The sequence below is a fragment of the Procambarus clarkii genome, unplaced genomic scaffold (assembly GCF_040958095.1).
Source record: "Procambarus clarkii isolate CNS0578487 unplaced genomic scaffold, FALCON_Pclarkii_2.0 HiC_scaffold_100, whole genome shotgun sequence".
NCBI lineage: Eukaryota > Metazoa > Arthropoda > Malacostraca > Decapoda > Cambaridae > Procambarus > Procambarus clarkii.
In genome coordinates this window covers 509,985-582,073 of record NW_027189133.1, presented here as the reverse complement: position 1 = coordinate 582,073, position 72,089 = coordinate 509,985, and positions in this window count along the sequence as shown.

Here is a 72,089-nt window from a genome sequence, read left to right as displayed (position 1 = left end):
CAACCCCACCACACTACCACACACCCAACCACACTACTAAATACTCCACTACCCTACCACACACCTCACCACACTACTACACATCCCACCACACTACCACACACCCCAACACACTACCAAAATCCCACCACACTACCCCCCACACTACCACACTCACCATCACACTACCACACACCCCACCACACTACCACACAACCCCATCACACACCCCTCCACACACCCCACCACACTATCACTCACCCCACCACACAACCCCACCACACTACCACACACCTTCACCACAGTACTACTCACCCCACCACAGTACCACACACCCCATCACACTAACACACACCCCACCACACTACCATACACCCCTCCAAACTACCACACATTCCACCTAACTACCACACACCCCTCCAGACTACCACACACCTTCACCACAGTACTACTCACCCCACCACACAACCAATCAACCCCACCACACTACCACACACCTTCACCACAGTACTACTCACCCCACCACACAACCAATCAACCCCACCACACTACCACACACCCAACCACACTACTTAATACCCCACTACCCTACCACACACCTCACCACACTACTACACGCCCCACCACACTACCACTCACCCAAGAACACTACACACATCCCACCTCACTACCACACAGCCCACCACACTACTAAAATCCCACCACACTACCCCCCCACACTACCACACTCACCAACACACTACCACACACCCCACCACACTATTACACACCCCCACCAAACTACCACACACCCCATCACTATACTACACAACCCCACCACACTACCACACACCCCACCATACTACCACACGACCCCACCTAACTACCACACACCCCCTGCTCACTACCACACACCCCACCATACCACCACACACCCCACCACACTACTACACAACCCCACCACACTACCACACACCCCATCACACGACTACACACCTCATCTCACTACCACAAACCCCACCACACGACCACACAGCCCCACCACACTAACACACACTCCACCACACTACCACACAACCCCACCACTCTACCACACACTCCACCACACAACCCCACCACACTACTACACACCTCTCGACACTACCACACACCCCACCCACTACCACACACCCCACCACACTACCACACACCCCACCACAATACCACACACCCCATACACTACCACACAACCCCACAAAACTACGAATCAACCCCACCACATTACCACACACCCCACCACATCACTACCACACATCCACACCACACTATAACACACCCCACCACACTACAACACACCACACTACCACACACCCCACCCCAATAATCGACACCCACACCACACTACCACACACACCCCTTCACACTACCACACACCCCACCACACTAACAAGCCTGAATGGTCCTCAGGCATACATGCAACTGAAAACTTATACCCCAGAAGTGACTCGAAATCATACTGCCATGAGCACATTGTAACTGGCGTACATGGCACCTAATCCACTCGACAATCACGACCAGACAAAAGCTGATGGTAGCCGATGCTATTTGCCCATCAGCCCGCCGGCACTCTGATGGTAGTCTTGGGCATAGTATTTAATCAAATCACCTCTTTCTTTGGGGCACACGTGAGGAACACAAATGCGAACAAGCCTGAATAGTCCCCAGGCATACAAGCAACTGAAAACTCACACCCCAGAAGTGACTCGAACCCATACTGCCAGGAGCACATTGCAACTGGTGTACAGGGCATCTCCCAGCAAACACAAATCATAATCATATAGAAAACGTTCGTCTATCTCTTCCCATAGGTGTTGGAATGACTTGCATTGAGAATGGTGCAGGACAGCCTTTGAGAAACTTTTAATCCAAAAATCCAAACACATAGGTTTTATAATAAATTGTTTTTCTGCAACTATTTTGTTCCTAATGTATTACAAATAGTTTTTACATGTTTAAATATAAAATATATGGTGTTTTTTGTAAAACTCATTAATAAATTGTGAATGATATTTAATGGCTGAATGAAACCTTCAAAATACATTTAGTTATTCTATGATCAGAAAAAAGTAGTTTTCCAAATTTTCTAAAAATCGCTCTTTTTAACACAATTTGACTCCTTATGCATTCCACTAAACACTAATATCATGTTTAAATATATAATTTATGTATTTTTCCCTAAAATAATTTATATAAATTATAAATGTTGCTGGAAAGTGGTGTGAAAGAATCTGAAAACGTTTTGTTGTCTTATATATTGAAGGAGAGCAAGGAGGAAGGAGGAGGAGGACGGCGAGGAGAGAGGAGGGCAAGGAGAATGGAGGAGGAGGGCTAGGAGGAAGGAGGAATTAGGAGGAGGAGGGTGGAGAGGAAGGAGGAGGAGGCGAGGAGGAAGGAGGAATTAGGAGGAGGTGGGTGGAGAGGAAGGAGGATGGTGAAGAGGAAGGAGGAGGGCGAGGAGTATGGAGAAGAATAGTGAGGAGGAAGGAGGAATAGGAGGGCAAGGAGGAAGGAGGAGGAGGAGGAGGGCAAGGAGGAAGGAGGAGGAGGAGGGCGAGGAGGAAGGAAGAGGAGGAAGGCGAGGAGGAAAGAGAAGGAGTAGGGCTAGGAGGAAGGAGGATGAAGTAGAGGAGGAAGGAGTAGGTCTAGGAGGAAGGAGGAAGAGGGGGGGAGGGGGAAGAGGAGGAGCAAGGAGGAGCACCTCGGGGAGGGGGGAACTAAGCGACGGAGGAGAATAGCAGGGGTAGAAGAAGTAGAGGTAAACGGGAGAGGGCGAAGAGGAGGAGTGAGAGAAGAAAGGGGAAGGGGAAGTGGAGGGGGTGAGGGTAGGGGAGAAGAAGTAAGAGAACGGAGCAGTAAGGAGGGGGAGGGGTAAGAGAAGGGGGGATGAGGAGGAAGGCAAAAAGGAGGGGTAACATACGGGGAAGAGGAGGGGGAGAGAGGAGGGGTAAGAGAAGGGGAAGAGGAGAGGGAGGGGTAAAAAGGGGGGGGTAAGAGAAGGGTGGATGAGGAGGAGAGGAGGATGGGGGAAGAGAAGGAGGATGAAAATGAGGAGGAATGGGAAGAGGGGAGGGGAGGGGAAAGAGAAGGGGATGAGAAGGAAGGGGAAGAAGAGGGGGGGAGAGAGGAGGGGTAAGAGAAGAGGAAGATGAGGGGGAGGGGTAAGAGAAGGGGGTAAAGAGGGGGAGGGGTAAGAGAAGGGTGGAAAAGGGGAGGATGAGGAGCATGGGGAAGAGAAGGAGGATGAAAATGAGGAGGAAGGGGAAGAGGAGGGGAAAGAGAAGGGGGATGAGGAGGAATGGAAAGAGGAGGGGGTAAGAGAAAGGGAAAGAGAATTGGGTAGGGGTAAGAGAATGGGGAGGAGGAGGGGGAGGGGTAAGGGAAGGGGGATGAGGAGTGGAGAGGGGATAAGAGAAGGGGGGATGTGAAGGAAGGGAAAGAGGAGGGGAAGAGGGGAGGGGTAAGAGAAAGGAAATGAGGAGGAGGAAGGGGAAGAGGAGGGGGTAAGATGGGGAGGGAGTGTAGCGTGATCTGTGTGACGGCTGGGGCATGTACACTATAGGCCCACAGAGTTGCCATGACGTGTTAGGGCGCTGGATTAAACAGGCATGTCTTGGTAGATGACTATGGTGTGTTCATCTTCATAAAATACAACAAGAAAAATAAAGAATAAGATAATAATGTTTAACATTAATTTATCTCTGATTTTACTAATGAATTAAAAAAATATTATTAAGAGAACATGCAGGTTGGTGAGGCAGCGACGGTTGTGATGTGGGTCCCACCAGGCGACGGCCAGCTAGTACCCAGCTGACCATCACCTGGGTGGGATAGTGTTTATACCCACGCGTGTAGTGACCATCACCCCCTCCCCCTGCTCTACCCCTGCCTACTCCTACCCCTACCCCTGCTCTTCCCCTTCCTTCTCTTACCCCTCCCCCTGCTCTTCCCCTTCCTTCTCTTACCCCTCCCCCTGCTCTACCCCTTCCTTCTCTTACCCCTCCCTCTGCCTTCTCTTACCCCTCCCCCTGCTCTTCCCCTTCTTTCTCTTACCCCTCCCCCTGCTCTTCCCCTTCCTTCTCTTACCCCTCCCCCTGCTCTACCCCTTCCTTCTCTTACCCCTCCCCTGCTCTTCCCCTTCCTTCCCTTACCCCTCCCCCTGCTCTTCCCCTGCCTTCTCTTACCAATACCCCTGCTCTACCCCTTCCTTCTCTTACCCCTCCACCTGCTCTTCCCCTGCCTTCTATTACCCCTCCCCCTGTTCTACCCCTTCCATCTCTTACCCCTCCCCCTGCTCTACCCCTTCCTTCTCTTACCCCTCCCCTTGCTCTTCCCCTTCCTTCTCTTACCCCTCCTCCTGCTCTACCCCTTCCTTCTCTTACCCCTCCCTCTGCCTTCTCTTACCACTCCCCCTGATCTACCCCTGCCTACTCTTACCCCTCCCCCTGCTCTTTCCCTTCCTTCTCTTACCCCTCCCCCTGCTCTTCCCCTTCTTTATCTTTCCCCTCCCCCTGCTCTACCCCTGCCTACTCTTACCCCTCCCCCTGCTCTTCCCCTTCCTTCTCTTACCCCTCCCCCTGCTCTTCCCCTTCCTTCTCTTACCCCTCCCCCTGCTCTTCCCCTTCCTTCTCTTACCCCTCCCCCTGCTCTACCCCTTCCTTCTCTTACCCCTCCCCCTGCTCTTCCCCTTCCTTCTCTTACCCCTCCCCCTGCTCTACCCCTTCCTTCTCTTACCCCTCCACTTGCTCTTCCCCTGCCTTCTCTTACCCCTCCCCCTGCTCTACCCCTTCCATCTCTTACCCCTCCCCCTGCTCTACCCCTTCCTTCTCTTACCCCTCCCCCTGCTCTTCCCCTTCCTTCTCTTACCCCTCCCCCTGCTCTTCCCCTTCCTTCTCTTACCCCTCCACCTGCTCTTCCCCTGCCTTCTCTTACCCCTCCCCCTGCTCTACCCCTTCCATCTCTTACCCCTCCCCCTGCTCTACCCCTTCCTTCTCTTACCCCTCCCCCTGCTCTTCCCCTTCCTTCTCTTACCCCTCCCCCTGCTCTTCCCCTTCCTTCTCTTACCCCTCCACCTGCTCTTCCCCTGCCTTCTCTTACCCCTCCCCCTGCTCTACCCCTTCCATCTCTTACCCCTCCCCCTGCTCTACTCCTTCCTTCTCTTACCCCTTCCCTTGCTCTTCCCCTTCCTTCTCTTACCCCTCCCCCTGTTCTACCCCTTCCATCTCTTACCCCTCCCCCTGCTCTACCCCTTCCTTCTCTTACCCCTCCCCTTGCTCTTCCCCTTCCTTCTCTTACCCCTCCTCCTGCTCTACCCCTTCCTTCTCTTACCCCTCCCTCTGCCTTCTCTTACCACTCCCCCTGATCTACCCCTGCCTACTCTTACCCCTCCCCCTGCTCTTTCCCTTCCTTCTCTTACCCCTCCCCCTGCTCTTCCCCTTCTTTCTCTTTCCCCTCCCCCTGCTCTACCCCTGCCTACTCTTACCCCTCCCCCTGCTCTTCCCCTTCCTTCTCTTACCCCTCCCCCTGCTCTTCCCCTTCCTTCTCTTACCCCTCCCCCTGCTCTTCCCCTTCCTTCTCTTACCCCTCCCCCTGCTCTTCCCCTTCCTTCTCTTACCCCTCCCCCTGCTCTACCCCTTCCTTCTCTTACCCCTCCCCCTGCTCTTCCCCTTCCTTCGCTTACCCCTCCCCCTGCTCTACCCCTTCCTTCTCTTACCCCTCCACTTGCTCTTCCCCTGCCTTCTCTTACCCCTCCCCCTGCTCTACCCCTTCCATCTCTTACCCCTCCCCCTGCTCTACCCCTTCCTTCTCTTACCCCTCCCCCTGCTCTTCCCCTTCCTTCTCTTACCCCTCCCCCTGCTCTTCCCCTTCCTTCACTTACCCCTCCACCTGCTCTTCCCCTGCCTTCTCTTACCCCTCCCCCTGCTCTACCCCTTCCATCTCTTACCCCTCCCCCTGCTCTACTCCTTCCTTCTCTTACCCCTTCCCTTGCTCTTCCCCTTCCTTCTCTTACCCCTTCCCTTGCTCTTCCCCTTCCTTCTCCTACCCCTCTCCCTGCTCTACCCCTGCCTTCTCTTACCCCTCCCCCAGTTCTTCTCCTTCCTTCTCTTACCCCTCCCCCTGCTCTACCCCTTCCTTCTCTTTCCCCTTCCCCTTCTCTACCCCTTCCTTCTCTTACCCCTCCCCCTGCTCTTCCCCTTCCTTCTCTTACCCCTCTCCCTGCTCCACCCCTTCCTTCTCTTACCCCTCCACCTGCTCTACCCCTTCCTTCTCTTACCCCTCCCCCTGCTCTACCCCTTCCTTCTCTTACCCCTCCCCCTGCTCTTCCCCTTCCTTCTCGTCCCCCTTCTCTTACTCCTCCTCCTCTTCCCCCCTCCCCCCTCTTACCTGTACTACTCCTACCCCTGATATTCTTCCCCCTCCTCTTCTCCTCCATTATCTAATTCCCCCCTTTAGCCCCCAGACGTCCTGCTGCTCCCCCCTCCTCCTTTCCTCTCCCCCTTCTTCCTCCTTCCTCTTAGACCTACTCCTTCCTCTTTATCATCCTCCTTCCTCCTTGATCTCCTCCTTCCTCCTCGACCTCATCCTTCTACTTGGAAGTTTTCCTCCTTCCTCCCTTGACCTCTTCCTCCTCGACCTCCTCCTCCCTCCTCCTCCTCGACCTCCTCCTCCGCAACCTTCCTACCTTACCAACTCCTCCTTCCTCTTCGATCTCCTACTACTCCTTTCTCCTGGGTCTTCTCCTTAACCTCCTCTTTAACATCCTCCTCCTTCCTTCTCGCCCTCCTCCTCCTTCCTTTTTGCCCTCCTCCTCCTTCCTTCTCGCCCTCCTCCTCCTTCCTCCTCGCCCTCCTCCTCCTCGGTCTCCTCTTTCCTCCTTCCTCCTCACTCTCCTCCTCCTTCCTCTTCGCCCTCCTCCGCCTTCCTCCACCTTCTTCCTCCTCGCCCTCTTCCTCCTCCCTCCTCGACCTCCTATTCCTTCGTTCTCGCCCTCCTCCTCCTCACTCTCCTCCTCCTTCCTCTTCGCCCTTCTCCTCCTTCCTCCACCTTCTTCCTCCTCGCCCTCCTCCTTCCTCGCCCTCTTCCTCCTTCCTCCTTGCCCTCCTCCACCTCCTTCCTCCTCGCTCTCCTCCTCCTTCCTTCCCGCCTTCCTCCTTACTCCTCACCCGCCTCCTCCTCCCTCTCCCTCCTCGCCCTCCTCCTCCTCCTTCCTCCTCACCCTCCTCCTACATCCTCCTTTCTCCTCACCCTCCTCCTCCATCCTCCTTGCCCTCCTCCTTCCTCCTCGCCCTTCTCCTTCCTCCTCGCCCTCCTCCTCCTCCTTCCTCCTTGCCCTACTCCTCCTTCCTCCTCGCCCTCCTCCCTCTTCGCCCTTTTCCTTCCTCCTCGCCCTCCTCCTTCCTCCTCGCTCTCCTCCTTCTTCCTCCTCGCCCTCCTTCTCTTTCCTTCTCGCCCTCATTCTTCCTCGCCCTACTCCTCCTCGCCCTCCTCCTCAACGTCCTCTTTAACTTCCTCCTCTACCTTATCCTCCTTCCTCCTCTGCCTCGACCTCCTCCTCCTTCTTCCTCCTCTGCCTCGACCTCCTCCTTCCTCCTCGACCTCATCCTCTTACCTGGAATTCTTCCTCCTCGACCTCTTCCTAAGAATATGAGTAAAAATGAAGAATTAACCTTTATTATGACCCTGTTTCTTTTTACTAAATGTAGAAATATACTTTTATATTTCTACATTTATATAAATAACAGCAATAAAAAACTACGGTTATAAAACAATTAAGGTTGCCACAAGGCTTCAATCTTTTTTAGCCAACGTTTCTTGTAAAACGTTTTAGAAACTTATTTACATCCACAAAAAATTAAACATCTAATGCGTGAAAACAAACGTTGCCAATACTTTCCAACACTTTCCAGATACGTTGTAGCAACCTAAAATTGTTTCCTAGGGTGGAATATATGTAGGTGGGCACCCGTAAAGGGGTGGGATATATGTAGGTGGACACCCGTAAAGGGGTGGGATATATGAGGGCGGGCACCCGTACAGGTGTGGGATATATGAGGGAGGGCACCCGTATAGGGGGGGGGGGCATATATGAGAGTGGGCACCCGTACAGGGGTGGGATATATGAGGGCGGGCACCCATACATTGGAGAGATATATGAGGGCGGGCCCCTGTACAGGGTGGGATATATGAATGGGGGCACGCGGAAAGAGGGTGGGATATATGAGGGCGGGCACCCATACAGGGGTGGGATATACGAGGGGGAGCACATGTACAGTGCTGGGATATATGCGGGCGGGCACCCGTAAAGGGGTGGGATATATGAGAGCGGGCACCCATACAAGGGTAGGATAAAAGAGGGCGGGCATAAGTACAGTGCTGGGATATATGCAGGCGGGCACCCGTAAATGGGTGGGATATATGAGGGTGGGCACCCGTACAGGAGGTGGAATATATGAGGCCGGGCACCCATACAAGGGTAGGATATAAGAGGGCGGGCACAAGTACGGGATATATGCAGGCTGGCACCTGTACAGGGGTGGGATATATGAGGGCGGGCACCCTTACAGGGGTGGGATATATGAGGGCGGGCACCCGTACAGGGGTGGGATATATGCGGGCGGGCGTCCGTACAGGGGTAGGATATATGAGGGCGGGCACCCAAATAGGGGTGGGTTATATGAGGGCGGGCACCCGAACAGGGGTGGGATATATGAGGGCGGGCGCCCGTACAGGGGTCTGATATATGCAGGCGGGCACACGTACAATTGTGGGATATATGAGGGCGGGCACCCGTACAGGAGTGGGATATATGAGGGCGGGCACCCGTACCGGGCAGGGATATATGAGGTCCGTCACCCTTACAGCAGTGAGATATATGCAGGCCGACATCCGTACAGGGGTGGGATATATGAGGGCGGGCACCAGTACAGGGATCTAATATATGCAGGCGAGCACCCGTACAGGGTTAGGATATATGAGGGCGTGCACCCATTAAGGGGTGGGATATATGAGGGCGGGCACCAGTACAGGTGTGGGATATATGCAGGCTGGCACCTGTACAGGGGTGGGATATATGAGGGCGGGCACCCTTACAGAGGTGGGATACACGTGGGTGGGCAGCTGTACAGGGGTGGGATATATGAGGGTGGGCACCCGTACAGGCGTGGAATATATGAGGGTGGGCACCCGTACAGGGGTGGGATATATGAGGGCGGGCACCTGTACAAGGGTGGGATATATGAGGGTGGGCAGCCGTACATGGGTGGGATATATGAGGGCAGGCACCCATACAAGGGTGATATATATATGAGGGCAGGAAGCCTTACAGTGGTGGGATATATGAGGGCGGGCATCCGTACAGGGTTGGGATATATGCAGGCGAGCACCCGTACAGGGGATGGATATATGAGGGGGGGCACCCGTATAGGGTTGGGATATATGCAGGCGAGCACCGGTACAGGGGTGGGATATATGAGGGCAGGCACCCGTAAAGGGGTGGGATAAATGAGGGCGGACACACGTGTTGGATATTTCCAACATCGAATACAGCATTGTTGTATTCTCATTACTTATTACTAACCATATTAATATTGTAGTAAGTAAAATTAACAACTCGTAGAATTCTCCTGTACTAATAATTCATCTGTGCATTAGGCTAGAATTCTCACGTCATCTGACGCCAGTATTGCGTCAGATTTCTTTACAGTAAAACACATTATATACAATTTGTGTGAGAATTAAATACGATTCTCCATAATTAAAGCATTCTGTATGGCAACTGATTGCAGACGAATGGTTCTCTAACTAAAAGCCGAATAGAGCTTTAGAATCAAAACGTTTACCTCGCGTTAGAGGTAGCGTCATCAATGAATGCTATGGGAAGACATTAATTCCCCTCCCTTGTATCTTTACTATTCTTAAATAGTTAAATAATAATATTCCGTTCCTCTAAATAATAAACCCGTCCAGTCTTTAGAGTTTCAAGCGCGAATGCGAGAAATATTAATGTTCATGCCAATAATTTGTGTAATGAACGTGGACTCGGCATGGGGGGAGGGACGCGACGCCATCCTCAGTCGGTGACGGTGTCGGGAAGCGGACACGTGCAAGGCCAGAAGGAGGCAAAGCCACGCTTACCGTACTCACAAAAGACGCCATTGTCCAGCAAATAGGACACGTGTGTCTATCCACAGATGAAAGCCGCCACTGTGAGGCGTGAACGACCTTGCAGATAATATCTTCAACTAGTGCTGGTGTTAAATAAGGGACCCCTAGACTTGGTTCCTGACGACACGTGATCAGCCAACTTGAAACGTACAAATCCAGGATAAGCTCACCTGAATTTGGGATACGTAATTACGGCAATCTTAATACTTACACAGTGCCCACAGTTAAGTACTTTTATTTGATGCATCATTTATAAGTGTATTAATGGCAGGGTGATTGCACGTCACGCGGCAAGACAACACCTAATAACAGGTGATTAGAATTCTATCTGTAGATATCAATAATCTTGAATATGTATTGAGTAGTTAAATCAATTGCTACTGGTAGTCATTTATCTTGCAGCTCGAGAGACGAATTCCTCATGCTGTCTTCTCCATGCTAACCGTGTCATTCGTCGGTGTACCAGACTTGGAGATTAAGAGGACTACCAGGGTTATCTAAAGGAATCTATTACCAGCTAAGGCTTATTTCTTTTTATTCATAACTTTGCAATTTGATACATTCAGAATGTACAACATAATGTGTGATTTACTGTAACTCATTATTATGCTCATATTCATGTTCTTCTTTGTATGAATAATATTATATTCAACATTAATTAAAGGATTAGATTATTATTAATAGAATTAGTGAACGAACCACACTGATTCCTGGACGTACTGACCTCCAGTAATAACCCCCCAATGTAGGTGTTTGAGTTTTGGTTTTAATAATACAGCCCATTAATTATTCTTATGATCATACTTTCTAGTCATATCCATAGTCACTGGTTTTCTCTAGAATTTTATCTAATGATCTGAAATTCTCAGTTTCCCTCTTTCCTTTAAAAGCGGGTGGTCCTTCGTAATTAATTTACTACTTTAATTATTAATTAATCAGAATCAAACCCAAATATCCCACATTGTGGTCCTTATCGAACCGGATAGGCATTAAATTTATAATTAAAATATTAACCATTAATAACTAATCCTTGTGTGATAGAAGCTAGACTAACTATTTAATTAATTGTGTCAACTAACAGTGTAACACATCAGTTAGCCTAGATCACACTAACATAGCTACCTTATACATAGCTTTAGTGGGTCATAGCCAATGTCCCACAACACTTAGACCTACACTTCATACTGAAGTAGAATCCTTAGGTCACCAAGAGCAACAGCTCATAACCTTATATTAATCACTAACACCAATTAAGTGTTAACCATTTAGGCTATACCAATGCTTCAATATATGGCTGTCAGCAGACTGTCCATTATAGCCTGAATCCATGTTAAAATTACTGATTCACTCAAGCCAGTTTAACATTTAGGGATCCAGTATACTAATATAAATTACTGATCTCATACTAGTTAATCATTACTAACCCTGATAATATTTTATTCCACAATTAGGAGTACATTCAGGAGTTAGATAATATTTACGGCAGTAGAATACCTGCCAAACACAATTAATTCCTTTGTGTTCATTTAATTTCTTATACACATAATTACACAAGTGTATATTATATAAAATACAAAAAACCCAAAAACACAGCACAATTATTTGCACATTACTGCACCATAATATAATCTTTGCCAACCTTCATTAGGTAGCAATTTAGGCTGTGATTGTGTTGAATTTGGCACAAGCACAGACTAAATATAGTTGTAGTTTCTCAAGTAGAAATTCTCACGACTAGGCTTGAGCTAGTTAGTGACATATATTATTCCTTTGTGCTGACCCTATCAAGGGTGGGATTAGCCATTTATTGTGTAATTATTTTATTGCATATTTCTATGTATGTCTTTGAGTGTTACTGTAAGTCCACTACCCATCCGAGGCTGATTTAGAAGAGCTAAGCTGAGGAACACCTGTAGTGAGACCAAGGTACCACTCAAATCTTAGTTGCTTATTATTAGGTAGGTAGCTAACCTCTAAATGAGGTAAATTACAACCAGCCTCAAGAAATATCAGGCTGTCAATACTTATACCTGCTCTGCATCAAGGAGCAGACACCATAGCTATACCAGTAGCTACATAAGCCCTATCAGGCTCAATTTACCACAAGAATGAATCCTTTAGAAAGGAACGCAAGATTCTTGACAGCTCTTCAAGGTCCTTTAGGAAAACTGCTTATGAATTGTCATTTCTGTGTCGAAACTGACCCAGGTGACGTCTATAGACTAGCAAGTTCCATAAGGATCGCCAGCCAAAAATATGATTATATCAAGACTGTAATCGAGACCCACAGGAATTTACTCCAGGCCGGTCATACTGTCTCAGACCCCTCAAGTCTAACAGAATCTGATCTCGATAACTATGAACATTCTGTTCAAACCAGTTTAGACCGATATAAGGAGGTGCTTGCGAAGCAAGATATTCCCGAGTGGGTGGATCAGATCATTAATAGACCTGTATCCAAGTTAATACTCAGCTCAGATGAAATACTTGAGCTAAATCAAGACGAGGAGAATCCTCTAATCAATGCTGATCACTATACAGGATCAACAACTGAAGTTCAACCTTCATTTTCTAACCTCTCATCTAATACAGCTTCATGTGATGATTTGTTTACAGAGTCTGATCAAATTTCAGACCACACTTCACAATGTTCCTTGGATTCTATAAGTTCGATACATAATGCTACTGAATTAACTAGCTTATCACCAGAACCCAGAGAAACAAGTGAAGCTGCAGATGAAACAAGTGAAGCTGCAATGATCAGTGAATCTGAACCAGAAAATGTTTAAGCTAATGCTGCAGCAGCAGTCGAAGCTGTAATCAAAGCTGAGGCTAAGCAAGAAGCCTTAAGTAACACAAGTAATGGTCACAATTGCTCCCAACAGCCTTCTAAAGTAAGTGCTAACAATGAGAAGACTATTATAAACCTTGTGCACCAATTATTAAATTTATCTTCACCAGAGCAATCAGTTAACTCTTTACAAGCCTTTAGTTTTCAGCTTGAGTCACTGATAAATTCTTTCAGTAAAGAGGTGGATCACCCAACTACTGAGTGGATGACTAAAATTATCATCCAGAGAAAATTGTCTGGTGACACACTTAATAAACTATATGTATGCCAGAATGGTAATACCCTGTCAATGCAGGATATATTTACAGGTTTGCGTAATATGAGCAATCATAGAGCAGACCAAGCAATTAATGCTAAATCTGAATGCACCAAAACTGTACCTACATCAGTTTCCTTGCCTGAAACTCCTAAAGTGACACTGTCACTAGGTAACCAAGGTGCTAATACTCAATGTAACAACAATCAGTCAAATACTGATTCATCAGTGAGGCCTAAGAGTCCCACAGGTGCTCCAAAGAGGCTTAATAGTCCAAAGAGCACTGCTAATAATCCATGTAACCAGAATCAGTCAAATACTGATTCATCAGTGAGGCCTAAGAGTCCCACAGGTGCTCCTAAGAAACCTAATAGTCCAAAGAGCACTGCTAATAACTCCACAGGTGCTCCTAAGAGACCTAATGGTCCAAAGAGCACTCCCAAGAGCCTGTTAATGGTTCCCCAGAGTACACCAAGTACTCACAAGAGAATAAATAACAAGCAAATGCAAGCAGCAAAACCATCACCACCTGCAAATACTGTTTTACCTAAACCGGTAACACCTAAACGAACTGTAGGATGGGGAATGTGCTTGTTTTGCAATCAAAAACATTCTCTGTACAAATGTACTAATTATCCTAATAGAGACACAAGAGTCAGACGACTCAAACAGTTACACAAATGTACTAGGTGTCTCAAACCACATAATGTTAACAGCTGTGACACCCCACTGAACACCTGCAATAGGTGTAGAAGGGGCAAGCATCATGCTACACTGTGCAAATTAGTTAGGACTAGTTATGTCAATCCTAGAATAGGACGTAGAGAATCTACACCAGTACAGTGCTGCAAGGTGCGAGATGTGTACAGCGTAACTTAACAAGCATCTCAAGTGGATGCTGCTTTGCCTACTGCCCAACTTCAAGTGAAGAACAGAGGAACCAAGATCACCATACGTGGACTATTTGATCAAGGTTCCCAGAGAACTTTCATTACTCAAAGGGCAGCAGAGGCACTTAATTTACAACCAATAGGACAGGTAAAATTAAACTTGTCAGGGTCCATGATAAATCGAGGAACCCATGAATACACAGTAGTTCAACCGCTTGTACGACTAGGTAGTCAAGCCAAGGCTATCCAAGCCACTGTTGTAGATCAAATACCTTTAGACTTAAATATTAAGGGTCTGGGGTACACAGCCCACTTCCTGCAGGAACGTGAAATTAATTTGGCTGACAACAAATTAATGTCTGACCGCCTTAACAATGTAGATGTACTAGTAGGAGCCGACTACTATTACCAGTTCATAACTGGACATGTTAAACGATTGGGAATGAATATGCTCCAATCTGCAGGAGGCTACTTACTTACTGGTAAAGTTCTGAATGTGAACAAGCCTAAACCTGCCAATAATAATAAATTAGTCAGCAGTAAATTAATTCTCCAGCAGCAAGCTAAAAGGAGAAACACAGCTGAATAATAAACTCAGATTGAATGTAGTGCAATTGATACTCGCCGAGATGTTTCATAGCTCTCAGTGATAACCAATAGTCCGTACTCAAACAAGTACAAGTCACAGCGACCAAGCTATTGAATTCACTGCAGACCTAGAATTATTCTCGACAAGTAGTAGTTGACCACACTCAGTCTTCCTAGTTAAATTGTAATGTTAGGCTAGAGAATCTAGTACTCCCTAGGAATTAATAATGTTAGGCTAGAGAATCTAGCACTCAGTGCCACTGGCATTTCTTGAATTTAGTGATAACATTCACTAGGACCACTGGTCCACTATACTTGCGCTTAAAGGTTTGCCAAGAAAACCTTAATACCATGTTTTCTGCACTAAGAGTTAGTGATAAATACTTGCATTAATTGTTTGAGTTGTTTTTTTTTCGTTTCTGCTTATTTAGTGTAGGAACGCAACATGAACAAACTTGCACACTTACTAATATGTAAGTGAATTTCCAGAGAACTAATATGTTTAATGCATTACCGTTAAACATTAGCATTGTTAATTAACATGCTTCATGAGCTTAACATAGCTCACCTTAGAATTAACGTAATAATATGAGTGCTCGTTCACCATGCGCACGAGCTTAATATTGCTCGCCATGATAACTGAATGACAAAGCTCCACCTCGTTAATTCTAGTTCACTGAACTCACCCTGTTAGCACTGCTAACGAGCTCAATGTAGCTCACCCTGTCAACACTGTTGACGAGTTCACTGAACTCACCCTGTTAACTGTTAACGAGCTCACTGCAGCTCACCCTGTTAGCACTGCTAACGAGATCACTGTATCTCACTTTGTCAACACTGTTGACGAGTTCACTGAACTCACCCTGTTAACTGTTAACGAGCTCAATGTAGCTCACCCTGTTAGCACTGCTAACGAGCTCAATGTAGCTCACCCTGTCAGCACTGCTGACGAGCTCAATGTAGCTCACCCTGTCAACACTGTTGACGAGTTCACTGTAACTCACCCTGTTAGCACTGCTAACGAGCTCACTGTAGCTCACCCTGTCAGCACTGCTGACGAGCTCACTGCAGCTCACCCTGTCAACACTGTTGACGAGTTCCATGTAACTAACCCTGTTAGCACTGCTAACGAGCTCACTGTAGCTCACCCTGTCAGCACTGCTGACGAGCTCAATGTAGCTCACCCTGTCAACACTGTTGACGAGTTCACTGCAACTCACCCTGTTAACACTGCTAACGAGCTCACTGTAGCTCACCCTGTCAACACTGTTGACGAGTTCACTGTAACTCACCCTGTTAGCACTAGCTAACGAGCTCACTGTAGCTCACCCTGTCAACACTGTTGACGAGTTCACTGCAACTCAACCTGTCAGCACTGCTGACGAGCTCACTGTAGCTCACCATGTTCAAGAGTTTAATATAACTCGACTTGTTAATGAGCTCAATACTGCTCACCATGTTAATTTGTGTACATTTTTGCTCACAATTAGCTTAGTCCCTTACTTAGGTAGGTTAGAAATTCAAACCATTTATTTAGGTAGGCTTAGGGACTTTAGTAGTGTCAACTGAGTACTAGCCTAATCTGTACTCACCATTAATTACAGTTGACTATACTTATAGAGACTGATTTAATAAATCCAAATTCATGTAAAGGTGATTTCGTATTAAATAGTTTACAGTGTCAAGCCTATGAGCTGCCATTTAATTAGCTCATAAGTCAGAATGACTAGGCTACTAATCTCACTGTCGACTCAGAATTTTCCTTGATTTTAATGAATAAACTTTTCAGTTCTCTTCCTTTCTATTTTAGCTAGTTAGCAAATTAGTTGTACCATCAGTCAGAATGACTACTGCACGGCAGTGTATATTAAATTCAATTTCCTCATTTGAATTTGAGGTGATCATGATGCTGCGTGATGTTATTGTCTAGTAACTCAATAGTTACAAGTCACAACGACCTTAGACAGTGACCTTACTGTAGTGTGATGGTCTCCTTGATCTTAAATGACTAATAATACTTTACTGTATAATCATACAATAGTGTTATCAGTTCTTAGGAACTTATTCTGAGTTTACCTACGATTCAGCAGCTACGTAATGCACCATTACATGTCACTGCGACCCTAGTTGTTGAGTTTATTGTGAGCTTTAGAGTGTTCCTGATTACCGATAACTTAATCATTTAATGTTTCAATTTCATGCATGTTTCCACTAAGGGAAACTGCAAGCCTATTACAACTCTGAAGAAGAATAATTTCTTTCACATCCCACTGAGATAACTTTGATGATGCTTCGATGTGATATCACGTAACGAAACCTTACACGTCACTATGACCCAAGATATCGTATCACTGTAGAGTCTGTTAGTTTAAATTGGGAGAGTTAAATTTATAAATATTGTGTAGGCTACAAACAACATGTTTCATTTGACATGTAAATAGCTAGACTCAAGTTCTTGTAAGTCCTTGATAAATCCGGGACGTTCGTTATGTGTGTACTAACATACTAACATACTAATGTATTAATCTTAATATCACTTCGGGATAGGTCAGTACAACACAGTACACTGTGACCCTGGGAACCCCCCCCCCCCCGGAGTTATGTTGGATATTTCCAACATCGAATACAGCATTGTTGTATTCTCATTACTTATTACTAACCATATTAATATTGTAGTAAGTAAAATTAACAACTCGTAGAATTCTCCTGTACTAATAATTCATCTGTGCATTAGGCTAGAATTCTCACGTCATCTGACGCCAGCATTGCGTCAGATTTCTTTACAGTAAAACACATTATATACAATTTGTGTGAGAATTAAATACGATTCTCCATGATTAAAGCATTCTGTATGGCAACTGATTGCAGACGAATGGTTCTCTAACTAAAAGCCGAATAGAGCTTTAGAATCAAAACGTTTACCTCGCGTTAGAGGTAGCGTCATCAATGAATGCTATGGGAAGACATTAATTCCTCTCCCTTGTATCTTTACTATTCTTAAATAGTTAAATAATAATATTCCGTTCCTCTAAATAATAAACCCGTCCAGTCTTTAGAGTTTCAAGCGCGAATGCGAGAAATATTAATGTTCATGCCAATAATTTGTGTAATGAACGTGGACTCGGCATGGGGGGAGGGACGCGACGCCATCCTCAGTCGGTGACGGTGTCGGGAAGCGGACACGTGCAAGGCCAGAAGGAGGCAAAGCCACGCTTACCGTACTCACAAAAGACGCCATTGTCCAGCAAATAGGACACGTGTGTCTATCCACAGATGAAAGCCGCCACTGTGAGGCGTGAACGACCTTGCAGATAATATCTTCAACTAGTGCTGGTGTTAAATAAGGGACCCCTAGACTTGGTTCCTGACGACACGTGATCAGCCAACTTGAAACGTACAAATCCAGGATAAGCTCACCTGAATTTGGGATACGTAATTACGGCAATCTTAATACTTACACAGTGCCCACAGTTAAGTACTTTTATTTGATGCATCATTTATAAGTGTATTAATGGCAGGGTGATTGCACGTCACGCGGCAAGACAACACCTAATAACAGGTGATTAGAATTCTATCTGTAGATATCAATAATCTTGAATATGTATTGAGTAGTTAAATCAATTGCTACTGGTAGTCATTTATCTTGCAGCTCGAGAGACGAATTCCTCATGCTGTCTTCTCCATGCTAACCGTGTCATTCGTCGGTGTACCAGACTTGGAGATTAAGAGGACTACCAGGGTTATCTAAAGGAATCTATTACCAGCTAAGGCTTATTTCTTTTTATTCATAACTTTGCAATTTGATACATTCAGAATGTACAACATAATGTGTGATTTACTGTAACTCATTATTATGCTCATATTCATGTTCTTCTTTGTATGAATAATATTATATTCAACATTAATTAAAGGATTAGATTATTATTAATAGAATTAGTGAACGAACCACACTGATTCCTGGACGTACTGACCTCCAGTAATAACCCCCCAATGTAGGTGTTTGAGTTTTGGTTTTAATAATACAGCCCATTAATTATTCTTATGATCATACTTTCTAGTCATATCCATAGTCACTGGTTTTCTCTAGAATTTTATCTAATGATCTGAAATTCTCAGTTTCCCTCTTTCCTTTAAAAGCGGGTGGTCCTTCGTAATTAATTTACTACTTTAATTATTAATTAATCAGAATCAAACCCAAATATCCCACAACACGTACAGGGGTGGGATATATGTTGGTGGGAACCCGTACAGGGGTGGGATATATGAGGGCGGGCACCCGTAGAAAGGTGGGATATATGAGGGCGGGCACCCGTATATGGGTGGGATATATGAGGGCGGGGGACCCGTACACAGGTGGGATATATCAGGTCGGTCACCCATACACGGGTGGGATATATGAGGGCGGGCACTTATACAGGGTGGGATATATGAGGGAGGGCACCAGTACAAGGGTGGGGGATATATGAGAGCAGGCACCCGTACAAGGGTGGGATATATGAAGGCGGGCACCCATACAGGGGAGATATATATGAGAGCGGGCCCCTGTACCGGGTGGGATATATGAATGGGGGCACCTGGACAGAGGGTGGGATATATGAGGGCGGGCACCCATACAGGGGTGGGATATATGAGGGGGAGCACATTTACAGAGGTGGGATATATGAGGGCGGACACCTGTAAAGGTGTGGGATATATGAGAGCGGGCACCCATACAAAGGGAGGATATAAGAGGGCGGGCACAAGTTCAGTGCTGGGATATATGCGGGCGGGCACCCGTAAAGATGTGGGATGTATGAGGGTGGGCACCCGTACAGGGGGTGGGATATATGAGGGCGAGCACCCATACATTGGTAGGATATAAGAGGGCGGGCACAAGTACGTAATATATGCAGGCGGGCACCAGTACAGGGGTGGGATATATGAGGGCGGGCACCCTTACAGGGTGGGATATATGAGGGCGGGCACCTGTACACGAGTGGGATATATGCGGGCGGGCACCTGTACAGGGGTGGGATATATGAGGGCGGGCTCCCGTCTGCGCCCAGATATACGCATAAAAATATCCGTAGAAAATCTATTTATAAATGTATTGGAGTGAACGTTTAACGACTGTAACGCCAAATGGTGTGATAGTTGATTGAAATATCTCGGAGTTTTTTTATTTTGACAAATATTTTTCATTTCTCTGTCTATGAGGAAATATTCCTCACAGACCATCTATATGTCCATCTATTTATCTAACTATCATCCCTTCAATCTATATATTCATCTAACATTATCCATCTATCTCTCCATCTTTCCATCCAACTATCTATCCATCGACCTGAGCATCAAAATGAGCATCTACCTGTCCATCTATCTATCCATCGCTGCATCCAACATTTGAGTCAATTATCTATCGAACCATCCATAAATCTATACATTCATCTATCTATCATCTATCTGATCATCTATCTGATCATCTATCTGTCCTTTTATCTGTCTACCGATCCATCTACCGATCCATCTACACATCCATTTATTCAATCATGTATTCATCAAACTATACATCAATCCAATTATCTGTGAATCAATCCATATATCTATCTGTCCGCTATCTCTATCTGTATCATATCCAAGTATGTATATATTAATGAAAGAATAATCATAAAATCACATAATGTCTGTGTTTCCTTACTAAAGTGGTGAAGCACAAAAACATTTCGAATATCTCTGTTTTATTTTCCAGGTGGATACTAATCTATCTATATCTATGTATATCTATCTATTCATCTATGTATGTATCATTCTATTACACACAGAAATCACAATAGCGTGATGCATCAAATGAACAAATCCACCAGGGCCGTGACAAGGATTCGAACCACCGTTCGAGAGCATCCCAGACGCTGCCTTAATCGACTACGACATTGAAGAGAATTGAAACCAGAAATTCTACTGAACTTACTTGGATCCTGCAGCCTCTCCGAGACACAAACCAGGGTTTTACACAACTCCCCCATGCACTCGAGCTATGTCAATATCCATCCATCCATCTATCTATTTATCCATTAATCCATCCATCAATCTGTCTATTTATCCATCAATCAATTCATCTACTCATATGAATATTTACCTATGCCTACAGCTATCTATCAATAGATCTGTCCCTAAATCTATCTATTTATCTATAGATGGATAGATATATCCCTTTCTTCATGCACACATTTATCTGATCTCTGTCTCTCTCTTTTTCTTTCTGTCTCTACATCTCTCTTTCTGTCTGTCTGCCTCTCTCTCTGTATTGATATCTTTCTTATAAAATCTCTATATCTTTCTCTTATACAAAAATTATTTTCTAATGTGTGGGTGATCACCTGTGAGGGGAACTTAAGGGTGTTAAATACTAAAAGGAAAATAGTTACCCCTTGCTCTGATAAGAAACTTTTGCCTTGAGAAACCTTTAAAGCTGTGGAAGAATCGTCTGTTTTATGTAGTATGTGGCAAATTTTTGACGGAAGGAAATGTCTGTTAATTTTCCCGAGAACAGTAAATAATGCTTCATATTACTATAAGGAAAAAAATACTTTGAGCGTTTGTTTATAAATTATTTTGCTTCGTAGATGGAATACAGTACCAAAAGTCTGTGTCAGGTTGAGAATGTGACCGAGGCATGCTGTTACCATTTTAATTCTGGCGACCCCGACAACCCAGTGTCCATCCTGTACACCGAACCATTCCCTCTGCCAAGTTCGGCTAGGCTTGTCCCAACCGTGTGGCCTCCAACGACCAACACTTACAATAACATTTAAATTTTAATTTATATTTCTTGTGAACAATGTCACAATAAATATTGAACATGTATAGATTCTTAGGTACCCTGGGGAATTTGGCAGCTTTTATGCTATATATTGTAACAAGAGAATACCCGATGTTGCCTGGGTCTATCTGTCTGTCTCTAAACCGTCATATTGATCTATTTATCCACCTATCTCTATTTATTACTCCATTAATATATATATATATATATATATATATATATATATATATATATATATATATATATATATATATATATATATATATATATATATATATATATATATATATATATATATATATATATATATTAGTATATTTTGGTAGCAGTCTTTCCTGTAGACATATATTATTAAATATGACCGAAAAAGTAAGATTAATAATTCTAACACGAATTTTCTCAATCTTTTGTACATTTCTTTTCACTGTTGGAGGTAAATCAAAAATCAATTCTCCAAAATTAATTTTTATTTCTAGTCTGACGCGACACGAGCGCGTTTCGTAAAACTTATTACATTTTCAAAGACTTTAGTTCACAAATACACAACTGAATAGAACTTACGCATCTCCGATTTTATATCTACATTTGAGTGAGGTGGAAGGGGTGATGTGGCATTAACACAAGACAGAACAAGATGTGGCATTAATAGGGTATTAATTTCATCAACACAAGACAGAACAAGAAGTGGTATTAATAGGGTATTAATTTCATCAACACAAGACAGAACACGAAACAATGGATATTGAATAGAAGTGTTTGTAGAAAGCCTATTGGTCCATATTTCTTGATGCTTCTATATTGGAGCGGAGTCTTGAGGTGGGTAGAATATAGTTGTGCAATAATTGGCTGTTGATTGCTGGTGTTGACTTCTTGATGTGTAGTGCCTCGCAAACGTCAAGCCGCCTGCTATCGCTGTATCTATCGATGATTTCTGTGTTGTTTACTAGGATTTCTCTGGCGATGGTTTGGTTGTGGGAAGAGATTATATGTTCCTTAATGGAGCCCTGTTGCTTATGCATCGTTAAACGCCTAGAAAGAGATGTTGTTGTCTTGCCTTTATACTGGGTTTTTTGGAGCTTACAGTCCCCAAGAGGGCATTTGAAGGCATAGACGACGTTAGTCTCTTTTAAAGCGTTCTGTTTTGTGTCTGGAGAGTTTCTCATGAGTAGGCTGGCCGTTTTTCTGGTTTTATAGTAAATCGTCAGTGGTATCCTCTGATTTTTGTCTGTAGGGATAACGTTTCTATTAACAATATCTTTCAGGACCCTTTCCTCCGTTTTATGAGCTGTGGAAAAGAAGTTCCTGTAAAATAGTCTAATAGGGGGTATAGGTGTTGTGTTAGTTGTCTCTTCAGAGGTTGCATGGCTTTTCACTTTCCTTCTTATGATGTCTTCGACGAAACCATTGGAGAAGCCGTTATTGACTAGGACCTGCCTTACCCTACAGAGTTCTTCGTCGACTTCCTTCCATTCTGAGCTGTGGCTGAGAGCACGGTCGACATATGCGTTAACAACACTCCTCTTGTACCTGTCTGGGCAGTCGCTGTTGGCATTTAGGCACATTCCTATGTTTGTTTACTTAGTGTAGACTGCAGTGTGGAAACCTCCGCCCTTTTCCATGACTGTTACATCTGAGGTTTAAGGGCGGAGGTTTCCACACTGCAGTCTACACTAAGGAAACAAACATAGGAATGTGCCTAAATGCCAACAGCGACTGCCCAGACAGGTACAAGAGGAGTGTTGTTAACGCATATGTCGACCGTGCTCTCAGCCACAGCTCAGAATGGAAGCAAGTCGACGAAGAACTCGCTAGGGTAAGGCAGGTCCTAGTCAATAACGGCTTCTCCAATGGTTTCGTCGAAGACATCATAAGAAGGAAAGTGAAAAGCCATGCAACCTATGAAGAGACAACTAACACAACACCTATACCCCCTATTAGACTATTTTACAGGAACTTCTTTTCCACAGCTCATAAAACGGAGGAAAGGGTCCTGAAAGATATTGTTAATAGAAACGTTATCCCTACAGACAAAAATCAGAGGATACAACTGACGATTTACTATAAAACCAGAAAAACGGCCAGCCTACTCATGAGAAACTCTCCAGACACAAAACAGAATGCTTTAAAAGAGACTAACGTCGTCTATGCCTTCAAATGCCCTCTTGGGGACTGTAAGCTCCAAAAAACCCAGTATATAGGCAAGACAACAACATCTCTTTCTAGGCGTTTAACGATGCATAAGCAACAGGGCTCCATTAAGGAACATATAATCTCTTCCCACAACCAAACCATCGCCAGAGAAATCCTAGTAAACAACACAGAAATCATCGATAGATACAGCGATAGCAGGCGGCTTGACGTTTGCTTATGATGTCATCATAAGATGACATCATAAGAAGGAAAGTGAAAAGCCATGCAATCTCTGAAGAGACAACTAACACAACACCTATACCCCCAATTAGACTATTTTACAGGAACTTCTTTTCCACAGCTCATAAAACGGAGGAAAGGGTCCTGAAAGATATTGTTAATAGAAACGTTATCCCTACAGACAAAAATCAGAGGATACAAAGAAGTTCCTGTAAAATAGTCTAATAGGGGGTATAGGTGTTGTGTTAGTTGTCTCTTCAGAGGTTGCATGGCTTTTCACTTTCCTTCTTATGATGTCATCTTAAGATGACATCATAAGAAGGAAAGTGAAAAGCCATGCAATCTCTGAAGAGACAACTAACACAACACCTATACCCCCAATTAGACTATTTTACAGGAACTTCTTTTCCACAGCTCATAAAACGGAGGAAAGGGTCCTGAAAGATATTGTTAATAGAAACGTTATCCCTACAGACAAAAATCAGAGGATACAACTGACGATTTACTATAAAACCAGAAAAACGGCCAGCCTATTCATGAGAAACTATATATATATATATATATATATATATATATATATATATATATATATATATATATATATATATATATATATATATATATATATATATATATATATACATATATATATATATATATATATATGTCGTACCTAGTAGCCAGAACGCACTTCTCAGCCTACAATTCAGGGCCCGATTTGCCTAATAAGCCAAGTTTTCCTGAATTAATATATTTTCTCAAATTTTTTTCTTATGAAATGATAAAGCTACCCATTTCATTATGTATGAGGTCAATTTTCTTTTATTGGAGTTAAAATTAACGTAGATATATGACCGAACCTAACCAACCCTACCTAACCTAACCTAACCTATCTCTATGGGTTAGGTTAGGTTCGGTAGCCGAAAAAGCTAGGTTAGGTTAGGTTAGGTAGGTTAGGTAGTCGAAAAACAATTAAATCATGAAAACTTGGCTTATTAGGCAAATCGGGCCTTGCATAGTAGGCTGAGAAGTGCGTTCTGGCTACTAGGTACGACATATATATATATATATATATATATATATATATATATATATATATATATATATATATATATATATATATATATATATATATATATATATATATATATATATATATATATATATATATATATATATATATATATATATATATATAACTGAAAACTCACACCCCAGAAGTGACTCGAACCCATACTCCCAGAAGCAACGCAACTGGTATGTACAAGATGCCTTAATCCACTTGACCATCACGACCGGACATAATGAGGTGATAGCCGAGGCTATTTGAACCACCCCACCGCCGGCACTCGGATAGTAATCTTGGGCATAGCATTTTACCAAATCACCTCATTCTTTGGGGCACACGTGAGGAACACAAATGCGAACAAGCCTGAATGGTCCCCAGGACAATATGCAACTGAAAACTCACACCCCAGAAGTGACTCGAACCCATACTCCCAGAAGCAACGCAACTGGTATGTACAAGACGCCTTAATCCACTTGACCATCACGACCGGACATAATGAGGTGATAGCCGAGGCTATTTGAACCACCCCACCGCCGGCACTCGGATAGTAATCTTGGGCATAGCATTTTACCAAATCACCTCATTCTTTGGGGCACACGTGAGGAACACAAATGCGAACAAGCCTGAATGGTCCCCAGGACAATATGCAACTGAAAACTCACACCCCAGAAGTGACTCGAACCCATACTCCCAGAAGCAACGCAACTGGTATGTACAAGACGCCTTAATCCACTTGACCATCACGACCGGACATAATGAGGTGATAGCCGAGGCTATTTGAACCACCCCACCGCCGGCACTCGGATAGTAATCTTGGGCATAGCATTTTACCAAATCACCTCATTCTTTGGGGCACACGTGAGGAACACAAATGCGAACAAGCCTGAATGGTCCCCAGGACAATATGCAACTGAAAACTCACACCCCAGAAGTGACTCGAACCCATACTCCCAGAAGCAACGCAACTGGTATGTACAAGACGCCTTAATCCACTTGACCATCACGACCGGACATAATGAGGTGATAGCCGAGGCTATTTGAACCACCCCACCGCCGGCACTCGGATAGTAATCTTGGGCATAGCATTTTACCAAATCACCTCATTCTTTGGGGCACACGTGAGGAACACAAATGCGAACAAGCCTGAATGGTCCCCAGGACAATATGCAACTGAAAACTCACACCCCAGAAGTGACTCGAACCCATACTCCCAGAAGCAACGCAACTGGTATGTACAAGACGCCTTAATCCACTTGACCATCACGACCGGACATAATGAGGTGATAGCCGAGGCTATTTGAACCACCCCACCGCCGGCACTCGAATAGTAATCTTGGGCATAGCATTTTACCAAATCACCTCATTCTTTGGGGCACATGTGAGGAACACAAATGCGAACAAGCCTGAATTGTCCCCAGGACAATAGGCAACTGAAAACTCACACCCCAGAAGTGACTCGAACCCATACTCCCAGAAGCAACGCAACTGGTATGTACAAGACGCCTTAATCCACTTGACCATCACGACCGGACATAATGAGGTGATAGCCGAGGCTATTTGAACCACCCCACCGCCGGCACTCGGATAGTAATCTTGGGCATAGCATTTTACCAAATCACCTCATTCTTTGGGGCACACGTGAGGAACACAAATGCGAACAAGCCTGAATGGTCCCCAGGACAATATGCAACTGAAAACTCACACCCCAGAAGTGACTCGAACCCATACTCCCAGAAGCAACGCAACTGGTATGTACAAGACGCCTTAATCCACTTGACCATCACGACCGGACATAATGAGGTGATAGCCGAGGCTATTTGAACCACCCCACCGCCGGCACTCGGATAGTAATCTTGGGCATAGCATTTTACCAAATCACCTCATTCTTTGGGGCACACGTGAGGAACACAAATGCGAACAAGCCTGAATGGTCCCCAGGACAATATGCAACTGAAAACTCACACCCCAGAAGTGACTCGAACCCATACTCCCAGAAGCAACGCAACTGGTATGTACAAGACGCCTTAATCCACTTGACCATCACGACCGGACATAATGAGGTGATAGCCGAGGCTATTTGAACCACCCCACCGCCGGCACTCGGATAGTAATCTTGGGCATAGCATTTTACCAAATCACCTCATTCTTTGGGGCACACGTGAGGAACACAAATGCGAACAAGCCTGAATGGTCCCCAGGACAATATGCAACTGAAAACTCACACCCCAGAAGTGACTCGAACCCATACTCCCAGAAGCAACGCAACTGGTATGTACAAGACGCCTTAATCCACTTGACCATCACGACCGGACATAATGAGGTGATAGCCGAGGCTATTTGAACCACCCCACCGCCGGCACTCGGATAGTAATCTTGGGCATAGCATTTTACCAAATCACCTCATTCTTTGGGGCACACGTGAGGAACACAAATGCGAACAAGCCTGAATGGTCCCCAGGACAATATGCAACTGAAAACTCACACCCCAGAAGTGACTGGAACCCATACTCCCAGAAGCAACGCAACTGGTATGTACAAGACGCCTTAATCCACTTGACCATCACGACCGGACATAATGAGGTGATAGCCGAGGCTATTTGAACCACCCCACCGCCGGCACTCGGATAGTAATCTTGGGCATAGCATTTTACCAAATCACCTCATTCTTTGGGGCACACGTGAGGAACACAAATGCGAACAAGCCTGAATGGTCCCCAGGACAATATGCAACTGAAAACTCACACCCCAGAAGTGACTCGAACCCATACTCCCAGAAGCAACGCAACTGGTATGTACAAGACGCCTTAATCCACTTGACCATCACGACCGGACATAATGAGGTGATAGCCGAGGCTATTTGAACCACCCCACCGCCGGCACTCGGATAGTAATCTTGGGCATAGCATTTTACCAAATCACCTCATTCTTTGGGGCACACGTGAGGAACACAAATGCGAACAAGCCTGAATGGTCCCCAGGACAATATGCAACTGAAAACTCACACCCCAGAAGTGACTCAAACCCATACTCCCAGAAGCAACGCAACTGGTATGTACAAGACGCCTTAATCCACTTGACCATCACGACCGGACATAATGAGGTGATAGCCGAGGCTATTTGAACCACCCCACCGCCGGCACTCGGATAATAATCTTGGGCATAGCATTTTACCAAATCACCTCATTCTTTGGGGCACACGTGAGGAACACAAATGCGAACAAGCCTGAATGGTCCCCAGGACAATATGCAACTGAAAACTCACACCCCAGAAGTGACTCGAACCCATACTCCCAGAAGCAACGCAACTGGTATGTACAAGACGCCTTAATCCACTTGACCATCACGACCGGACATAATGAGGTGATAGCCGAGGCTATTTGAACCACCCCACCGCCGGCACTCGGATAGTAATCTTGGGCATAGCATTTTACCAAATCACCTCATTCTTTGGGGCACACGTGAGGAACACAAATGCGAACAAGCCTGAATGGTCCCCAGGACAATATGCAACTGAAAACTCACACCCCAGAAGTGACTCGAACCCATACTCCCAGAAGCAACGCAACTGGTATGTACAAGACGCCTTAACCCACTTGACCATCACGACCGGACATAATGAGGTGATAGCCGAGGCTATTTGAACCACCCCACCGCCGGCACTCGGATAGTAATCTTGGGCATAGCATTTTACCAAATCACCTCATTCTTTGGGGCACACGTGAGGAACACAAATGCGAACAAGCCTGAATGGTCCCCAGGACAATATGCAACTGAAAACTCACACCCCAGAAGTGACTCGAACCCATACTCCCAGAAGCAACGCAACTGGTATGTACAAGACGCCTTAATCCACTCTGCTCGCCTTAATCACACCACTCTGGGGTGTGAGTTTTCAGTTGCATATTGTCCTGGGGACCATTCAGGCTTGTTCGCATTTGTGTTCCTCACGTGTGCCCCAAAGAATGAGGTGATTTGGTAAAATGCTATGCCCAAGATTACTATCCGAGTGCCAGCGGTGGGGTGGTTCAAATAGCCTCGGCTATCACCTCATTATGTCCGGTCGTGATGGTCAAGTGGATTAAGGCGTCTTGTACATACCAGTTGCGTTGCTTCTGGGAGTATGGGTTCGAGTCACTTCTGGGGTGTGAGTTTTCAGTTGCATATTGTCCTGGGGACCATTCAGGCTTGTTCGCATTTGTGTTCCTCACGTGTGCCCCAAAGAATGAGGTGATTTGGTAAAATGCTATGCCCAAGATTACTATCCGAGTGCCGGCGGTGGGGTGGTTCAAATAGCCTCGGCTATCACCTCATTATGTCCGGTCGTGATGGTCAAGTGGATTAAGGCGTCTTGTACATACCAGTTGCGTTGCTTCTGGGAGTATGGGTTCGAGTCACTTCTGGGGTGTGAGTTTTCAGTTGCATATTGTCCTGGGGACCATTCAGGCTTGTTCGCATTTGTGTTCCTCACGTGTGCCCCAAAGAATGAGGTGATTTGGTAAAATGCTATGCCCAAGATTACTATCCGAGTGCCGGCGGTGGGGTGGTTCAAATAGCCTCGGCTATCACCTCATTATGTCCGGTCGTGATGGTCAAGTGGATTAAGGCGTCTTGTACATACCAGTTGCGTTGCTTCTGGGAGTATGGGTTCGAGTCACTTCTGGGGTGTGAGTTTTCAGTTGCATATTGTCCTGGGGACCATTCAGGCTTGTTCGCATTTGTGTTCCTCACGTGTGCCCCAAAGAATGAGGTGATTTGGTAAAATGCTATGCCCAAGATTACTATCCGAGTGCCGGCGGTGGGGTGGTTCAAATAGCCTCGGCTATCACCTCATTATGTCCGGTCGTGATGGTCAAGTGGATTAAGGCGTCTTGTACATACCAGTTGCGTTGCTTCTGGGAGTATGGGTTCGAGTCACTTCTGGGGTGTGAGTTTTCAGTTGCATATTGTCCTGGGGACCATTCAGGCTTGTTCGCATTTGTGTTCCTCACGTGTGCCCCAAAGAATGAGGTGATTTGGTAAAATGCTATGCCCAAGATTACTATCCGAGTGCCGGCGGTGGGGTGGTTCAAATAGCCTCGGCTATCACCTCATTATGTCCGGTCGTGATGGTCAAGTGGATTAAGGCGTCTTGTACATACCAGTTGCGTTGCTTCTGGGAGTATGGGTTCGAGTCACTTCTGGGGTGTGAGTTTTCAGTTGCATATTGTCCTGGGGACCATTCAGGCTTGTTCGCATTTGTGTTCCTCACGTGTGCCCCAAAGAATGAGGTGATTTGGTAAAATGCTATGCCCAAGATTACTATCCGAGTGCCGGCGGTGGGGTGGTTCAAATAGCCTCGGCTATCACCTCATTATGTCCGGTCGTGATGGTCAAGTGGATTAAGGCGTCTTGTACATACCAGTTGCGTTGCTTCTGGGAGTATGGGTTCGAGTCACTTCTGGGGTGTGAGTTTTCAGTTGCATATTGTCCTGGGGACCATTCAGGCTTGTTCGCATTTGTGTTCCTCACGTGTGCCCCAAAGAATGAGGTGATTTGGTAAAATGCTATGCCCAAGATTACTATCCGAGTGCCGGCGGTGGGGTGGTTCAAATAGCCTCGGCTATCACCTCATTATGTCCGGTCGTGATGGTCAAGTGGATTAAGGCGTCTTGTACATACCAGTTGCGTTGCTTCTGGGAGTATGGGTTCGAGTCACTTCTGGGGTGTGAGTTTTCAGTTGCATATTGTCCTGGGGACCATTCAGGCTTGTTTGCATTTGTGTTCCTCACGTGTGCCCCAAAGAATGAGGTGATTTGGTAAAATGCTATGCCCAAGATTACTATCCGAGTGCCGGCGGTGGGGTGGTTCAAATAGCCTCGGCTATCACCTCATTATGTCCGGTCGTGATGGTCAAGTGGATTAAGGCGTCTTGTACATACCAGTTGCGTTGCTTCTGGGAGTTTGGGTTCGAGTCACTTCTGGGGGGTGAGTTTTCAGTTGCATATTGTCCTGGGGACCATTCAGGCTTGTTCGCATTTGTGTTCCTCACGTGTGCCCCAAAGAATGAGGTGATTTGGTAAAATGCTATGCCCAAGATTACTATCCGAGTGCCGGCGGTGGGGTGGTTCAAATAGCCTCGGCTATCACCTCATTATGTCCGGTCGTGATGGTCAAGTGGATTAAGGCGTCTTGTACATACCAGTTGCGTTGCTTCTGGGAGTATGGGTTCGAGTCACTTCTGGGGTGTGAGTTTTCAGTTGCATATTGTCCTGGGGACCATTCAGGCTTGTTCGCATTTGTGTTCCTCACGTGTGCCCCAAAGAATGAGGTGATTTGGTAAAATGCTATGCCCAAGATTACTATCTGAGTGCCGGCGGTGGGGTGGTTCAAATAGCCTCGGCTATCACCTCATTATGTCCGGTCGTGATGGTCAAGTGGATTAAGGCGTCTTGTACATACCAGTTGCGTTGCTTCTGGGAGTATGGGTTCGAGTCACTTCTGGGGTGTGAGTTTTCAGTTGCATATTGTCCTGGGGACCATTCAGGCTTGTTCGCATTTGTGTTCCTCACGTGTGCCCCAAAGAATGAGGTGATTTGGTAAAATGCTATGCCCAAGATTACTATCCGAGTGCCGGCGGTGGGGTGGTTCAAATAGCCTCGGCTATCACCTCATTATGTCCGGTCGTGATGGTCAAGTGGATTAAGGCGTCTTGTACATACCAGTTGCGTTGCTTCTGGGAGTATGGGTTCGAGTCACTTCTGGGGTGTGAGTTTTCAGTTGCATATTGTCCTGGGGACCATTCAGGCTTGTTCGCATTTGTGTTCCTCACGTGTGCCCCAAAGAATGAGGTGATTTGGTAAAATGCTATGCCCAAGATTACTATCCGAGTGCCGGCGGTGGGGTGGTTCAAATAGCCTCGGCTATCACCTCATTATGTCCGGTCGTGATGGTCAAGTGGATTAAGGCGTCTTGTACAAACCAGTTGCGTTGCTTCTGGGAGTATGGGTTCGAGTCACTTCTGGGGTGTGAGTTTTCAGTTGCATATTGTCCTGGGGACCATTCAGGCTTGTTCGCATTTGTGTTCCTCACGTGTGCCCCAAAGAATGAGGTGATTTGGTAAAATGCTATGCCCAAGATTACTATCCGAGTGCCGGCGGTGGGGTGGTTCAAATAGCCTCGGCTATCACCTCATTATGTCCGGTCGTGATGGTCAAGTGGATTAAGGCGTCTTGTACATACCAGTTGCGTTGCTTCTGGGAGTATGGGTTCGAGTCACTTCTGGGGTGTGAGTTTTCAGTTGCATATTGTCCTGGGGACCATTCAGGCTTGTTCGCATTTGTGTTCCTCACGTGTGCCCCAAAGAATGAGGTGATTTGGTAAAATGCTATGCCCAAGATTACTATCCGAGTGCCGGCGGTGGGGTGGTTCAAATAGCCTCGGCTATCACCTCATTATGTCCGGTCGTGATGGTCAAGTGGATTAAGGCGTCTTGTACATACCAGTTGCGTTGCTTCTGGGAGTATGGGTTCGAGTCACTTCTGGGGTGTGAGTTTTCAGTTGCATATTGTCCTGGGGACCATTCAGGCTTGTTCCCATTTGTGTTCCTCACGTGTGCCCCAAAGAATGAGGTGATTTGGTAAAATGCTATGCCCAAGATTACTATCCGAGTGCCGGCGGTGGGGTGGTTCAAATAGCCTCGGCTATCACCTCATTATGTCCGGTCGTGATGGTCAAGTGGATTAAGGCGTCTTGTACATACCAGTTGCGTTGCTTCTGGGAGTATGGGTTCGAGTCACTTCTGGGGTGTGAGTTTTCAGTTGCATATTGTCCTGGGGACCATTCAGGCTTGTTCGCATTTGTGTTCCTCACGTGTGCCCCAAAGAATGAGGTGATTTGGTAAAATGCTATGCCCAAGATTACTATCCGAGTGCCGGCGGTAGGTTGGTTCAAATAGCCTCGGCTATCACCTCATTTTGTCCGGTCGTGATGGTCAAGTGGATTAAGGCGTCTTGTACATACCAGTTGCGTTGCTTCTGGGAGTATGGGTTCGAGTCACTTCTGGGGTGTGAGTTTTCAGTTGCATATTGTCCTGGGGACCATTCAGGCTTGTTCGCATTTGTGTTCCTCACGTGTGCCCCAAAGAATGAGGTGATTTGGTAAAATGCTATGCCCAAGATTACTATCCGAGTGCCGGCGGTGGGGTGGTTCAAATAGCCTCGGCTATCACCTCATTATGTCCGGTCGTGATGGTCAAGTGGATTAAGGCGTCTTGTACATACCAGTTGCGTTGCTTCTGGGAGTATGTGTTCGAGTCACTTCTGGGGTGTGAGTTTTCAGTTGCATATTGTCCTGGGGACCATTCAGGCTTGTTCGCATTTGTGTTCCTCACGTGTGCCCCAAAGAATGAGGTGATTTGGTAAAATGCTATGCCCAAGATTACTATCCGAGTGCCGGCGGTGGGGTGGTTCAAATAGCCTCGGCTATCACCTCATTATGTCCGGTCGTGATGGTCAAGTGGATTAAGGCGTCTTGTACATACCAGTTGCGTTGCTTCTGGGAGTATGGGTTCGAGTCACTTCTGTGGGGTGAGTTTTCAGTTGCATATTGTCCTGGGGACCATTCAGGCTTGTTCGCATTTGTGTTCCTCACGTATGCCCCAAAGAATGAGGTGATTTGGTAAAATGCTATGCCCAAGATTACTATCCGAGTGCCGGCGGTGGGGTGGTTCAAATAGCCTCGGCTATCACCTCATTATGTCCGGTCGTGATGGTCAAGTGGATTAAGGCGTCTTGTACATACCAGTTGCGTTGCTTCTGGGAGTATGTGTTCGAGTCACTTCTGGGGTGTGAGTTTTCAGTTGCATATTGTCCTGGGGACCATTCAGGCTTGTTCGCATTTGTGTTCCTCACGTGTGCCCCAAAGAATGAGGTGATTTGGTAAAATGCTATGCCCAAGATTACTATCCGAGTGCCGGCGGTGGGGTGGTTCAAATAGCCTCGGCTATCACCTCATTATGTCCGGTCGTGATGGTCAAGTGGATTAAGGCGTCTTGTACATACCAGTTGCGTTGCTTCTGGGAGTATGGGTTCGAGTCACTTCTGGGGTGTGAGTTTTCAGTTGCATATTGTCCTGGGGACCATTCAGGCTTGTTCGCATTTGTGTTCCTCACGTGTGCCCCAAAGAATGAGGTGATTTGGTAAAATGCTATGCCCAAGATTACTATCCGAGTGCCGGCGGTGGGGTGGTTCAAATAGCCTCGGCTATCACCTCATTATATCCGGTCGTGATGGTCAAGTGGATTAAGGCGTATTGTACATACCAGTTGCGTTGCTTCTGGGAGTATGGGTTCGAGTCACTTCTGGGGTGTGAGTTTTCAGTTGCATATTGTCCTGGGGACCATTCAGGCTTGTTCGCATTTGTGTTCCTCACGTGTGCCCCAAAGAATGAGGTGATTTGGTAAAATGCTATGCCCAAGATTACTATCCGAGTGCCGGCGGTGGGGTGGTTCAAATAGCCTCGGCTATCACCTCATTATGTCCGGTCGTGATGGTCAAGTGGATTAAGGCGTCTTGTACATACCAGTTGCGTTGCTTCTGGGAGTATGGGTTCGAGTCACTTCTGGGGTGTGAGTTTTCAGTTGCATATTGTCCTGGGGACCATTCAGGCTTGTTCGCATTTGTGTTCCTCACGTGTGCCCCAAAGAATGAGGTGATTTGGTAAAATGCTATGCCCAAGATTACTATCCGAGTGCCGGCGGTGGGGTGGTTCAAATAGCCTCGGCTATCACCTCATTATGTCTGGTCGTGATGGTCAAGTGGATTAAGGCGTCTTGTACATACCAGTTGCGTTGCTTCTGGGAGTATGGGTTCGAGTCACTTCTGGGGTGTGAGTTTTCAGTTGCATATTGTCCTGGGGACCATTCAGGCTTGTTCGCATATATATATATATATATATATATATATATATATATATATATATATATATATATATATATATATATATATATATATATATATATATATATATATATGTCGTACCTAGTAGCCAAAATGCACTTCTCAGCCTACTATGCAAGGCCCGATTGGCCTAATAAACCAAGTTTTCATGAATTAATGTTTTTTTCGACAACCTAACCTAACCTAACCTAACTTTTTCTGCTAACTAACCTAACCTAACCTATAGAGATAGGTTAGGTTAGGTTAGGTAGGGTTGGTTAGGTTCGTTCATATATCTACGTTAATTTTAACTCCAATAAAACAAAAATGACCTCATACATAATGAAATGGGTAGCTTTATCATTTCATAAGAAAAAAAATAGAGAAAATATATTAATTCAGGAAAACTTGTCTTATTAGGCAAATCTGGCCTTGCATAGTAGGCTGAGAAGTGCATTCTGGCTACTAGGTACGACATAAATATATATATATATATATATATATATATATATATATATATATATATATATATATATATATATATATATAGATAGATAGATAGATAGATAGATAGATAGATAGATAGATAGATAGATAGATAGATAGATAGATAGATAGATAGATAGATGAGAGTATGTAGGATATGTTGAGGAGGAAGGGCCCCCCCCCCTACTCCTGAGAGGGTAGGAGACCAGGCTCTTAGGATGGGTATCGGCTAAGGAGGGGAAAGGGGGGAGGAGAGCAGGCGGTAGCTTTTCTGTGATAGTGGAGGGGAGCCATTATTTTTCTTAAAGAATGTCTGTTTTGTGTAGGAAAAAAAAACTTTAACTTTCTCACCCAATTCTGTTTGTGTCGCTGGTGTTCAATGGCGGTGATTAGTTAGACGTCAGACAGGCTTGTGTTATATCTATCTGTTAAATTTTATATCCATCCATCTAATAAAGAATCTTTCCATTTATCCTTCCATCAACACATCTCGCCACCCATATAATCACCTATTTATCCATCTATCAATCTTTTAGTCTATCCACACGTCCATTAATCCATCTACCCACTCATCTGTCTATTTATCTCTACCCCCTATCTATCTAACAATCTGTCCCTTTATCCATCCGTCAATCCATTTAACTATCTATCTATCTATCTATCTATCTATCTATCTATCTATCTATCTATCTATCTATCTATCTATCTATCTATCTATCTATCTATCTATCTATCTATATAGATATACATCTATCAATTCATCTACACATTTATCCATTCATCTACAATCGTAAGTTTTCCATCTTTCCATTCACACTTTGAATGTCCATCTCTCTTTCTACCAATCCATATTACCATCAATGTAATGTGTGTCCTTCCATCACTGTAGTCATCTATCAATTTATCTATCCATCTAGTTTTGTTTCCATCTATTCACCTACCATTCTAACTATCTATATCTCTGTCTGTCAATGCGTGTATTCATTTTTATTTATATACCTTTCTATCCACTTATCCATATTGCTTGCAATCCAACTAGCTTTCTACCAATCTATTTATGCATCTATCTATCCATGCCCGCACTCATCTTTCTATTCATCTCTCCATCCAATTATCTTTCCATCGACCTATTTGTCAATTCAACTGTCTGCCTATCCATCCATTTATCTATCTACTCATCTTTCTACCCATATATCCATCCATCTATCTATCCACCTACTCATCAGTGCATCCATCTATAAATCCATCATTCAATCAATCCATCTACCTATCCATCAACCCATCCACTTATCTATCTATCTGCTGTCCGTTTCTGTCTACTTCTCTGTCTCTATCTTTAGGTGTGTCTGTCAGTCTCTCTGTTTCTGGGTCCCTATCTCTTTCATTCTCTCTTTATGTCCTTATATCTGTCAGTCTGTGTGCCTGTATTTCTATCTGTCTGTCTGTCTGTCTCTCTCTCTCTCTGATAAACAAAATAATTGTCTATGTGTGGTGGTCAGCAGTGCTAGGAGTTCAGTGGTGTGAACTACAAAAAGAATAGTTACCTCTTACTCTGATAAAGAACGGAGGAGAGGAGAAACCTTTGATGCACTGGAAAAATTATTGACAACAAGAAATTTCTGTTAATTTTCCTAAGATCAGTGAGGAATGGCCCATATTACCTTAATGCTTTTCTATAGAGTTTTGATGATACATAGCTGTGTAGCCGTCCGACACGGCCAAAAGTCGTCGTGGAAGGATCTGAATGTGGCACTGGCACACTGTTTCTTTTTAAGTCTTGAGACCTCAACCAGCCTATGTTCATCCCGTTCCCCAGACCATCCCCTCTGCCAAATTGCGTGAGTCTAGCCCTAACCGTGTGGCCTCCAAATTTTAACAGTCGAAGGTTCTCTCCTATACCATGTAATAGAGGGATAATCCGGCGTTGCCCGGGTCTGTCTGTGTGTCTCTCATCTGTCCATCCATATATCCCGCTATTTACCTCTATTTGTCTATCCATTCATCTATCAATCCATCCATCTGTCTCTCTGTCTAGCTATCCATCTTTCTCTACATCTATATGTTGGTCAATCTATCCAACAATCTTACCAACTATTTATCCATCTATATAATTAAAATCAACTCATTCATTTATCGATCATCTCCCCATCTTCCTATCCATAAAATCATCTGGTTATGGATCTATGAATCCGTCTATCTACCTGTCCATCAATCTATCCATCCTTTCATCTATCCAAGTATCTATCCATTTATCTATATGTTTATCCATCAATCCCTCAATAAATCTTTTAGTCCATCAATCCATATATATCTAAATCTATCTTTAAATCCACCCTTTGTCCAGCCATCTATCATTCAATCTATATATCCATCCAGCTTTTTATATATCTATCCACCTATCTATTAATCTATTTATCCATATATTTATATATCTAGTCATCTATCTAAATATGCACCTAATCATCTTCCTACTCATCCAACTGCTTTATATCTATCTGGTCATCTATCTTTTCGTCTATCCATCCATCTACCTATCTATGCATTTATCCCTTCATCCATCTACTTATCTGTGTATCCATTTATCTATCAATGCATTTATTCATCCTCTTATCCATCTATCCATCCACCTATATCCGTCCATCTCTCTACTGTCTATGTCTCTGTTTCTGACTTTGCTTCTGCCCCTCTCTTTCTCTTTCTGAGTCATAGACAGAGGACAGGCAGAGAGAGAGTCTGTTTCTGCCTGTCTATCTCTAGTTGTGAGTCAGTTTCTGTTTGTCTCTGTCTTTATCTGTTTTTATCTCTCTTTCTCTATCTCCTATAAAATATATAATTGTCTTTGTGTAGGTGGTCAGCAGTAAGAGGAGCGCCGTTGTGTGAAATACTAAAAAACTAATAGTTCCCCCTTTGTCTGTTAGAAAGCCGTTGCTCGAAACCTTTGATATTGTGCAAAGATCGTCTGTTTTATGGGAGTACGGGCAAATTATTGACAGCAAAAAGTTTTAGTTAATTTTCCCGAGATCAGTGAATAATGCTGCATATTACCATATGAAAATAATTATTTGAAAAATTTGTTTTGAAAATATTTAGCTGCATAATTAGCTGACAGTGCCAAAAATCATCATGGGGGTGTGAATGGGCAGTGGCAAGTTATTCTCTTTTACATTTGGTGACACCGACCAGCCTATGTTCATCCCGTTTCCCAGACCGTTCCCTCTTACAATTTGGGTAAGGCTAGCCCCATCTGTGTGATCTCTGACTTTCACCAGACTAGCAGACATTCTAATGGTACTGATTATAAAATATAAATATTGAATTTTGTCACATGATTCGTGCAGTGTGCTATGTTGCATTGCTATATAATGTTGGAATGCATATGTGTCCCTTTTACCAGTAATATATTTAGCGTTGACGTCTGCTCCAGCGTCGAAGAGGACCTTCACAGTGTTGTTGTGATCACCTACGGCTGCCCCGTGAAGGGCTGTCTTGCCTGTAAACAGATACCACAATTGTTATTATGCATAAACCATCACTATTCCAATACTTTCTGTAAATTATTGAAATAAGCTGTTCAAGTTGATTTTTTTATATACTAGTGACATGTTCCGACTCTAAATACTTTGTAAAACTGTTTTCACCCTAAATTTAAGAGAGGAAGATCGTGCTAATTTCGTTAAGAATAGACCATTAAAATACCCGACATCCAACCAATTCTTATTTGATAATGTATTACTTGTGGCAACAGCGACAGTGGTGCTATTGTCATGCCCGAAACACTGAGTGTATTAGTGGCTTGAGGCATAGGTACTTGTCCTACCTAGAGATCCAACATTCTTCTCGTATACCATTTTGTATGTATGTGCTTTTCCCTTAATAAATATTATTATTATTATTTTAAATATTAACATTATTATTATTATTATTAATATATACATAAGAAGAGCATTATGCAGGATGTAGCAAGAGCTGACCAACCAACAATAGCTGACTTTACAAGGGTGAACAAAAAGCTCCAGTCTTGCCATCGTTAGTTAACCAATATAACCTTTATAAGCATCATACACCATAAACCTTGGCAATAAAATGTTGGCAATACTAGCTCGAGGCAAGATAAACATTGTTGCCATCACCATACAACCAATATAACCATAAATGGCATGTAACTGATGATATTTGAGAATGGTTGATGGAGACATGAGGAACATCGTTGTCGTCATCAGTTAACAATGACCTTCACAGATACTCTGAACACCACCATTCGTTATCTTACCATGCAAGCTTAAGGCATGAACAACACGATGTTATGCATGATAAATATTATTATAATTTATGGTATCTTGCTTCACTAGTTGGCATCGAACCATACTGACTTGAGAAAAGAGCAACATTGTGTTATCATTGTCAGAGTAACAAGATGATCACTGCGGATATCCTGCATCAACCAAATTGATATATGATCACACAAGTCTCTTTCAACTTATGGGGCTCCAGACACCCTTGTCTCCACCGGTCCCCCTCCGCAGACAATAATATAAAGAAACACAAAAGCAATACCCCCAACTGACACCTCTGTGATGCCAATGACACCATAATAAGTCACTTAACTACGTTTAATGTTTTGTAGGATGGGGCCATGTTGAATTAACATCAACAAGAAACTGTTGGCATATACCACATCTACTGCATAACCCGTAAGGAAGTCCTTTCTCAGTTATATTCTCTCAGGTGACCCACCACCCACTCTCAGTTTATTATTTCCCAACTCGATTTTTATCTGAAAATTAATGTAACTAGCCAGAAATCTGAATTTTCTCTCAAGAATTATCAGATCCGCAGAGGCAAGGAGTGAATCATCTTAATCTAAAAGAACTGTAACATCTAATTAACAAAAATAAACGAAATGTGGATGGTATCTTAACGTTTCCAGTCGACTCTCTACCTGAATCTTATCACCAGAATAGTGTTAAATGAACTAATTTATATAAACATCTTCCCTGCAATTAGAGCATCTCTCACTGAAAATATCCATTACCAATATATCTTCAGAGTTAACTCTGGGATGCAGCTTCCACTCCCTAAATATAGTGATCATGGATGGATAAGTTATTAACTGCAAGTACGTATATATTCAGTAGCTACAAGAACAAAATGTATTTTTAATACATACATAATAACAATATTCTCGGTATTTCTACACTCCTGGAAGGTGGTTATCCTTAAAGACATTCAATATAAGAGTTCACAAGATTACAACAGTACACCGAAATATAATACTAATAATGATGACCGTCAACGCGTCGCTGGGCCTCTTCCTCATCTTTCGACTATCCTCAACCAACACTTCTGGCACTTTGCCTAACAGTCACAATGGACTTAACTGGGTGTCCGACTGCAGCTGGATATTGATGCCTAAAAGAATACACCAAAGACTCTCACCTTCAATCATTGCATGGGACTTACACGCTCTCATATGCACTACATGTCATAAATAAATGAGTCACGACAGTCCAGTTGGATTTTATCTACCACTGAAATGGATATGGATCCCTGGTGGTCCTTAATTAAGGTGTGTCGTATATTTCCTTGCTCGTTGTCTTGCTCTTTTGCCTCTCAGTAGGTGTACAGAGTTCTGCAGTCATCCCAAACCTGAATAATACTTTCCTAACAAGAAATGTAAACACAAAAACATATATGAATTAGTGTTGCCTGGAAACCCTCCTCAGATATTCTAGTTGGTGGTATCTGCCACCTCCCCACTGAGCTCATGAATCAACCTTTCCACAGACCAAGTCCATTCCATCCAGTGGTAGACCCCAAAGATGCATTCGTCAATTTTAACATGCTATTCATTCAAAATAGGAATTTTCTCAAATATAAATTATTATTGTTATATCTTAGCATACTGTGCAAATTTAGGTATTAGTTAGGTTAAGATAGGTTTTTAGGTTCTGTTGGCGATTATTTGTATTTGTAGTATGTGGGTGAAGCATTTACAGCATTTTAGTTCGAACAAAATTCATTGTTGATGGAGGACGGACTGCATATATTACTGCCGCTCACTGGGAAAGATCACTTATAGCCCCGCTGCTGTGTCAGGTTAGTACGACAGGCTCACCATAGCCCACAACCCCTCCTCGACTCAAGTCCATTACATCCAGCGGTCGACCCCACAAACGCATTCATTAATTTTTACATGCTGTTCATTCCAAACGGGAATCTTCTCAAATATAAATTAACATTATAGTATATTAGCATATTGTGCATATATAGGCATAGATTAGGTAAGGTTCTGTTGGCGATTATTTGTATTTGTACAACGTGGGTGAAGCATTTAGAGAGTTGTGGTCCGAACAAAATTCGTCAGTGAAGCACTTGTTCTGGAAAGTGTTCGAACGTCAGCAGTTGTTAGTCGTGTATAAACCGTTTTTCATTCATAAACAGGGGGCTTGGCCGGTGTATGGAATCACTTTTGGGTCTTTGGAGAATGGGCTGTAGCCCATACTGTTTGAAACTTTTTTGTTTTGAGTAGCTAAATGTAAAACAACTTGGGAGAGATGCAGTTTCAAGCGAGCAGGCGAGCCTTACAGAGTATGAGGAGCATTTTTTCATTGGTACTGAGGGCCATTGTGAGTATACTAGTTGAACTGCTAAGTCTTTAGCTCTCGCTTATGGTACATGTCAACACGCACCATGCTTTACAAGATTATGGTGCAGTTCCGAGGACCCAGACCATTACCTGGATGGAGATATTTCATACTCTTGGTAGCATCACTGGTGTTGCACCAATTGACATAAAAGAAAATGACAATAGAGCCCTGCCCCCTATTCTGTAGTGATAATGCTTTTCAGAGGCACTCTCTTCCACCTCCACGATACTTGGTAGTGACGGCTGTTTTTGGTCGGTGTATAAGCATCTGAATTACCGACCAACCTAAAGTCGAAATCATCGAGAGCATCAGCATACAAAACTGCACTAACTGGGGTTGCAGGAAAAATAACTGAAAATGAAGCTAGCAATTGTGACGGTGTTCCCCCCCTTATATTTCTCCCACGCCTGCTGTAAGAGTTATATCCACTTTACCCGAACGTTCTCTACGTTACGGGCAACAGTTTGATATATATTGGAGAGTGTAGTGTTCTCGCGTTGGCGAGAAATTCGTAAAAAAAAAGTATTTTGGCCTGTGGTATAGGCCCTTTAGGACGCCAATATGGCACTGGCTCCTCCATTTTGTCGCCAAAACTGTGTGACGTCAGTGGCACCAGATTGGTCACTGACTGTGACGTGGCACAAGGGGCCAATGAAAACCGCCCCTGGCAAGTATGACGTCATGAAGGAAGGGGGTCCAGTCATCGCGCTGCGCTGGCGCCACCAGTCTGACACGACACGTCAAGGTGGACGGATTTGCGAAGGTTGGTCCTGTCAGATTTGACAGTTGTACCCCGCTCCCGTGGATTTTACGTATCACCCATAGTCTGCAAGCACGCTGTGAGGTCTTCCCTTGTTCATTTGTTGGACTGAAGAGGGAATCGGCGGAATATTGAGCAACAAGTGCTCCAGGGACAAGTGCTGTGCAGGAAGTGAAGTCTAGACAGTGACGTTTGGGACGTATGATAGCTTCACAGTGACGACGTAGCGGCTGAGCCAATACACCTGGAAGCAGTGAAAGAAGAAAACTAATTGGGAGTCAGGACGATTGCAGCCGAGAAGTAGGTTGGCAGCCGTAGTTGTGAGGAGAAGTCGACGGCCGGGAGACCGACTCCAACCCTGCAAGACGTTGTGGAGGAGCACGGAGACGACGCGTTTATTTTGGGTCGTTGATTGGGTTCCTGGAGAACGCATCAGTGTGTGTGTGGGGCGTTCCCTACAACGAGGCAAGAGCCGGGTCCAGGAGCTACAATTCAACTCTCACCGGAGGGCGAGTCCACATAGGTGAGGTGGAAGTAGGTGATTCTAGTTTCCCTCCCAATTCCCCTTTAGTCAGCTATATATTTAGCTAGAGTATCTTTCATGTCGTGAGCAAGGCTCATCTATGTCTATGTCACAGTAAGGCACAGTTGTGCAGAGTGAGGCAGTACAGAGCTCTCACGATATTTATATATGTGGTGTGTGCAGGCACCTGGAATTATTGAGGGATTTATTGTGTCGTTGATGATTTCTTTCTTGTGACATTAATATGATAACTTATGCCAAAGAATATTGTGACGATAATCTCTTTCAAGAGAGATTGAGCCTGTTCTTCCTTACATAATTACGTCAAAATACAAGATACTATATACAAGATACGTTCACCAAGTATCGCCAAACGTTTTGCCCAGAGAGCAAATCGTACCCAGCACATCTGGCCACCGCCATAACCAGCTAACTGCTCATCCTCTGCCTGCCTGTTGCTGATTGGCTGGTGTCTCGTCGCACCTGCCCTCCGCCACCGCCACAAGTCGACGTCTGGGCTGCAGTGCGCCAGTCTCGTCAGAATATCTCAGTGCTCCATGCAGTTGACATCTCTTGCTGGTAGACTAAGCCTTGGCTTTTGTGTACTAAGGGAGGTGGCAGCTCGAAGCCAGTATTCCAGCACTCATATTTTATTTTGCTATCACTGTAACTTACTTGTCTTAGCGTAACTTTTCATTTGCCAGTGATTATTCATGTTATTTTGTTTGTTGACTTGTCTTGCATATTTTATGAGATTGCCTTTATTCATGTCTTGTTTTTCTAGAGTAATTAAAATTTCATTGTTTATATACTTGTGTTTTGTGTGTCTTCCCATTACCTTACCACAGACGAAAGGACCAACTTTTCTTCCTTTTTTTATGTTATGTGACGAGGCCCTGTCCCTAGCTTTTGAACAGCCGAACACCAACGCTTTACCGTCACATAACGTGGGGGCCTGTCCTAGGAGCTTCACTCAGGTACTGGTGCCAAGTAGTAAATTTATGGTAAGCGTATTTGGCTTTGGTAAAGTAGCTTTTCACTATTTTCAATATTCAATTTTATTTTCATATGGTGCTGTGTGTATTGTGCATTCCGAGAGTAGCATATGGTGAAGGTGAGACAACTTTGGATTACGTGGTGACTGTAGGCCTCAGTCATTCTCTTAATTGGTCATCTCTCCCTCCGTGTTATTACTCGTGTTTACCATCTTTTGTCCCTAGGATATTTCTCATATTTTCGGCAGATCATCATATTGGTACCCTGGTACTGTGGTCTGTCCCCGGGTCAAGTGCACCTAATCTTCTGCAATCTGACAGTAGGAGGATAAAGAGGGCCATAGTTCCTTTCGCACGAACTTTAGTTGCTGAATTGGGACCTCAGCAGCAGTTCTCGTCACCAGTTGACACCTCGCACCCTTACACGTCGGTCAGAGATGATGATATTTACATTGGTAGGGAATTAGCCTTCTTTTTCAGAGCACAAAAGTTCGCTAATTCTGTAGGTATCATATTAATTTCAGTGGGAAAAACTTGCTTATGTCCTATAGAGACTCGGCAAGGTATGCCTACATTCTTGGACTACCAATTTTACTTTTGAGGCAATTAAGTGTTTCATTTGTTTTAGAAACTCAGTTTCGCTTGTTTAGTAGGATTTTCTTGCCCTTATCCTCTTACATGAGTACCAGGTACAAGATTTCCTGCGACCTTGATATATTAATCATTTGTCATCTTGAAATTAACATTAATTGTTAACGATTCCACAGGATAGGTACCAGTTGCCACGTTGTCCTGTTTCTGACATTCACCATATCACAACAGTATATTCGTTGTGCATTTATTTGCTAATTTCACCATGTTTCGTCTCCAAGCTTTCCGTGCAGATCCAGCAGGTGCAATAGGGACCTTAAGTCATGCCAAGAGGACTGAATTACAAACTCTTGCACATGAGTATCAACTAGAAGTTCCCTACCAAGCCAACAAAAATGAAATACATAACCTGTTACTGGATCATCTCTTAGAGGAAGGTAAGATAGACTCTGAAACTCACGAAACTTACTTTATTGCAGATAAAACTGATTTGGCAACGATGAAACTCAAACTAGAGCTGGCCAAGATCGAACGCGAGCAGCAAAGGGAAGCAGCTGCCATGCAAAGGGAAGCCCTCGAGCAACAAATGGAAGCAGCTGCCATAAGAAAGGAAGAACAAGAACGTGAGATTGCAATACTCCGTGAGCGGGAACGAATACAGCTTGAAACAAAACAACGCCAATTGGAGATGCAACACGAACATGACAAACAACAAGCAACTCTAGCTATGGAATGTCGTCAACGAGAATTCGCGTTGGAAACTTCACACCTCGCTCAAAGCCAGCAAGCTACCGCCAATCTTCCCGTCAGTTTCAATATATCACATGCAAGTAAGTTAATGCCACCATTCGTAGAAACAGAAGTTGATGTGTTTTTCACCACCTTTGAAACCCTTGCTAATCAACTTAGTTGGCCTGCCGACCAATGGGCAACCCTTCTCAGAGTACATCTTACAAGTAGAGCTGCAATTACACTCAGTACTTTGGCGTCTGAGAATGAATACCAAACTCTGAAACAAGCAGTGTTGGACGCCTACCTTCTCTCCACCGAAAGTTATCGAAGGAAATTCCGTGACCACCTGAAGGCAAGTGCCACTACCTTTCTCGAATTTTCTAATACCAAAAGGAGATATTTTATGAAATGGCTGGAAGCAGCACATGTCTCTACCTTTGCAGAACTCGTCAACCTCATGTTAGTTGAAGAATTCTTGAGGCGTATGCCACCTCCTGTCCGTCTATATTTAGCAGATAAAGAAGAAACCGACTACCTAAAGTGTGCTAAGTCGGCTGACACTTACAGCCTCATCCACCGGCTGACACCAGAACCATCTTCCAGTAAGAAGTCGTGGTACAGTTACGAGAAAGTGAGTACCGATCAAGCTGGCTCGCAATTGTTCCGTAAGTATTGTAGACTTTATGGACATACCATAGATAAATGTGGTAAGTCTCAATACAAAGGAAACACCGAAACGCCAAAACCCAAACAGACTCCTCCTAAGTCCGGTAAGCCTGTGATGAATGTTGGTGTTAATGTTAATGATCTTTCTCTTTGCAGTAAACACCTGTATACTGGAACTGTCTCTGCCAACGGTTCAAATCCGGAGGGACGTTTCAAACTGAAGATCTTGAGGGACACAGCGGCTCTTCAATCGATTATTTTGAAGTCGGCTGTGCCCAACATCGCCTACACCGGAGAAACTGTCTTCATCACTGACCTCACTGCTACCACTCCTTATCCTCTCGCCAGAGTCCACCTGGATTGTCCCTTCGTGACCGGTGAAGTCCAAGTCGCCATCAGGGAAAAGCCTTTTCCCATGCCTGGAGTGCAACTTCTCCTGGGCAACGACTTGGCAGAAGACCTGCAACCGACCAACCTGATCGTCATGGACAAACCCCAGGTGTGTACCTCTGTAATGGATAATCCCATCTTTGAGTATGTTCCAGCAAAGGTTCAAGAGAGTGATGAAGTTTCTCCTCCGGTTTTAGTGACCACCCGTGCACAAGCTGCACGACCACAGCCAGCTGAATCTACTGCTACCGTTGTCCCTCAAGACCCTCAGAAACTACCCCCGAATCTGACCACGTTGGAGTTCCGTAAGTTACAGAGGGAAGATCTTACCTTGACACCATTATTCTTCCAGGCTGAGACTCAACCTGACAGTATTCCTGGGTTCTTCCTAGAGAACGAGTTGCTCTACCGCAGATACAGACCCAGTAAACTGAAGGAGGAGGACGATTGGGCCAACGTCGAACAACTAGTGATTCCTGCCAGCCTGCTGCCCACTATTCTACACCTGGCCCACGGAGCACTCTCGCACTACGGATTTAACAAAACCTACCACGGAATCCGTCAAGACTACTACTGGCCAGGTATGGTAAATAACGTCAAACAGTACGTCAAACAGTGTCATACATGTCAGATGGCAGGTAAACCGAACATCTCGATTCCCAGAGCACCACTGACTCCCATACAGGTGCCTGCGGAACCCTTCCACAGACTTATTATAGACTGTGTTGGTCCTTTACCTCGGACCAGTTCAGGTAACGCCTATATCTTAACCATCCTGTGTCCTACCACCAGATTCCCCATAGCAGTTCCAGTAAAGAACATTACGGCTGCTACTGTGGTGAAACACTTATTGAAGATCTTCACCCAGTATGGATTTCCAAGGGAGGTTCAGAGCGACTGTGGCACCAACTTCACCAGTGATCTCTTCAAGAGGACACTGGAAGAGTTCAACATCAAACAGGTATTGTCCAGCCCCTATCATCCTGCTTCACAGGGTTCTCTTGAGCGTAGTCATCAGACTATTAAAGCACTCCTGAAGAAGTTTTGTAATGAAACCTCTAAGGATTGGGATAAGCAAATCGACCTAATAATGTGTATCTATAGAAGTCTTCCCAATGAGTCCCTAGGAGTATCTCCTTATGAGATGCTCTACGGACGTAAGTGCCGTACTCCTCTCAAGGCTTTCAAAGACTCTCTACGTGATGCCACCTTCAGTGAGCATCAGAATGTGCCCCAGTTTCTTCAAAACCTACAACACATTCTAGAGAGGGTCCGCAGCTTTGCCCAAGATAATCTATTGAAAGCACAGGAAAGGATGAAGACTCATTACGACCAGACCAGCAAAGTAAGGAAATTTAAACCGGGAGACTTCGTACTTGCTTATTTCCCTATCCCAGGTTCTCCTTTACAAAACAGGTTTTCAGGACCCTACCGCATCAAGGAGTGCAGAAACAACCATAACTACGTTTTAGAGACTCCAGATAGGCGGCGGAAGACCCAGTTGTTCCACGTCAACCTCCTGAAGCTATATAACGGTACTCCTCCCACTGTCATGATAACCTACTCTTCCTTTAAAGAGCCATACATCCACAGTGAGACCTTCCCTGCTTCTCCTCCCGAAAGCACTGACAAGGAGTCAGCACTTTCTAATTCGGAAATCCTAACTCATCTTCCCAACTATTTTCACGACAATCATAGTGCACCTCTCGTCAAGATCTTCAAAGAACATCAAGAGTTGTTCCGAGATGATCCCCAAGAGTGTAATGTTACCCAGCACGACATCCAACTGCTCCCTGACACCCGGCCGATTCGTCAACCCTTCTACCGAATCAGCCCTAGCAAGAAGGAAGTCATGCGTGCTGAGGTGCTGTACCTCTTGGATCATGGACTGGCTACACCTTGTGAGTCCCCCTGGGCCTCACCCTGTATCTTGGTGCCAAAACCCTAAGGTACGGTGAGACTGTGCACGGATTTCCGTAAGTTAAATAATGTGACTGTCAAGGATGCATACCCCTTGCCAAGGATAGATGACATTCTTGACGCCATTGGTAATGCCCAGTACTTGTCCCAAGTGGACTTGCTTAACGGGTATTACCAAGTGTGTCTAACAGAGCGAGCCAAAGAAATATCTGCCTTTATCACTCCCTTTGGACTTTTCAGATATGAACGCCTTCCTTTCGGACTATGTAATGCCCCGGCCACCTTTCAGAGAGCTGTCAACCGCGTCATCCAGGGCTTGGATAACACCTACGCCTATTTGGATGATATCATCGTAGCATCCAACACCTGGAGCGAACATCTGCTCCAGTTACAACGACTGTTCGCCAAGCTCCTGACAGTCGGCCTCACCATCAACCTGGGCAAGTCCACCTTCGCCAAAGGTAAAGTGTGTTATCTGGGTCATGTAATTGGGAGTGGCAGCCTAGCTCCGTTAGACACACACACTCAAGCAATCCAGCATTATCCACAGCCTACCACCAGGAAGCAGCTCCTGCACTTCCTTGGTCTTGCCTCCTACTACCGTAGGTTTGTGAGAAATTTTAGTACAGTCGCCACACCATTAATCATTTTAACCAGTCCCAAGTAACGGTATAATTGGACCATGCAGCAAACCGTTGCTTTCGAACAACTCAAATTCCTACTCTGTTCTAATCCCATTCTCGCCTCGCCAGATATCACCAAGCCTTTCGTCCTTCATGTCGACGCCAGTGGTACCGGCATCGGTGGTGCCCTGATGCAGCAACGAGGCGAGGAGGTTCTACCTGTCAGCTACTACAGCTACAAGTTGAAACCCCACCAGAGGAACTACAGCACCATTGAAAAGGAGCTACTCTCCATCGTCCTGAATCTCCAGCACTTTGCTCCATACCTACAAGGTGCCAGGTCTACCACCATCTTCTCAGACCACAATCCTCTCCGCTTCTTACATCAAGCCCAATTCAATAACCAGCGTCTTCTACGATGGGCTTTATATCTGCAAGATTTCAACCTGGAGATCCGCTATATCAAGGGTTCTGACAACATCATAGCCGACGCCCTCTCCAGAGTCTATGAAGTAGAAGCAACTCCAACTATTACTCCACCACATGAAGACGTAACTTCTTCCAGAACCGCAGGCTTCGGGGGAGAGTTGTGTCGATAATCTCTTTCAAGAGAGATTGAGCCTGCTCTTCCCTACATAATTATGTCAAAATACAAGATACGTTCACCAAGTATCGCCAAACGTTTTGCCCAGAGAGCAAATCGTACCCAGCACACCTGGCCACCGCCGTAACCAGCTAACTGCTCATCCAATGCCTGCCTGTTGCTGATTGGCTGGTGTCTTGTCGCACCTGCCCTCCGCCACCGCCACAAGTCCACGTCTGGGCTGCAGTGTGCCAGTCTCATCAGAATATCTCAGTGCTCCATGCAGTTGACATCTCTCGCTGGTAGACTAAGCCTTGGCTTTCGTGTACTAAGGGAGGTGGCAGCTCGAAGCCCGTATTCCAGCACTCATATTTTATTTTGCTATCACTGTAACTTACTTGTCTTAGCGTAACTTTTCATTTGCCAGTGATTATTCATGTTATTTTGTTTGTTGAACTTGTCTTGCATATTTTATGAGATTGCCTTTATTCATGTCTTGTTTTTCTAGAGTAATTAAAATTTCATTGTTTATATACTTGTGTTTTGTGTGTCTTCCCATTACCTTACCACAGACAAAAGGACCAACTTTTCTCTTTTTTTTTTTTGTCATGTGACGAGGCCCTGCCCCTAGCTTTTGAAACAGCCGAACACCAACGCTTTACCGTCACTATATATATATATAAGTGTACCAGTTATTGGTGTTAGGCTGTGTGCCCAGTATTTATCTTATTATTATCGATATTGGTGAATTTATCTCTGAATATGTATATGTTGGTGTGATGAATAACATTTCCATGTGTGCAGTGATTAATTGTGTTATCGCCTTCGAGAGGAATTACTGAATCCAAGAACAGTACCGTGGATAATTGCATTCATTGTAATTATTATGAAGTACAGTGCATTTATTACCATTAAGTACAGTGTAACGCCATTATAGTGAAATATCATGTTAACTGCTGTAGAAACGAGTTATTGACCTTGAGATCAGTGTGGTGATTCATTGCATCTATTGTCATTATAGAAATATTGTGTTGATTACAAACAGTGATCCCTGCGAATTTAAAGAATCAGGCGCTTCACACCAAAGAAACAAGTACTAAGCATTCGCACGATGAGGGGGCCCGCTCAGCTGATTATGACATTGACAGGAGGGGGGAGAGTGTTACCCTCTAGGTGAGCCCCAGTTTATGAAGAGAGAGTGACTTTCTGCATTGTACATGATGTTTCGTTGTTGATACGAATATAATACCTTGAAGTTTTTAAGTAAAATACAAAATACCTTTGCGTTTGTGTTACCCCTCCATATATATCTTGTTGCTATAGAACAGTTCCAAAGAGTGAGAGTATTAGAGACATATACCTGCCTGAGACCAGATTTAAAGAGTGCGCTCTGTCATTAGTCCCACAATTCCACAATACCACTGACGTGTTACTGGACACGGGAAACACCAGATGGTGACCTTGCAGTTAGTAGTAGAGCCCTTGTCGGGGGTTGGCACATGGTTGGGAGAGAGCAAACTGTGTTCCATCTCATTCTTTGGCTATAAGGCTGACTGGGGATCGACTGGGATACTCTCCTGGCGAACAGTGGCGCCGCGAGGGTTGAGTGAAGACCCGCAGAGCTACGGTGAGTAACATTTATCGCTAATACTACTGGGTGGTGTTCATGTAGAGAGAGAGACACCCCCGACGTTGGCGAACGTTGCCAGGATAAAGTACTAGGATATCTTGTATACTGTTACTTGCCTCGCGTACCCCGACACAATTAACAGTGAAATTCACCTTCAACTCTGCTGATGAAGACACCCTTGTTTAAGACAACTGATTCAGATACTTAGGTATATTCACACCACTAAGTCAAGTAACGAAGGAGAGAGGTTCATCCACTTCGACAAGGCTGCAAATATTACCAGTACACCTGGAAGTGTACACTGCTTGCAGGGAAGTGTAGCGTCTGCTCCCTCGACCATCACTACGGGGACTGAAATGTTCTCCACAAACGATGCATATCTCTGCTAGAACACACTTCATTTCCCCTGACTGTCTGATCTGACAGGAAGATCTGGGTCCTAGGGAAACTTCGACAATTCGTTGAGGTTTCATATTCTCGATAATGGAAACCCTAATGTTTAAACCAAAGAGTCCAGAAGCAGGAAGAGACCAAAGAGTCCAGAAGTAGGAAGAGACCAAAGAGTCCAGAAGCAGGAAGAGACCAAAGAGTTCAGAAACAGGAAGAGAACAAAGAGTCCAAAAGCAGGAAGAGACCAAAGAGTCCAGAAGCAGGAAGAGACCAAAGAGTCCAGAAGCAGGAAGAGACCAAAGAGTCCAGAAGCTGGAAGAGACCAAAGAGTCCAGAAGCAGGAAGAGACCAAAGAGTCCAGAAGCAGGAAGAGACCAAAGAGTCCAGAAGCAGGAAGAGACCAAAGAGTCCAGAAGCTGGAAGAGACCAAAGAGTCCAGAAGCAGGAAGAGACCAAAGAGTCCAGAAGCAGGAAGAGACCAAAGAGTCCAGAGCAGGAACAGATCAATAAAATGTCTGTTGCTCGCCAGGCTTCAACTACCAGTCCTCCAGCGACGTCTCACAACATTTAATCAAGTCTTACAAGGCAGTGGCGCCACTGTCCAACAGCCTAATTCTCGGTGAAGCCACATCCAGGGTCCGCCTCCACCACCAACCCAGCCACAACCTTCACCAGTCACGGCCTGTGAATGATTACAGTACGACTACTGAACTATTTCACCTAACGGGAAGGATTGCGGGAACAAACCACAGTAAGATTGCAAAGACGATCAACAGCCAACTGTCTGCAAATGGACTGTCAACCGTCATTTTACTAGGTGACTTGCTTCCTGCAACATGTGGGGGCACCAGCAAAAAATGGGTGTGGGGTCACCAGCATAAGGTGGGTGTGGGGGCACAAGCAATAGGTGGGTGTGGGGGGCACCAGCAACAAGTGGGTGTGGGGGCAGCAGCAAAAGGTGGGTGTGGGGGCACCAGCAACAGGTGGGTGTGGGGGCACCAGCAAAAGGTGGGTGTGGGGGGCATCAGTAACAGCTAGGTGTGGGGGGCACCAGCAACAGGTGGGTGTGGGGGGGCACCAGCAAAAGGTGGGTGTGGGGGGCACCAGTAAAAGATAGGTGTGGGGGCACCAGCAAAAGGTGGGTGTGGGGGACGACAGCAACAAGTAGGTGTGGGGGGGCACCAGCAACAGGTGGGTGAGAGAGAACAAGCAACAGGTTGGTGTGGGGGCACCAGGAACAGGTGGGTGTGGGGGAAACAGCAACAAGTGGGTGTAGGGGCCCCAGCAACAGGTGGGTGGGGGGGGGGCACCAGCAACAGGTGGGTGTAGGGGGGCAACAGGTGGGTGTGGGGGCACCAGCAACAGCTGGTTGTGGGAGCACCAACAACAGGCAGGTGGGTGTGGGGGGCACCAGCAACAGGTAGATGTGGGAGGCACCAGCAACAAGTGGGTGTGGGGGCACCAGCAACAGGTGGGTGTGGGGGGCACCAGCAACAGGTGGGTGTGGGGGCGTTAGCAACAGGTGGGTGTGGGGGGGGCACCAGCATCAGGTGGGTGTGGGGGCACCAGCAACAGCTGGGTGTGGGGGCACCAACAACAGGTGGGTGTGGGGTACCAGCAACAGCTGGGTGTGGGGGGCACCAGCGACAGGTGGGAGTGGGGGCACCAGCAACAGGTGGTTGGGATGGGCACCAGCAACAGGTGGGTGTGGGGGCACTAGTAACAACTGGGTGTGGGGGGCACCGGCAACAGGTGGGTGTTGGGGGCATGAGCAACAGGTGGGTGTGGAGGGCACCAGCAACAGGTGGATGTGGGAGGCAACAGGTGTGTGTGAGGGCATCAGCAACAGGTGGGTGTGGGAGGCACCAACAACAGCTGGGTGTGGGGGGCACCAGCAACAGGTGAGTGTGGGGGGGGGGCAACAACAACAGGTGGGTGTGGGGGGCACCAGCATCAGGTGGGTGTTGGGGGCACCAGCATCAGGTGGGTGTGTAGGGCACCAGCAACAGGTGGGTGTGGGGGGCACCAGCAACAGGTGGGTGTGGGGGAAACAGGTGGGTGAGGGGGCACCAGCAACAGGTGAGTGAGGGGGACAACAGGTGGGTGTAGGGGGCACCAGCAACAAGTAGGTGTTCGTAGCACAAGCAAAAGCTGGGTGTGGGGGCACCAGCAACAGGTGGGTGTGGGAGGCACCAGCAACAGGTGGATTTGGGGGCTCCAGCAACAGGTTGTTGTGGAGGGCACCAGCAACAGGTGGGTGTGGGGGCACCAGCAACAGATAGGTATGGGGGGCACCAGCAACAGGTGGGTGTGGGGGCACCAGCAACAGGTGGGTGTGGGGGGCACCAGCAACAGGTGGGTGTGGGGGGCACCAGCAACAGGTGGGTGTGGGGGCACCAGCAACAGGTAGGTGTGGGGGGCACCAGCAACAGGTGGGTGTGGAGGGCACCAGCAACAGGTTTGTGTGGGGGCACCAGCAACAGGTGGGTGTGGGGGGCACCAGCAACAGGTGGGTGTGCGGTCACCAGCATCAGGTGGGTGTGGGGGCACCAGCAACAGGTGGGTGTGGGGGGGGCACCAGCATCAGGTGGGTGTGGGGGCACCAGCAACAGCTGGGTGTGGGGGCACCAACAACAGGTGGGTGTTGGGTACCAGCAACAGCTGGGTGTGGGGGGCACCAGCGACAGGTGGGAGTGGGGGCACCAGCAACAGGTGGTTGGGATGGGCACCAGCAACAGGTGGGTGTGGGGGCACTAGTAACAACTGGGTGTGGGGGGCACCGGCAACAGGTGGGTGTTGGGGGCATGAGCAACAGGTGGGTGTGGAGGGCACCAGCAACAGGTGGATGTGGGAGGCAACAGGTGTGTGTGAGGGCATCAGCAACAGGTGGGTGTGGGAGGCACCAACAACAGCTGGGTGTGGGGGGCACCAGCAACAGGTGAGTGTGGGGGGGGGGCAACAACAACAGGTGGGTGTGGGGGGCACCAGCATCAGGTGGGTGTTGGGGGCACCAGCATCAGGTGGGTGTGTAGGGCACCAGCAACAGGTGGGTGTGGGGGGCACCAGCAACAGGTGGGTGTGGGGGAAACAGGTGGGTGAGGGGGCACCAGCAACAGGTGAGTGAGGGGGACAACAGGTGGGTGTAGGGGGCACCAGCAACAAGTAGGTGTTCGTAGCACAAGCAAAAGCTGGGTGTGGGGGCACCAGCAACAGGTGGGTGTGGGAGGCACCAGCAACAGGTGGATTTGGGGGCTCCAGCAACAGGTTGTTGTGGAGGGCACCAGCAACAGGTGGGTGTGGGGGCACCAGCAACAGATAGGTATGGGGGGCACCAGCAACAGGTGGGTGTGGGGGCACCAGCAACAGGTGGGTGTGGGGGGCACCAGCAACAGGTGGGTGTGGAGGGCACCAGCAACAGGTGGGTGTGGGGGCACCAGCAACAGGTAGGTGTGGGGGGCACCAGCAACAGGTGGGTGTGGAGGGCACCAGCAACAGGTTTGTGTGGGGGCACCAGCAACAGGTGGGTGTGGGGGGCACCAGCAACAGGTGGGTGTGCGGTCACCAGCATCAGGTGGGTGTGGGGGCACCAGCAACAGGTGGGTGTGGGGGCCTCAGAAAGACCTGGGAGTGGGGGGCACCAGCAATAGATGGGTGTGGGGGGCACCAGCAACAGGTGCGAGTGGGGGCACCAGCAACAGGTGGGTGTGGGGAGCACCAACAACAGCTGGTTGTGGGGGGCACCAACAACAGGTTGGTGTGGGGGGGGCACCAGCAACAGGTGGGTGTGGGGGGCACCAACAACAGGTGGGTGTGGGGGAAACAGGTGGGTGAGGGGGCACCAGCAACAGGTGAGTGAGGGGGCAACAGGTGGGTGTAGGGGGCACCAGCAACAAGTGGGTGTTCGTAGCACAAGCAAAAGCTGGGTGTGGGGGCACCAGCAACAGGTGGGTGTGCGAGGCATCAGCAAAAGGTGGATTTGGGGGCTCCAGCAACAGGTTGTTGTGGAGGGCACCAGCAACAGGTGGGTGTGGGGGCACCAGCAACAGATAGGTGTGGGGGGCACCAGCAACAGGTGGGTGTAAGGGCACCAGCAACAGGTGGGTGTGGAGGGCACCAGCATCAGATGGGTGTGGAGGGCACCAGCAACAGGTGGGTGTGGGGCACCAGCAAAAGGTGGGTGTGGGGGGCACCAGCAACAGGTGGGTGTGGGGTCACCAGCATCAGGTGGGTGTGGGGGGCACCAGCAACAGGTGGGTGTGGGGGTACCAGCAACAGGTGGGTGTAGAGGGCACCAGCAACAGGTGTGTGTGGGGGCACCAGCAACAGGTCCGTGTGTGGGCACCAGCAACAGGTGGGTGTGGGGAGCAGAAACAACAGCTGGTTGTGGGGGGCACCAACAACAGGTTGGTGTGGGGGGGGGCACCAGCAACAGGTGGGTGTGGGGGGCACCAACAACAGGTGGATGTGGGGGGCACCAACAACAGCTGGGTGTGGGGGGCACCAGAAACAGGTTGGTGTGGGGGGCACCAGCAACAGGTGGGTGTGGGGGGCACCAACAACAGGTGGATGTGGGGGGCACCAGCAACAGGTGGGTGTGGGGCACCAACTACAGGTGGGTGTGGGGGGCACCAACAACAGGTGGGTGTGGAGGGCACCAGCAACAGGTGGGTGTGGGAGGGCATTAGGAACAGGTGGGTGTGGGGGGCAACAGCAACAGGTGGGTTTGGGGGCACCAGCAAAAGGTGGGTGTAGGGGCACCAGCATAAGGTGGGTGTTTGGTCACAATCAACAGCTGGGTGGGGGTCACCAGGAACAGGTGGGTGTGGGGGCCTCAGCAAGACCTGGGTGTGGGGGGCACCAGCAATAGATGGGTGTGGGGGCACCAGCAACAGGTGCGAGTGGGGGGAACCAGCAACAGGTGGGTGTGGGGGTCACCAGCAATAGGTGGGTGTGAGAGCACCAGGAACAGGTAGGTGTGGGGGAACCAGCATCAGGTGGGTGTAAGGGCACCAGCAACAGGTGGGTGTGGTGGGCACCAGCATCAGATGGGTGTGGAGGGCACCAGCAACAGGTGGGTGTGGTGGCACCAGCAACAGGTGGGTGTGGGAGGCACCAGCAACAGGTGGATTTGGGGGCTCCAGCAACAGGTTGTTGTGGAGGGCACCAGCAACAGGTGGGTGTGGGGGCACCAGCAACAGATAGGTGTGGGGGGCACCAGCAACAGGTGGGTGTAAGGGCACCAGCAACAGGTGGGTGTGGAGGGCACCAGCATCAGATGGGTGTGGAGGGCACCAGCAACAGGTGGGTGGGGGGCACCAGCAACAGGTGGGTGTGGGGGGCACCAGCAACAGGTGGGTGTGGGGTCACCAGCATCAGGTGGGTGTGGGGGGCACTAGCAACAGGTGGGTGTGGGGGTACCAGCAACAGCTGGGTGTAGAGGGCACCAGCAACAGGTGTGTGTGGGGGCACCAGCAACAGGTCCGTGTGTGGGCACCAGCAACAGGTGGGTGTGGGGAGCCCCAACAACAGCTGGTTGTGGGGGGCACCAACAACAGGTTGGTGTGGGGGGGGGGGGGGCACCAGCAACAGGTGGGTGTGGGGGGCACCAACAACAGGTGGATGTGGGGGGCACCAACAACAGCTGGGTGTGGGGGGCACCAGAAACAGGTTGGTGTGGGGGGCACCAGCAACAGGTGGGTGTGGGGGGCACCAACAACAGGTGGATGTGGGGGGCATCAGCAACAGGTGGCTGTGGGGGCACCAACTACAGGTGGGTGTGGGGGGCACCAACAACAGGTGGGTGTGGAGGGCACCAGCAACAGGTGGGTGTGGGAGGGCATTAGGAACAGGTGGGTGTGGGGGGCAACAGCAACAGGTGGGTTTGGGGGCACCAGCAAAAGGTGGGTGTAGGGGCACCAGCATAAGGTGGGTGTTTGGTCACAATCAACAGCTGGGTGGGGGTCACCAGGAACAGGTGGGTGTGGGGGCCTCAGCAAGACCTGGGTGTGGGGGGCACCAGCAATAGATGGGTGTGGGGGCACCAGCAACAGGTGCGAGTGGGGGGAACCAGCAACAGGTGGGTGTGGGGGTCACCAGCAATAGGTGGGTGTGAGAGCACCAGGAACAGGTAGGTGTGGGGGAACCAGCATCAGGTGGGTGTAAGGGCACCAGCAACAGGTGGGTGTGGTGGGCACCAGCATCAGATGGGTGTGGAGGGCACCAGCAACAGGTGGGTGTGGTGGCACCAGCAACAGGTGGGTGTGGGAGGCACCAGCAACAGGTGGATTTGGGGGCTCCAGCAACAGGTTGTTGTGGAGGGCACCAGCAACAGGTGGGTGTGGGGGCACCAGCAACAGATAGGTGTGGGGGGCACCAGCAACAGGTGGGTGTAAGGGCACCAGCAACAGGTGGGTGTGGAGGGCACCAGCATCAGATGGGTGTGGAGGGCACCAGCAACAGGTGGGTGGGGGGCACCAGCAACAGGTGGGTGTGGGGGGCACCAGCAACAGGTGGGTGTGGGGTCACCAGCATCAGGTGGGTGTGGGGGGCACTAGCAACAGGTGGGTGTGGGGGTACCAGCAACAGCTGGGTGTAGAGGGCACCAGCAACAGGTGTGTGTGGGGGCACCAGCAACAGGTCCGTGTGTGGGCACCAGCAACAGGTGGGTGTGGGGAGCCCCAACAACAGCTGGTTGTGGGGGGCACCAACAACAGGTTGGTGTGGGGGGGGGGGCACCAGCAACAGGTGGGTGTGGGGGGCACCAACAACAGGTGGATGTGGGGGGCACCAACAACAGCTGGGTGTGGGGGGCACCAGAAACAGGTTGGTGTGGGGGGCACCAGCAACAGGTGGGTGTGGGGGGCACCAACAACAGGTGGATGTGGGGGGCATCAGCAACAGGTGGCTGTGGGGGCACCAACTACAGGTGGGTGTGGGGGGCACCAACAACAGGTGGGTGTGGAGGGCACCAGCAACAGGTGGGTGTGGGAGGTCATCAGGAACAGGTGGGTGTGGGGGGCAACAGCAACTTTTGGGTTTGGGGGCACCAGCAAAAGGTGGGTGTAGGGGCACCAGCATAAGGTGGGTGTTTGGTCACCATCAACAGCTGGGTGGGGGTCACCAGGAACAGGTGGGTGTGGGGGCCTCAGCAAGACCTGGGTGTGGGGGGCACCAGCAATAGATGGGTGTGGGGGCAACAGCAACAGGTGCGAGTGGGGGGAACCAGCAACAGGTGGGTGTGGGGGTCACCAGCAATAGGTGGGTGTGAGAGCACCAGGAACAGGTAGGTGTGGGGGAACCAGCATCAGGTGGGTGTTGGGGGCACCAGCAACAGGTGGATGTGGGGGGAACCAGCAATAGGTTGTTGTGGAGACACAAGCAACAGGAGGGTGTGGGTGGAACCAGCAACAGGGGGTGTGGGGGCACCAGCAACAGGTGGGGTGTGGGGGACGGCAGCAAAAGGTGGGTGTGGGGGGCACCAGCAACAGGTGGATGTGGGGGTCACCAGCAACAGGTGGGTGTGGGGGCACCAACAACAGGTGGGTGTGGGGGTCACCAAGAACAGGTGGGAGTGGGGGCAACAGCAACAGGTGGGGGCACCAGCAACAGTTGGGTGTGGGGCCCACCAGCAACAGGTGGGTGTGGAGGGCAACAGTTGGGTGTGGGGGACAACAGCAACAGGTGTGTGTGGGGGGCACCAGCAACAGGTGGATGTGGGGGTCACCAGCAACAGGTGGGTGTGGGGGCACCAACAACAGGTGGGTGTGGGGGCCACCAACAACAGGTGGGAGTGGGGGCTACAGCAACAGGTGGGGTGTGGGGGCACCAGCAACAGTTGAGTGTGGGGGGCACCAGCAACAGGTGGGTGTATGGGGAACCAGCAACAGGTGGGTGAAGGGGGCACCAGCAAAAGTTGGGTGTTGCGGCACCAACAACAGGTGGGTGTGGAGGCACCAGCAACAGGTGGGTGTGGGGGCACCAGCAAAAGGTGGGTGTGGGAGCACCAGCAAAAGGTGGTGTGGGGGGACCAGTAACAGATGGGTGTGGGGGCACCAGCAACAGGTGGGTGTGAGGGAACCAGCAAGAGGTGGGGGGGGGGGGTAGCAAAAGAAACAGCTGCGTGTTTGGGGCACCAGCAACAGATGGGTGTGGGGGCACCAACAACAGGTGGGAGTGAGAGCACCAGCAAATTCTAGGAGTGGGGGGCACCAGCAACAGGTGGGTGTAGGAGGACACCAGCAACAGGTGGGTGTTGGAGGGCACCAGCAACAGGTGAGTGAGAGAGCACAAGCAACAGGTTGGTGTGGGGGCACCAGCAACAGGTGGGTGTAGGGGAAAGAGCAACAAGTGGGTGTGGGGACACCAGCAACAGGTGGGTGTGGGGGCACCAGCAACAGGTGGGTGTGGGGGACGACAGCAACAGGTGGGTGTGTGGGGGCACCAGCAACAGGTTGGTGAGAGAGCACAAGCAACAGGTTGGTGTGGGGGGCACCAGCAACAGGTGGGTGTGGGGCGAAACAGCAACAAGTGGGTGTGGGGACACCAGCAACAGGTGGGTGTGAGGGCACCAGCAACAGGTGGGGTGTGGGGGACGGCAGCAAAAGGTGGGTGTGGGGGGCACCAGCAACAGGTGGATGTGGGGGTCACCAGCAACAGGTGGGTGTGGGGGCACCAACAACAGGTGGGTGTGGGGGTCACCAAGAACAGTTGGGAGTGGGGGCAACAGGTGGGGGTACCAGCAACAGTTGGGTGTGGGGGCCACCAGCAACAGGTGGGTGTGGAGGGCAACAGTTGGGTGTGGGGGGCACCAGCAACAGGTGGGTGAGGGGGCACCATCAACAGGTGGGTGTATGGGGAACCAGCAACAGGTGGGTGAAGGGGGCACCAGCAACAGTTGGGTGTTGCGGCGCCAGCAACAGTTGGGTGTTGGGGCACCAACATCAGGTGGGTGTTGGTGACACCAGCAACAGGTGGGTGTTGGGGGGCACCAGCAACAGGTGGGTGAGGGGGGCACCAGAAACAGGTGGGCGTGGGCACCAGCAACAGGTGGGTGAGGGGGGCACCAGCAACAGGTGGGTGTGCACCATCGACAGGTGGGTGAGGATGGCAACAGCTGGGTGTGGGGGCACCATCAACAGGTGGGTGAGGAGGGCACCAGCAACAGGTGGGTGTGGAGGCACTAGCAACACCTGGGTGTGGGGGCACCAGCAACAGGTGGGTGTTGGGGCACAAGAAACAGGTGGGCATGAAAGCACAAGCAACAGGTGGGTGTTGGGGACACCAGCAACAGGTGGGGTGTGGGGTAGACCAGGAACAGGTGGGTGTGATGGCACCAGCAACAGCTTGGTGTGGGGGCACTAGCAACAGGTGGGTGTGGAGGGCACCAGCAACAGATGGGTGTGGGGTCACAAGCTACAGGTGAGTTTAGGGGCACCAGCAACAGCTGCGTGTTGGGGTATCTGCTGGGTGTGTAGGCCCCAGAAACAGGTAGGTGTGAGTAGGGTAAATTGAGACTAGACTTGCGCGCACCACCTGAGCAAGTGAGGCAATTAGGCCCCTTTGTTCAGGTGGTGCTCAGGTGTCTAGTCTCAAAGGGTTCTGGGGGTTCCCCGGGGTATGGGTGCGTGTCGTCCGGCCGCGCGGCACTTGTCAGTGGGTAGAGTCATGTTGGAATGTGAGAGCGGCATGTGTGGGGGGTATGTGGGTCATGTAGGGTGAATATAGGAAGAGGAGTGTTGAACAGGTGAGGAATAGTAGTAGATGAATATGTATGAGTATGTGCCGTAGACTTTTTTAGATATATACAAAAGTTGTTACATTCCTGGGGCCGGATTCAGGAAGGTACTTACGAAGGTGTTTCCTCTTAGCTAAGAACGTTTTCCCTCTTAGCGCCTTCGTGGCGGCTACGTCCGTATTCAAGTAGCTACACTAAGTGGAAAAACCTTCGTAAGTTCATTCCGGGATTTAAGTGTGGTTTCGACCACTCGTAGCTTTACGTAAACTGGATGTAAGTCATTTTTTTCTCTACTACATAACACTGAGATCGATTTATGATATTGGAACATGACCAAAATATTATAGCTGGTGAATCTAGTGAAGAGGAGTCCTTCGTGTTAGTTATATATGCATTCTCTGCTTGAAACTTGAAGTAAATATGTGTTTGATGATAGTAGAATTAGTTTTATAATAGCAAGATATTATACCAGTAGTTATTAAGTTAATAAACACTGGTGAACATGAAATATGAGAGAAGGTGATGAGCCCTGCCTGATGGGATCATTTACTATCACCAAATGCCCCTGTTCACCTAGTAGTAAGGGTGTACCTTAGCTATACATACCCATTTCTAATTTATTTAGTTTGGTTTTATTTTGAAATTAAATCTGGGTGAGACATAAAATAAAAATATGCTGCACAAAGGATGTTAGGTAAGGAGAAGGGTAAAAATGTCAAAAACTTTATTCATTGAATACTTAAAGCTATAATTATGACTATATATATTATTAAAAAAGAGAGAGGGAAGTAGGGGTCCAAGACCTCTTCCTGTTATACAATTTGGGTGTGGAAAAAGTAATTATCAAAAGAAGGCACCATGCCGGGAAGGCTATGTAGCAGTAAGGCAGTGAGGTGAGGCAGCTACTTATTTGAGAAATGCTTATTTTATTTACCTTATAAGCTGAGGCATCTTATTTTATTTGAGGAATACTCAGCTGATTCCTCTACATTTAGCATGGAACAAATTTGTGTCCAAGACCTCTTCCTGTTACTCAATTTGGCTGTGTGTAACCAAACTAGAAGTGCTCTACAAATCAAGGGACCCAGAATGTGGAATGACCTCCCGAATCATGTCAAAGGCTGTACCTCTCTCAACCAGTTTAAAAGTTAAACCAAGTACTGCCTAATTAACTCCATGTAACCTAACTTACCTCCTAAATATCAACCCATGTCTTGGTATTTTTTAAACAACGCTGTTCACCAACATGTGCAATTGCTGATTTATGCTATGTTAACCCCCCTTTTTGCATTTTGTATTCCTTCTTTCAACACAATTTATACCTAATCCCGATTACTATTAAGTTTTAGTCTGTGTTTTTTCCCCCACACCTTGCCCGAAATGCTATGAGTATTAGTGGCTTTAGGTATTGTATGTACTAGCTCTGTCTATAAATCCAACATTATGTTTGTAAATCAACTGTATGTACTTTTCCTGAATAAAATGTATTTATTATTTATTTTTTAATCAGTAAGTATTAAAAGAAGGCACCAAGCTGGGAAGGCTATGTAGCACCATTGTGTGTAACAATAAACCAAATATTTTTTTAACAAATAATGCACCTGTATGGTAAAACAAATCTTGTCAGCTGTAAAAATATTGATGCAGTTATTTAAATGAAAAAATATAATGAAAGAAATATTACTGGAATATTTTTATCCTATCATTTTGTACTGTACAGTATATCCAAGGAAGTTAAAAATTGAGACATAATGCACAATTTAATGAATGATTAGCATGGATTAGCAGTTCAAAAGAAATATGTCTATTACATATCAACATGAGATCTTAATGATCCATGGTCAACATGATTTAATAAGGATAATACAGTACTGAATTTGTAATAATACAAACTATAATTTAAAATCTTTATTACGGATTTTTTTTATTAAGAAGATTAGGTATACACAGCAATGTACTACTACCCTATTCTATATGGAATATTACACAGTGTAGATAAAAAACGAACTATAAGTTTATCTAATACTCCCATCTCACAGGATGGTTAGACATACTATACATGGAATCAATTTAGAAAATACCAGCCTCAATACAAAAAACAAATCAACTCTGACTTAACAACTCTAAGCAATTTTCACAAGAGGTAAGCACTGAATCATGGAAACATTATATTATAATTACTCTTACCAGTTTCTACAAGACTCCTCTCAAACAATGTATTTTTGAACATGTTTAGGTATACACAGCAATGTGCTGCGTCCCTATTCTGTATAAAGAACCACACAGTGTAGATCAAAAACCAGCTACAAGCTCATCCAACATCCTCACCTCACAGGATGGCCAGTCATACATGGAATTAGGAGAGAACAAAATACTTAATGCTGCTCTATTAGCCTCCACTGGCAAAATGTGGGTGCAGCACAAGAATATCTTCCAATATTCCTGAGTGTACGAAGTAATTACACAGCTCAAAATACCTCATACCATTTGGTATGTAGACACTGATAACAGAACAATCACAGATATAGTGTTGGAGAGTATGTTCTCTCAAGTAGGAATGAAAACAGATGTTTTTTTCCACCAAGAAGGCTATAAACCCATGGAACCGCCTACCCGCTGAAGCCGTAAATGCCAAATTCCAGCTAAAAAATATCATTAAGACAATTGGCGGGCCCTTTAACAAGCCGCCGGCTTTCTGTCTTTTTCGAGGTCACTAGATAGTTAGTGGCCCTTGGGTAAATTCAGTAAATATATACAATAATTGTCAGCGCATCTTCCGAGCAACAAGGACAGCTACACAGTATTTCTTAGAATTACGTAGGTAAACAACAAATGTAACATATTTGTTTACTACAATGTCGGTGATGGCTGTAGAAGTTGAAAAAACATTGTTTTACTTCGAAATATACTAATTTTATAAGAAAATTCGACGTAGGAGGCCGTAGAGGTCCGATAAACCAGCGCAAAATCTTCAATATGAAGAATGTTGCTGCTCTCTGATTGGCCAAACGCGACACAATAGTAGTGACCTCTATCGGCATGCAGGAGAACCAACAAACGTCTTCCTAAGTGGACCTTATTGAATTGCACCTAAGCATCTTTTTAGGGCGCACTTAGGAACCTTCGTAGCAAACCCACTTAAGAAGAAATACACAGAGCTTCCTGAATCTAGGTCCTGTACAGCCACTAGTAGGCGTAGCGTTTCGAGCAGAAGGCAATTAATCCTGTGATTAATAATTAAATTAATATATATATATATATAAATATATATAAATTATAATAAATAAATTATATATATATATGTCGTACCTAGTAGCCAGAACTCACTTTTCAGCCTACTATGCAAGGCCCGATTTGCCTAATAAGCCAAGTTTTCCTGAATTAATATATTTTCTCTAATTTTGTTCTTATGAAATGATAAAGCTACCCATTTCATTATGTATGAGGTCAATTGATTTTTATTGGAGATAAAATTAAAGAAGATATATGACCGAACCTAACCAACCCTACCTAACCTAACCTAACCTATCTTTATAGGTTAGGTTAGGTTAGGTAGCCGAAAAAGTTAGGTTAGGTTAGGTAGTCGAAAAACAATTAATTCATGAAAACTTGGCTTATTAGGCAAATCGGGCCTTGCATAGTAGGCTGAGAAGTGAGTTCTGGCTACTAGGTACGACATATATATATATATATATATATATATGTCGTACCTAGTAGCCAGAACGCACTTTTTAGCCAACTATGCAAGGCCCGATTTGCCTAATAAGCCAAGTTTTCCTGAATTAATATATTTTCTCAAATTTTTTTCTTATGAAATGATAAAGCTACCCATTTCATTATACATGAGGTCAATTTTTTTTGTTGCAGTTAAAATTAACGTAGATATATGACCGAACCTAACCAACCCTACCTAACCTAACCTAACCTATCTTTATAGGTTAGGTTAGGTTAGGTAGCAGAAAAAGCTAGGTTAGGTTAGGTTAGGTAGGTTAGGTAGTCGAAAAACAATTAATTCATGAAAACTTGGCTTATTAGGCAAAAAGGGCCTTGCATAGTAGGCTGAGAAGTGCGTTCTGGCTACTAGGTACGACATATATAAATATATAAATATATATATATACCTCACCTCTACACCTCACTCAAATGTAGATATATATATATATATATATATATATATATATATATATATATATATATATATATATATATATATATATATATATATATATATATATATATATATATATATATATATATATATATATGTCGTACCTAATAGCCAGAACGCACTTCTCAGCCAACTATGCATGGCCCAATTTGCCTAATAAGCCAAGTTTTCATGAATTAATGTTTTTTCGACTACCTAACCTACCTAACCTAACCTAACCTAACTTTTTCTGCTACCTAACCTAACCTAACTGATAGGGATAGGTTAGGTTAGGTTAGGTAGGGTTGGTTAGGTTCGGTCATATATCTACGTTAATTTTAACTCCAATAAAAAAAATTGACCTCATACATAATGAAATGGGTAGCTTTATCATTTCATAAGAAAAAAATTAGAAAAAATATATTAATTCAGGAAAACTTGGCTTATTAGGCAAATCGGGCCTTGCATAGTAGGCTGAGAAGTGCATTCTGGCTATTAGGTACGACATATATATATATATATATATATATATATATATATATATATATATATATATATATATATATATATATATATATGTCGTACCTAGTAGCCAGAACGCAATTCTCAGCCTACTATGCAAGGCCCGATTTGCCTAATAAGCCAAGTTTTCATGAATTAATTGTTTTTCGACTACCTAACCTACCTAACCTAACCTAACCTACCTTTTTGGGCTACCTAACCAAACCTAACCTATAAAGATAGGTTAGGTTAGGTAGGGTTGGTTAGGTTCGGTCATATATCTACGTTAATTTTAACTCCAATAAAAAAAAATTGACCTCATACATAAGGAAATGGGTAGCTTTATCATTTCATAAGAAAAAAATTAGTGAAAATATATTAATTCAGCAAAACTTGGCTTATTAGGCAAATCGGGCCTTGCATAGTAGGCTGAGAAGTGCATTCTGGCTATTAGGTACGACATATATATATATATATATATATATATATATATATATATATATATATATATATATATATATATATATATATATATATATATATATGTGGTACCTAGTAGCCAGAACGCACTTCTCAGCCTACTATGCAAGGCCCGATTTGCCTAATAAGCCAAGTTTTCATGAATTAATTGTTTTTCGACTACCTAACCTACCTAACCTAACCTAACCTAACTTTTTCAGCTACCTAACCTAACCTAACCTATAGAGATAGGTTAGGTTAGGTTAGGTAGGGTTGGTTAGGTTCGGTCATATATCTTCGTGAATTTTAACTCCAATAAAAAAAAAATTGACCTCATACATAATGAAATGGGTAGCTTTATCATTTCATAAGAAAAAAATTAGAGAAAATATATTAATTCAGGAAAACTTCGCTTATTAGGCAAATCGGGCCTTGCATAGTAGGCCGAATACGACGTTCTGGCTACTAGGTACGACATATATATATATATATATATATATATATATATATATATATATATATATATATATATATATATATATATGTGTGTATACATATATATATATATATATATATATATATATATATATATATATATATATACATATATATATATATATATATATATATATATATATATATTGTCCTGGGGACCATTCAGGCTTGTTCGCATATATATATATATATATATATATATATATATATATATATATATATATATATATATATATATATATATATATATATATATATATATATATATATATATATATATATATATATATATATATATATATATATATATTTATATATATATATATATATATATATATATATATATATATATATATATATATATATATATATATATATATATATTATTAAATATGACCGAAAAAGTAAGATTAATAATTCTAACACGAATTTTCTCAATCTTTCGTACATTTCGTTTCACTGTTGGAGGTAAATCAAAAATCAATTCTCCAAAATTCATTTTTATTTCTAGTCTGACGCGACACGAGCGCGTTTCGTAAAACTTATTACATTTTCAAAGACTTAAGTTCACAAATACACAACTGAATAGAACTTACGCATCTCCGATTTTATATCTACATTTGAGTGAGGTGGAAGGGGTGATGTGGCATTAACACAAGACAGAACAAGATGTGGTATTAATAGGGTATTAATTTCATCAACACAAGACAGAACAAGAGTATTCATAGGGTATTAATTTCATCAACACAAGACAGAACACGAAACAGTGGATATTGAATAGAAGTGTTTGTAGAAAGCCTATTGGTCCATATTTCTTGATGCTTCTATATTGGAGCGGAGTGTTGAGGTGGGTAGAATATAGTTGTGCAATAATTGGCTGTTGATTGCTGGTGTTGAATTCTTGATGTGTAGTGCCTCGCAAACGTCAAGCCGCCTGCTATCGCTGTATCTATCGATGATTTCTGTGTCGTTTACTAGGATTTCTCTGGCGATGGCTTGGTTGTGGGAAGAGATTATATGTTCCTTAATGGAACCCTGTTGCTTATGCATCGTTAAACGCCTAGAAAGAGATGTTGTTGTCTTGCCTATATACTGGGTTTTTTGGAGCTTACAGTCCCCAAGAGGGCATTTGAAGGCATAGACGACGTTAGTCTCTTTTAAAGCGTTCTGTTTTGTGTCTGGAGAGTTTCTCATGAATAGGCTGGCCGTTTTTCTGGTTTTATAGTAAATCGTCAGTTGTATCCTCTGATTTTTGTCTGTAGGGATAACGTTTCTATTAACAATATCTTTCAGGACCCTTTCCTCCGTTTTATGAGCTGTGGAAAAGAAGTTCCTGTAAAATAGTCTAATAGGGGGTATAGGTGTTGTGTTAGTTGTCTCTTCAGAGGTTGCATGGCTTTTCACTTTCCTTCTTATGATGTCATCATAAGATGACATCATAAGAAGGAAAGTGAAAAGCCATGCAATCTCTGAAGAGACAACTAACACAACACCTATACCCCCAATTAGACTATTTTACAGGAACTTCTTTTCCACAGCTCATAAAACGGAGGAAAGGGTCCTGAAAGATATTGTTAATAGAAACGTTATCCCTACAAACAATAATCAGAGGATACAACTGACGATTTACTATAAAACCAGAAAAACGGCCAGCCTATTCATGAGAAACTATATATATATATATATATATATATATATATATATATATATATATATATATATATATATATATATATATATATATATATATATATATATATATATATATATATATATATATATATATATATTTATATATATATATATATATATATATATACATATATATATATATATATATATATATATATATATATATATATATATATATATATATATATATATATACATATATATATATATATATATATATATATATATATATATATATATATATATATATATATATATATATATATATATGTGTGTATGTATATATATATATATGTCGTACCTAGTAGCCAGAACTCACTTCTCAGCCTACTATGCAAGGCCCGATTTGCCTAATAAGCCAAGTTTTCATGAATTAATTGTTTTTCGACTACCTAACCTACCTAACCTAACCTAACCAAACTTTTTCGGCTACCTAACCTAACCTAACCTATAAAGATAGGTTAGGTTAGGTTAGGTAGGGTTGGTTAGGTTCGGTCACATATCTACGTTAATTTTAACTCCAATAAAAAAAAATTAACCTCATACATAATGAAATATGTAGCTTTATCATTTCATAAGAAAAAAAATTGAGAAAATATATAAATTCAGGAAAACTTGGCTTATTAGGCAAATCGGGCCTCGCATAGTAGACCGAAAAGTGAGTTCTGGCTACTAGGTACGACATATATATATATATATATATATATATATATATATATATATATATATATATATATATATATATATGTATATATATATATATATATATATATATATATATATATATATATATATATATATATATATATATATATATATATATGTCGTACCTAGTAGCCACAACGCACTTTTCAGCCTACTGTGCAAGGCCCGATTTGCCTAATAAGCCAAGTTTTCCTGAATTAATATATTTTCTCTAATTTTTTCCTTATGAAACGATAAAGCTACCCATTTCATTATGTATGAGGTCAATTTTTTTTTTATTGGAGTTAAAATTAACGTAGATATATGACCGAACCTAACCAACCCTACCTAACCTAACCTAACCTATCTTTATAGGTTAGGTTCGGCTAGGTAACCGAAAAAGGCAGGTTAGGTTAGGTTAGGTAGGTTAGGTAGTCGAAAAAGCATTAATTGATGAAAACTTGGCTTATTAAGCAAATCGGGCGTTGCATAATAGGCTGAGAAGTGCGTTCTGGCTACTAGGTACGACATATATATATATATATATATATATATATATATATATATATATATATATATATATATATATATATATATATATATATGTGGTACCTAATAGCCAGAACTCACTTCTTGGCCTACTATACAGGACCCTCATCGCAGTAGGCCAAGTTTGCAGGGCTCTTGAATATTAAGACTAGTAGACGATGATGTCTATCTATTTAGCCTATTAAGCATGATATATATATATATATATATATATATATATATATATATATATATATATATATATGATATATATATATATATCATATATATATATATATATAATATATATATATATATATTATATATATATATATATATATATGATATATATATATATATATATATATATATATATATATATATATATATATATATATATATATATATATATGTCGTACCTAGTAGCCAGAACGCACTTCTCAGCCTACTATTCACGGCCCGATTTGCCTAATAAGCCAAGTTTTCCTGAATTAATATATTTTCTCTAATTATTTTCTGATGAAATGATAAAGCTACCCATTTCATCATGTATGAGGTCAATTTTATTTTATTGGAGTTAAAATTAACGTAGATATATGACCGAACCTAACCAACCCTACCTAACCTAACCTAACCTATCTTTATAGGTTAGGTTAGGTTAGGTAGCAGAAAAAGTTAGGTTAGGTTAGGTTAGGTAGGTTAGGTAGTCGAAAAATCATTAATTCATGAAAACTTGGCTTATTAGTCAAATCGGGCCTTGCATAGTAGGCTGATAAGTGCGTTCTGGCTACTAGGTACGACATATATATATATATATATATATATATATATATATATATATATGTCGTACCTAGTAGCCAGAACTCACTTCTCAGCCTACTATTCAAGGCCCGATTTGCCTAATAAGCCAAGTTTTCCTGAATTAATATATTTACTATAATTTTTTTCTTATGAAATGATAAAGCAACCCTTTTCTCTATGTATGAGGTCAATTTTTTTTTATTGGAGTTAAAATTAACGTAGATATATGACCGAACCTAACCAACCCTACCTAACCTAACCTAACCTATATTTATAGGTAAGGTTAGGTTAGGTAGCCAAAAAAAGCTAGGTTAGGTTAGGTTAGGTAGGTTAGGTAGACGAAAAAACATTAATTCATGAAAACTTGGCTTATTAGGCAAATCGGGCCTTGAATAGTAGGCTGAGAAGTGCGTTCTGGCTATTAGGTACGACATATATATATATATATATATATATATATATATATATATATATATATATATATATATATATTATATGTCGTACCTAGTAGCCAGAGCTCACTTTTCAGTCTACTATACAAGGCCCGATTTACATAATAAGTCACGTTTTCATGTCTAGTAGCCAGAACGCACTTCTCAGCCTACTAACGAAGGTTGCATTGTAGTGGGGACATATTAGGGCATACCTCTGTTTCAGAAAAGTTGTTCAATATCAACCAATATTTTTTTAACTAGTTGTATAGTAAAAAGGAAGACAAAAAATACAAAACTTTTATTATTCAACTAATTTTATACTAACTATTTTATAATTGGTCCGAAATATAGTTCCTCAAGGTGACATCATCATCAAGATAGTAATATCATGCTGAGGTATACCAGTAAGACTGCCCAGAGACTCGGCATTGTGGTTGATGGCCGTCACTGCCATGCTGAACTCAACCATTGAACGACTTACAGATCTGTCTTTGGGGACGCTATTCCAAACTCGGTTGTGTAGACTCATTTGGCTTTCCCTTCAGACACTTTTTCATGTTTTCCTCCGAGATAAGATCATCGTAGAACTTGAAGTAGATCTTTTGGATTTCAAATTCGTCCTCATTCGATTGTGGGATATTCATGGTCTTGTGTGTTCGTGGGATCTTTTTATTTGCAAGATCGTGTTGGTAAAAACACCAAGAATTTTTGCCTTCAGGACAGAAATGGTGTAATGGATTTTCATCTGTGGACGTTTCATGGAACAGTCCGGATAGGCAGGCCT